Source organism: Lampris incognitus, chromosome 7 (genome assembly GCF_029633865.1).
Source record: "Lampris incognitus isolate fLamInc1 chromosome 7, fLamInc1.hap2, whole genome shotgun sequence".
Lineage (NCBI taxonomy): Eukaryota > Metazoa > Chordata > Actinopteri > Lampriformes > Lampridae > Lampris > Lampris incognitus.
The window spans coordinates 11359100-11431188 of record NC_079217.1 but is presented as its reverse complement, the minus strand read 5'-3'; the positions used below and the strand labels follow the sequence as shown (position 1 = coordinate 11431188).

The 72089-nt window shown below is 46.8% G+C and overlaps 2 protein-coding genes across 2 annotated transcripts in view; both read left to right on the top strand.

Moving 5' to 3' along the window:
* gab2 (GRB2-associated binding protein 2) overlaps positions 1–19693 on the top strand; it is a 47572-nt gene extending 27879 nt beyond the window's left edge. Inside the window, exons 3-10 of the mRNA XM_056283112.1 lie at positions 10824–11052; positions 13064–13659; positions 14370–14467; positions 14945–15224; positions 15703–15793; positions 15951–16053; positions 16185–16307; positions 16433–19693. Coding sequence (XP_056139087.1) covers positions 10824–11052; positions 13064–13659; positions 14370–14467; positions 14945–15224; positions 15703–15793; positions 15951–16053; positions 16185–16307; positions 16433–16576 — 1664 coding nt within the window. The 3' untranslated portion in view covers positions 16577–19693. The remainder of the gene's footprint in view (positions 1–10823; positions 11053–13063; positions 13660–14369; positions 14468–14944; positions 15225–15702; positions 15794–15950; positions 16054–16184; positions 16308–16432) is intronic.
* A 5923-nt stretch (positions 19694–25616) lies between these two features.
* Positions 25617–67733, top strand: zmp:0000001236 (mastermind-like protein 2). Its single transcript, XM_056283857.1, has 5 exons — positions 25617–26776; positions 54665–55912; positions 64949–65119; positions 65996–66104; positions 66192–67733. The coding sequence occupies exons 1-5, from the start codon at positions 26237–26239 to the stop codon at positions 67034–67036; spliced, it is 2913 nt and encodes a 970-aa protein (XP_056139832.1). The 5' UTR covers positions 25617–26236; the 3' UTR covers positions 67037–67733.
* The last annotated feature ends 4356 nt before the right edge of the window (positions 67734–72089 follow it).

Below are 72089 nucleotides of genomic sequence, written 5' to 3'. Positions count from 1 at the left end.
TACCCCACTCTTCCGAGTCGTCCCAGTCGCTGCTCTACCCCCTCTGCCTATCCAGGGAGGGCTGCAGACTACCACATGCTTCCGCCGATACATGTGGCATCACCAGCTGCTTCTTTTCACCTGACAGTGAGGAGTTTTGCCTGGGGGACGTAGCGCGTGGACATAGAGCTATTTCCCCCAGTTCCTCCTCCCCCCTGAACAGGCGCCCCGACTGACCAGAGGAGGCGCTAGTGCAGCGACCAGGACACATACCCACATCCGGCTTCCCACCCACAGACACGGCCAATTGTGTCTGTAGGGACGCCCGACCAAGCCGGAGGTAACACGGGGATTCGAACTGTCGATTCCCATGTTGGTAGGCAACGGAATAGACCGCCACTCTACTCAGATGCCCCAATTTAAAAAATATTTTCCCCTATTACTCATTTAAACCCCAAGTGACGGGGAAAAATTGGCTAAGGTTTAAAAATACCGGAATAACCCTTTAAAGTACTCATTGTATGTGTGTGTGTGTGTATATAATTGTTTGTAATGCTGTTGATGATATGATGATATGTGCGTATGTATGGTAAAGAGAAAGTCAGTTGATGAAGCGGATGATGTGAGAGTTCGGACCCGATTCAAAATTGACTTGCTGCCCAGCTTCATTATTCCCGTCTGATGCACCATCGTCACCTATCCATCTCGGGCCATTCTCTTTAACAGGCAAGTTTACAGTTCGTACTTCTGGACGTGAGCTATGTGTTTTACTGGAGCGACGCACAAATCAACTGTGTGTTTACACATCAGCCTTTGAATGCTGAGCTTCTTGTTAACAGCGCGTCTAGTGGTTTGCGAGCTCTGTGATTTCAGTTTGATAAGGCCTAAGCTGCACGGATGATAACTGGAACCGAACGGGGGTGACTGGTTGAAGTAGTGTACACATATGTTTTTAGCGGTTAGCTTGTTTCTGGTTATGCAACACGGAGGCAGCTGCTGCGCTGATCCCGTATGTCATCCAGCAGAGTGGGAATTCCCTCTCTCCACGAGGAACGCTAAAATCCCAAAGAGTTAGTCACCATCACAGAGGATAACACGACCTGAAAGCGGACGGCTCATAAATACGGCCTTTCTTTTATGTATTTGCGGTAGGACTTTGCGGATATTAGCGACTGACTCCTTGAAGAATGGACATCGTTCAACCCAGCAACATGTTCGTACCACTGAAATATAATGAAAAACCTAGATTGAAACAAAGTTCCCCTTCCAAGACCTGTTATTACACGTGTAAATAAATAAATAGTGCAAAAACAAAAGGGAGACAATTGTCCCAAATGAGTAGGCGATGCATGCTTTGCTTCCCTTTTCCTTGTTGCAGACGGATTTGGGGTGGTCGTCAGAGGTTCGTGTACCTGAGGTTTTGCTTTCACGACCGTCTTATCTAATATACACCAGTTCTGCTGAAACTGTGGGACTCCTGGAGTGAGAACAAAGAGGGTGCTGAGCCGTTCAGGTAGAAACCAGTATATCAGTGCTGTCTGGACGTCAGAGTGTCTTGGGACCACAAGGTTGACCAAGGGCAGTGTATACATGAAGCACTATTTGTCATGCAGCTCTTGAAAGCGCCTCCTCTCTCTTTCTCTCGCTCTCCCTCCCTCCCCTCTTTCTCCCTCTTTTTCACACACTTTGAAACACACAAAAGGGAAGCACAATTTCTTTTAAACAATATCAATAAATGGTCGGAACTGCCAACAACATATAATATTGAATGATGTCCCCAAATAACAACATACAATATTGTACAATGCCCACATATTCGTGGGAGTGCATGCTCGGTTTATTTCATCATTATAATCCCTTTGCAGCACAAATTTTCAATCAGAATTTTAAAAACACAAATATTTGGAGCACATGTTAATCTGTTGGTGTAGGATTGTTTCTTTTTCTAAAAGGTATCCTATGTATAGTAAATATGAAGATCTAGGCGTCCGGGTAGCTAGCAGTCTATTCCATTGCCTACCAACACAGGGATCGCCAGTTCAAATCCCCGTGTTAGCTCCGGCTTGGTCGGGCGTCCCTACAGACACAATTGGCCGTGTCTGCGGGGTGGAAGCCGGATGTGGGTATGTGTCCTGGTCGCTGCACTAGCGCCTCCTCTGGTCGGTTTGGGGCGCCTGTTCAAGGGGGAGGGGGAACTGGAGGGAATAGTGTGATCCTCCCACGTGCTACGTCCCCCTGGTGAAACTCCTCACTGTCAGGTGAAAAGAAGCGGCTGGCGACTCCACATGTATCGGAGGAGGCACGTGGTGGTCTGCAGCCCTCCCCGGATCGGCAGAGGGGGTGGAGCAGCGACCGGGACGGCTCAGAAGAATGGGGTAATTGGCCAGATACAACTGGGGAGAAAAAGGGGGGGAAATCAAAATAAATAAATAATACATATATATATATTAAAAAAAAGTAATATATATATGTATGTGTGTATATATATATATGGAAAAAATCTATTTTTGTCTTGCTCTGATTGGTAATTGTCAGCATGAACACAAAAGGCCTTGATTGTAAAGCTGATTGTAAATCTATAAATTAGAGCTCAAACAACACAAGCACACAACATTTTGCGCATGCTCACACTCTCTCACTCACACACATACACACATTTTTGTTCTGTTTGTTTCTCATTCTCTCATCGCATGCATGTCTGCCATTTCCCCTCCCAAAGTGCCCTTCATAGCCATCGATTTTTGTTTAAATAACCAGACTCCTTGGTACTGGGAGGTCGGGTTTCTGCTGCCACTGGGCTGTCTGGAGGCAAGGCTGCTGCTATTGCTGCCTATGCTACGCATCCCAGAATATCACTTTTGGTTACCTTGACAGCACCCAAGGCCTGGCAGAGACTGGGGATATTGAGTTCATCATCATCATCGTCGTCATCAACGTCGTGAAAGCGGAGGATCATTATTTCTCCCCCTCACAAATAACGAACAGGATGAAGTAACTCGGGCAGATGCTGGCCGGGGTCATGATTTGGGTTCTGCGGTGCATCATCTATTATCAAGAAGCCATGTTTAAAACAAGAAAGGGAAGTGGCTCAAAAGATAATGTCGCGAGTTGCCTTTCACACGTCTAACTGTAAACAATGACAAAGACGACTAAAAAAAAAAGAAAGAAAAGAGTGACCGGACAACTCTCTGGATTAGTGGTTAGTCATTATAGCGCCCCCGATTGCCATGCAGAGATACATACGCAGTGACATGGTTTTTCCGGTACTTACAATCTGTTGATGGGTGCTGGTGCTATTGTTATCAGATACTAAGGGCTGGGTGTGTGGCATGTGTCTGTACCCAGGCAGACCCACCCCCGAGCACAATCTAATGAATGGAACATCATCTCATCAATCACGGGCTTTGTTCTGCACCAGCAGGCTGTTTGAACTGCAAGATGAGGCCAATCTGAACCAAGGGATGAGTTTAACTTGTCAGCAGTCCTCTGTTTTGCTTTTTGTTCCTTCTTTTTCGGAGGGCAGCTGCCTCGCTGTTTTGTTTCTCTCCCCCTCTCCTTTTGTTCGTTCCACTGTCTGGCTCTTACAAAGAAAAAACAAAAATAATTAAGTGTGCATTATTTTTATCCATCGTCGCCCTTAAGGTGGCAAGAACGACGACGGAGGAAGTCCTCCCAGATCAGCAGCCTCGGCAGTTTTCGATGGCAAAATGGCAGCGAAGAGTCAAATCTTTTCAGACCGCTGCAGTTGTTCACAGTAACTGGTGTCTCAGAACCAGAGGCTGACGCAGGGGCCGTCCGATGAGCTGAATACGATATCTTTTTCAGAAATATGCCTTCCTGTTTTCCCTGAAAATTGCAATTAGTAATCTCAATTTCACCATCAGCAGGCCTTTTGCAGAACTGTTGCCATTTGCCACTCGCCCTGAAAATCTTACAGTTAATAGGGGGTAGTAATTTCCCCATAACTTCCTCATTTCTTCATTTCACTTGAAATGCATTTGGCAGTGCTTGTGAAACTCGGGCTTATTCACAGTGAGTTCATAGGAGCGTATTTATAATGCTCGGCTTACTTTATGTTTCGTCCCAACATTTTTTCCCCTGTTTGACAGCATCATCATAACCAGTTAGCCATGTCAGTTCTTCTTATGATCTGAATAGCCATTGCGGCATGTGAAGTTCACTGTATGGGGGATATATTTGTGTAAAACATACTTAAAAGTTGCAATAAAATGAGCGCCAGCTGTTATTTTAACATGATTTTAGGCCGAAAATTCCAATATCAGCAAATAAAATAGCTTGCTTTTGACTATTTGGGTGTTTCACAACAAAATTTCTGATTCAGTGATTAGTTGTTGAAGTGGGTGTGGAGGGAGGAGGTCGTTCTGCCGCTTCCATTAGATACCCTTCTGAAGGGTTGATGCTAGATCAAACGGGGTGTAGGCACAGAAGTAGACGTGACTGGTTGTTGGTTAGGGTTAGGGTTTAAACTCTTTTTGAATTTCCATTGTTAGCAAGTGTTAACGTTAGCTATCATTACAGTACGATCTGGCAATGTTAAGGTCAGTTGTAAGCTAGCTAGCTAAATGTTCCAGTGCGCTTCGAGGTTCCGCGCTGTCTATTGGCTGACGAAACAGCCAATCATGGCTACTTCCGTGCCTACACCCCGTTGGATCGAGCATCAACCCTTCTGAAGCGCTTGTCGATTTGCATTTGCAAAGCATCCATGATGAAGAAATGCTCATTGGCTACGACCAGTGAACGCTCCACTCTTACCCTTTATTTTCTGTGTATTCGGTACCTGCAATTACTGTACCAACGAACTGATTCCAGTTACGGTTAAGGTAGCAGACACAATTATTCTAATTTGGTAGCAGCCACACAGACTGTGTGCAGACTGAATATGGATCATCTATGTTAACTCAATTCAAGTGGGGCTGGTGGACTGTTTATGCAAAGGAGGTTTTGTGAATATCTATCTGTCTCTCTGGCAGCATGCACTCATTAAATAGTACTGGATATGAATTACTCTTGTTGTATATCTTCCATCAAACGTTTTCTTGTTTGGGGGGGTCCGGGTGGCGTGGCGGTCTATTCCATTGCCTACCAACACGAGGATCGCCTGTTCGAATTCCCATGTTACCTCCGGCTTAGTTCGGCGTCCCTACTACAGACACAATCGGCCGTGTCTGCCGGTTGGAAGCCAGATGTGGGTGTTTGTCCTGGTCGCTGCACTAGCGTCTCCTCTGGTCGGTCGGGGCGCCTGCTCAGGGGGGAGGGGGAACTCAGGGGGGAATAGCGTGCTCCTCCCACGCGCTACGTCCCCCTGGCAAAACTCCTCGCTGTCAGGTGAAAAGAAGCGGCTGGCGACTCCGCATGTACCAGAGGAGGCATGTGGTGGTCTGCAGCCCTCCCCGGATCGGCAGAAGGGGGTGGAGCAGCGACCGGGATGGCTCGGAAGAGTGGAGTAATTGGCCGGGTACAACTGGGGAGGAAAGGAGGGGGAAATCTTCTTATTTTAACCATGATTTTACCAAATTGTGTGAATTGAGGATGAAATATACACTGGAGCGTGATACTACCAGGGGTGCCGCCAGGGATTTTGCGCCCCTATAAAGAATATGACTGAGCGCCCTTTATTTATTTAATTAATCAAATAATTATTTTTATTATTTTCCTGATTTCTCTAAACATTAAACCCCTTCCTCTACCTTCATCCCATGTTACCAGCTTGCCCAACAATCCCCTCATCAACAGCCTCTCCAATGAGGGACCCATCTTCTTAGTTTGACCAATGTACATATAAAATGCTCTTAACAAAAGGGAATGTGATACCACCACAGCCCAGATTGAACCTGTGGGCTCTTTCCTGTGGATCTCGCCTTCCTGTGGCTCGTGAATCACACGTTCAGTGAATCAGAGAGGTCTTCGACAAGCTCTGGCCATATGCCATTGGGTAATCGGGTGAGATAAAGGTAAAAACTAGAAATAAATTTATAAAACAAAAATTTGCGCACCGTTGCGGCGCCCCCTCTAGTCTGGCGCCCTTAGAATCCTCATAACACTATACCCACTTACGGCGCCGCTGGATACTACGCAGTAATACTGTGGTAAACAAGTAAATCCGACCTGCTGACGGCACATCCCTGTACAGATTAGCAGGCTGCATTGTAGGATGCAGTAGTAAATGCAGTCACTGGAAGCAGCTAGACAACGCCGGTCTCTCCAGTCAGGAACCACTCTGGCGAACTGCTAACACGGACGGACATATTCACCTGCTAGAAATACACCCCCCGTTATTCGACCCGACAGGGATCTGACTGCCCCCCCTCAGCATTGTCTCCCATCTTTTTGGTCTTTCTCCATGGTGGTTAGGATCCTGGAGGGTGTTAGACCTTGGGTGTATTGTTACGGCAGGTCCGAGTCGTCGTTCGGTTCGCTCCCTGTGTGGACCCCTGCTGCAAGATGTTGTGCAGAAGTATTTTGTTCTCTATTCACTGTGAGTCCTGTATTTCCACTCTGAACTCACTCCCATTCTGTAATCCATTGTCAGAGCAAATTATCCTTTTTTTTTTTCCTCTTTTTTTTTTGGCTGTTAGCTGCGGGCAACTGTACAGCCCATGCCAGGTATGGCTTTCACTTTTTCCAGTCAGAGAGTGAAAAACAATACTCCATAATGAACTCGGCACTAACCGCATTTTTTTTTTACGTTTTCATCTTTGAATATGATACGCACACACCATTTAAGCCCACCCCCCAGCCTATCCGAGATCATTATGCAAAAAGTGAGGTCAGAGGGTTGAAAAGGAGTCATCGTTTAAAAAAATTAGCCTCCCTCTCTGATTCATGGGCCCCCGCCTCAGCCAGGCCTTTTAGAGGATTGATCAGTCGGCGTTTTGAGGCAAATTGATGTTGTGGTGTGGTCCGGGGTGGTGCTCACATGATGCTGCGGAGGGGCAGGCACAGGAGGGTAATGTGATCAGGGAATGCTCTCATGTCCCTGCTCCGCTCCATTTGTCTCTGTGTTGTATTGGAGTGAGAGGGAGACAGCCATGTCATTTTGTTAATTACACTCTGGCGAGCAGCGGAGCAGAGGATGCCATTTTGCTTCCTTCTGCACGGGGCTCTTGGCCCGCTCGGTCTCTGTGCTACCAGCTCCCATCAGTGCCTCGGGAAGCCTGTCTACCCATCCCAACGCTGCTTTGACTAATGGCTCCATTATCTACTTGTGTCAGTGTGGTGGATGGTAGAGATCCCCCCCCCCACACCCCCGCCCCCCACATACACTCTGACAAATGCAAATGCCCCGTCACCTGATTGAGGCTTCCTGGGACTTGGCACTGCTTTTGCAAGTGCCAGCGGTCTAAACAGATGGGTCCATTTGCCACGACAGATATCTCTCTTTTCAATTCACACTGATACGAGACACTTCTACATGCTGGTCTTTTTATAGTGCCCGCTGCTCCTAGCCGGAGTAGACCACGTTGAGGGAGCGGGAATGGGTTCAGCGTCCTGGTCAAGGACACTCGGGCGAGACACATGGCTGTTGTTGGGGGGGGGGGGGTTCAAAACCTTTTACCTTTCATCGGCGGGATGCGCTCTACCTCTCCTAGGCCAGCGAGCAACTACGACATGTCTGAAGTTCATTTGAAGCTCCAGTGCAATCTCCTATCAAACCATTAAGGAGACTGATTTTGTTTTTTTCTCTCCTGGAAATCCTCAAGTTGGAAGTTTTTTATTTTTGATATATTTATGTAAATTTCAGATTTTGTTTCAGTGGATCAGTGATATTTTCTATTTTGGCATCTGATTTCAGATTATATTATCTTATGTCCTTGTCTAATTTTGGACAGACTGGGAGGAAATGAGTACTCGACAAAGACGTCCTTGTACTTACTGATCCAGCCGGGTTCTAAATTTGGCCCCCTGAGACCAGCAGTCGGCTTCTATTAGATTATGGGCACTAGGCAGATGAGACAGTAGGTGATGTATTATAGGACATAATTGGAAAATTGCTCATGGACTGGGTTGCTCTTTGACCCAGAATAGCCATAAGTCATTCGCCAATCCAGCGTGTCTTTTAATGCGTTTGGGTTTCATGGTCAGCCCTTTCTTTTCGTTTAAAGCTGAGGAATGCAATGGCAAGGACAGTGTCTCTTATTGCACCCGAGTGCATGTTTTCTGGGTGAGGTTTCATCTTCGCTGCGATAAAAATGGGGGATAAATGTTGTGTTATACATTTTATCGATGGCGGTACCCCCTGCTCAGGCTACCGGTGGCCGTGTTGTGGTACTATCGTCGGTCTCCAAGCAACGGTGCGCTGAAGTACTGTTTCTCTATGACCCGTACTGATGTCACGCCCTGCCACCTCACAACGTGTGACACTGCATTAGCCGCCATCGGGAATTTTACTCTTAAGAACCTGGACAGCCATTTTTTCCTTTTTTAAACTTTAGTTTTGTCATTTTGTTGCATCTCATTTGTTGTGTTTCCTGGTGTTGTGGTTCCATTGTCTTAATGGAGCAGCTTCCCAGTGGCGACATAGATCAGTGGACCCATTAGTGTCAGCGATGAGCCATGAAAGCTCCTCCATCAGAGGATGAGGAGGGTAGTCTCTCATCTCGCCCCAGTTCTGACCGTGGCGTATGATGGTTAATGAAAAAAATTATTTCCAGCGCGGATAGAAAAACAAACACCTCGCGAGTTTCGATAAAGCTGTGATTTTTTTTTTTTACTTCTACTTTTACTAGAAATGATGTATCTTCTCTTTTAGGTTGCTTTTCGAACAGAGTTATTCTATCCCGGCTCTCTTGGGGGGGGGGGGGGGGGGACGATCTCTGCACGGGGGATCAATACATCCGCCTGTGTCAGTAGGCGTACTACACTACTCACCACGCTGGGTGAAAGCTTTTGTAAAGCGTTTTGTGGAGAAAGGAGATGATGCTTAACTAGCCTTGGGAGAGCGGGATCCCACAGAACAATGGTGTAATTGAGGATCGTTGCATGGGCGATGGGGGGGGGGGGCAGGGAGGGCTGGGGGGGTGGGGTCCCTGCATGTGTGTCTCACTGATGTCCATTGGCTTGGAGACCCCAAAGCAGAGAGAGGCCTTTTTCCCCTCAGGCGTGGAGGTGACCTCATTCGGCTAACTGGGCCTCGGCGCGGCCAAGCCCGCCCCACCCCTGCTCTCGCACCCCAAACATCACACACACACACACACACACACACAGTTACAGCACAAACACGTATGCACGCATGCACACACATGCTATGGGACACACACTGCATTTCTGTCTGTTGTCTGCCTCGCCGGTCCTGCTCATTCTGTGTGGTCCTCTTGCCTCACAGGCCGGTGGCTGTTGTCGGGGCCCCGTTGATCTCCTAGATGCCTTTCAAAGGTCTCGTTAGGGAGTGGGAGGATGGCAAAATAAGATAAATCACAGGTGCTTTCATGGTATTAAAACATGAAGAAGAGTTATTAAGGATGCCTTATATATATATATATATATACATATATATACATATATATATATATATATATATATATATACATACACACAGATGCAGGAAAAGTTTTAATACATAGCAGGTATATATACATATACATATATACACATACATATATGTGTGTGTATATATAAATGTGTGTGTGTGTGTGTGTGTGTGTGTATGTATGTATGTATATATATATATATATATATATATATATATATATATATATATATATATGAACCCTAGTCTGTATGGTCTTATATGCTCATGCTAGTGTGTGTGTGTGTGTCTGTTTGTATGTATATATATGTATATATATGAACCATAGTCTGTATGGTCTTATATGCTCATGCTGGTGTGTGTGTATGTATATATATATATGTGTGTGTATATGTATGTATGTGTGTGTGTGTGTGTGTGTATGTATGTATGTATATATATGAACCCTAGTCTGTATGGTCGTATATGCTCATGCTGGTGTGTGTGTGTGTATGTATATGTGTATATATGTAAATATATATATGAACCCTAGTCTGTATGGTCTTCTATGCTCATGCTTATGTAAAACCTGTCAGCCGTGCTTGCTGCATTGAAAGCTAGCTAATAGTTTTAGTGCAACATGATCGTTGACAGTGTTCGGTCCACTCCCTTCAGCCGGCATTGCACACAGCAGTGTGGGAGGATGGATTGCGGGGCCGCCCACTCGCCATTCCTACGGCTCAGTGTGCGCTTCCTTCTTTTTGGCCTCCTGCCCGCTCTTTTTCAGCATCCAGATTTGTCTCCACTCTGCAACGCCATGATACAGATGTCAGAGATGCCTCAAACAGAAAATATAAAACTGGAAGGCTGGTGTTGTTTGCACCAGGCCCACTGTGCAAAAAACAAAAAAAAACCGGCAGCTCGATAAAATCAGACAGATCACTGTGACCCCGGTCAGAGGATGTGTTTTGGGAGCATGTGTTGGCTAATCTCCACCTTCAGCACAAAACGTAGGAGGACTGTTTTTGTTATGTTCCCATGAGATGCATTCCTCTTCGTTATTGATCACGTTAAGAGGGCGAACTGAAAGCCACTGCACGCACGACTTTCTGTGTCCGTTGAACTTTGCTGCCATTTGAGTGCAGTAATGACAAGACACTGACACTGTCGAGGCCGCATTCACCAGACCAGGCTCAGTACTCTCTGTAGCCGAGGAGCCCTCGGCACATTCAGACCATATCAGGTCTGTGATTGCTTTTAAGGTCTCCATTACATATCTCGGTACAGGATGGGCATCGTAAAATGCTTGCGGGTGAACTGTTCAATCACTTACAGCTGCCTTGCTCCTCCAATTTCTCCTTTCTTCATCTGTCTCCAGATGGCAGGTCGTCCCACATGCCTCGCTCCCTTGGCGCAGACGTCACGGGCTCCATGGCCCCTCTGATCGGAGAGCGCAAGTCGTCTGCCCCCATCCACTCCAGCCAGCCGGTGCTCTTCACCTTCGACGTTCCCGTCCGCCAGTCTCACCACGGCTCGCTCTCCAACAGCGCACCCCAGGACTACCTCCTCCTCCACCAGTGCATGAGCAGGAAAACGGAGAGTGCGCGGTAAGGGTCACAACCCCCAAGCATCCTGTGTCAGTTTCCTGTCATCCCATAATGTAGGTCAACGTACAGGTTTATGGCACTTCCTCAGCTTAGAAGCCTCTTAGCCGTAGACACGCTGTTGGCGGGGGGGGGGGGGGCTCTCACAAATATTGTTATATACAGGATATACAAGGCTAGGAAAGGACGGCTAGCTGAAATGTGTGTGTGTGTGAAAAAGTGCTGCAGAGAAAGATTTGAACAGGTGCTTTGATTGCAGAGAATGTTAATTTCATGTTTGCTAAAAATGATTTATGTTAAGATATTTTTTCAGACCCAATACGATCTGAACATGAGTAAGAATCGGCGTATAATGTTGAAAAATAGTCACCATGGAGGACGGAAGTAAGTAGTAGGGAGTAGTCTTGCAAATGAAATGTTGAAAAATGTGGTACTAGATGAAGCAGAAATGCATGGAACCGAAAAGAGGGGAAAAAAACATCCTGAAAATTGCCCCCCCCCCAAACAATGGCACAAAACGTTGAAGTTGGGTGAATTATTTTTTAAACAAACTGCATGTCTGTCTGGCTGTAGCCTTGCCAGCCTGGTCAAAGTGTCCATATTGAATTCCCTCCTGGGTTTTGCATTAACATTCACCCCGGCTCCCGTCACCAACGTGCCCGGCTCCAGGAATCAAAGGCGGCTTTAATAACGATGCCATTCAGCCGTGGGCCGGCACAGGAGATGATCAATGAGGTCGAGGCTGCAATTTATCACCCCTATAGGTTTAGACTCACTCGCGGTGGAGCTGCCCTCTCAGCCGCACAATTTGCACATAAATCTGCCATGTAGGACCTTTGTGAAAAGCAGGAAATCAAACCCCCGCAATCCATCGCATTGGCTTTATGCAGATATGCCCGTCATCCCTCACTGGGCCTCTAATACACGGCGCTCCTAATTAGGCGAGAGATCTGGCGGGGCCCTCCGATTCCAGCCAAAATGAAATTCCGTTGGTGTGATGGTGTGCCCGTACATTTACGGCTTAATCATTGTAAAGAGCCCGCTATGAAACCACAGCGATGGGAAGCAGAACGACGAACAGAGTTATTGATTAATGATTACAATCTTGAGACGCCAGCGCCTGCACTCGGTACAGCAGCGATGCAACACCGCAGCCCCTCCAACATGGAAGGAGTCAGGGAGCAAAGCCTCACGGTCACATTAGTTGCATTAAATTGATGCGTTAGTCCTTTAAAAATGTCATGATCATGATCAGGGCTGAAATAAGTTTCCCGGTAGAGCCCCGCGGTGTGGCCGAGACACACGTATGAAATCTTTTACCAGACACCGGTAATGATTTATAACGCGGAATCTCCAAGGGCTTCCCGCCCGCGCCCCGCGCCCAACCCAGCCGGGTCTTTGCTAAGCTAACCGTCCAGAAACGTCTTAAGCTGTGAGGTCGCCCCCACTTGGTGCTCAAGGTCAACTCCTACAAAACAGCCAGAATAAATGAGCCGTGTCCCAAAGGTGCTTAACCTAGGCGGAGGAGCCGTGTGTGGTAAAGTCATAGCGTTGGCCCGACAAGCACGCCGTACCTCCTTCCACATGGTGGAATCCACGCTGACGTGCCGGCTTGTTACGCCGGGGGCGAAACAACATGGATATGTTCGATAAATGGGTTCTCGGTACTGATGTAAAAGGTATGTCGCTTATGAACAGCAGTGACCTGAGCAAGAGAGATCTTCTGGGGTGTTTTTTTTCCTGTAGTGTGGTAGTGGCCTCTAGTGGCCATGTAGTTAATTAGACGGGCATGTTGTTTTAATTGTGTTCTGTTTATAACTAAGAATAGATGGTGTGATTCAGTATATTGCCATTGTCGAAGAGGAGCTGACAGTGAGGTAGGTGTTAGGTGTCTGTGTCAGAGGGGGTCACATCTCATTACGTTAAGGCTGTGAGGCACTGTGGAAAGCGAGAGTCATGAGGAAGACTGACTTTGTGTGTATGTGTGTGTGTGTGTGTGTGTGTGTGTGTGTAGGAGCGCCAGCTTCTCTCAGTCTACACGAAGCAATTTGTTTGTGGGCAGTGACTCGGCAGTGCAGAAGCTCTCCCATGGCTTTTCCCACTGTGTGAACGGTGTGGGCACCCAGCTGCATGGCTTTTATAGCCTACCCAAGCCCGGGAAACACCAAGTGGGAGTGCGTGCCGACTCCCCCCAGGAGGCCTGCTATGTGCTGCCCCGGGGCTACAGCTCCGAGTCTCCCGCTCTCGGTGGCTTAGGAGAGTTTAATCTGGAGAATGAAGACGTTTACACGTTCAAAACACCCTGCAACACCCTCGCCACCGTACACAGCGATGAACGTCCACCTGACAATTATGACCTCCCCACGCCGCCAGGCTCCTTCTACCAGATCCCCCGGACGTTTGACAAGAACCACAATGCCCTGACACCCTCCAGCTCTGAGTCCTCCTGTGCCCCTCCTCCCAGGCCCCCCAAGCCCAGCCAGGGGTCAGAGAGCCAATGGGGAAGCCCTCAGTCAGTAGGGAGTCAGAACGAAGAGATGACTGCCGCCGTGTCCGTCATCCCTCGCAGGAACACCCTCCCTGCCGTGGAGAACATCAAACTGCACAGAGGTAGTATGATTACAAGCAATACTATGAATATATTACTTACTAAACACTGCCTCTCTGCATGTTGCAAACTTCAGAGTATGACTTCCCCAACGTTTTGCACTGCAACGAGAGTGTATCTCCCTTCCTCTGTCTTTCTTATGCTCTCCCTCTATCTCTCATTGTACTGATTTCACCGAGCAGAGACAAAGAGGCCAGTCTAGCACACACTGTTCTGCCGAGACACTAATGAAATTCAAGCCATGCAGCCTGCTCCAGAATGCCTCATTCCAGGCGGATAAGTAGTAAAAAAAAAAAAAACCTCACAGACACAATGCATGGCCTCTTAGTACACTGTGTTCCATGCGCGGCCAAGCTCCTACTCAAGCCTTACATAGCCAGAGACAGGAAGTAACCTCTGGCCCTTGTTAGTGAGGCCACAGGCTGTTCACACACCTGTGCCATCTGCACAGACAAACACTAATGATAGCCCACTGGAGCATTTAATGAAACGCCGCTTGCATTCTGTTTATATCACAAGGGCACATGACTCTAAATTGAGTTTACCTTGAGATGTCGGGTATTTTCACCTCAGTGAACCTCTCTTGTTATGACCACGGTACTCGGGCTCGTGTGGGTTTAGTGTTAAAGCACTTGACTTGCACAGCGATCATTTCCTGTTGAAGTTCACAGCAATGGTGGGTATTGATTTGTCTGCTCACCTCTCTCCTCAGGATCCTCCTTTGAAACTAACAGCCACCAGCGTCCAATCTTCCTCAACAACTCAGGCCAGTCTGTGGAGTCTGTTAATGACGGCTTCAGCTCCTACCTGGTGAGTCAATATCCTTGCTTCAGTGCACTCTCTGAGACTCGAGCAGACGGAGGGAACTTTCAGAGTTTGTTTAGAACGGCGGTTCTCGGAACTTTTCGGACCAGCCGCCACCTCTGATCAAATCAAGCCACCCAAGTACCACCTAAAATCCGCCGATTAGCTAGACCATAGAAACATGATCTCAGTGAGTGACATAAGCACAGGTGCATGTATGCACCCTCTAACACTGTTATACTGCTAAGTAAATCACAAACATTTTTTTAACTGTTTTATATTCTGCAATATTTTAATGGGGTTGATCAGCTTTTGCTTATTTCTGTTAGCGTAGCATCGAGGGATGCTCTGCGTCCCACCGGTAGTACGCGCACCACAGCTTGAGAACCACTTGTCTAGAGTATTTGCTGTACAGTTCCTTTCCCACAAACAAGACATGAATCCAGAGTGTCAGAGTCAGCTGACCTTTGTCTGCCGGCACAGAGAACCAAAGCCCCTCTGACCCGCTCGGACAGCGGCAACTCGGACGACAACTATGTGCCCATGAACCCTGGCTCCTCGCCGCTCAGTGCTGCTCAGGCCGACAGCCCCAAAAATATCTACATTCCTATGAGCCCTGGCCCACACCACTTCGACTTCCCAGGATTCTCTGCTACACTACCTGCCCGTAAGGGCAGCACTGCCTCCATGTGTCACCGACCAGGGCGCCTCAGTGACGTCACGCCGCCGCCCATCAACCGCAACCTCAAACCGAACAGGAAATGTAAGTCTGACAGCAAAAATTCTCTCTGAGGAAGAAGCATTTCGTGAAAGAATGTCTTCATTTTGCACAAGCACCGCCCTCTGTCACAAATATCTACGCTCACCTCATGCATTAGTTTGTGCGTTTGAGAGATGTAAGGGTGTTTTGGAAAAACAGGTGTTTGTAACAACGATGAGGTGATGTATCTCTAGTTGGTGCTGTGTCTCCCCGTCAGTGTGCTGTAAATCATTTTGTCAGATTTTTTGGGGAATCAGACCCAGAGACAAACATTTTGGATCATCATATATCAATATCTAGTCTCCTCCCTGATGGTCTAGTTTGCTTATCTGGGTCATACAGTAAGATCAAAATTAAATTGAGGCTGATGAATATTTGCTGAAAAACTCACAACAACTCATTTGTCTTCACAATGTTTTTTTTTTCCGTATTTCAAGACAATGAATGGTGTTGACACGATCCGTCGTTGTTTTTTCCACAGCAAAACCAACACCTCTGGATTTGAGGAACAATGGGATCATTGATGAGCTGCCATTTAAGAGCCCAATCACCATGTCCTGGACAAGGCCCATGTGAGTCTCATATCAGTCATCCAGATAACATTTCCCTAGGCCAACACACACAAAAACACACCCACAAGAAATCTTAATGTACACGTCATAACTGTATTCTGTCACTTGCTGGAGTCAAAAGGCAGAGGCATTAACGGTTCTCTCTGCGTTGCTGCAGGCATACTATGAACTCCATGTCCTCCCAGCACTGTCGACCAATCTCCACACAAAGCATCACCAGCACTGACTCTGCAGACAGTGAGGAGAATTACGTTGCTATGGTGAGCCCAAATGGCCTCAAGGAGAACACTAGGGCCCATTGTGGCTCTTGTTTTTGAAATGAGCGTGTCTGTGTGCGACACTTACTCGAGGAACCTGTGTTGGTAAATCGCCCTCTCCTGCTCTCCATTAGCAGAATCCAGCGTCTACCTCCCCAGCTGTGAGTGGCACCAGCAGCCCCGCCCCGAGGAAGTGTGGTAACGTGGACTATCTAGCGCTGGACTTTCAGCCTGGCTCACCCAGTCCGCACAGAAAAGTATACATGCTCAGAGTGATGCTTGGAGGCTTTAATTCACGTCGTCTTGTTTGTTTGTTCTCGTATCACAGTGTTGTCTGCCCTGAAGCCGGTGTGTCATTCCTCTCTTGTTTGTCCCCCCACAGCCCTCCACATCCTCCGTGACTTCTGATGAGAAGGTGGACTATGTGCAGGTAGACAAGGAAAAGACCCAGGCCTTGCAGAACACCATGCAGGAGTGGACCGATGTACGACAGTCTACTGAGCCTGCCAAGGTTGTCAAGTCCTGACAACTGGCCTGCAAACTCACACTGACGCGAAACAAATACTTCCATGTTATCCCAGTATCATGACTCCGTGACAGCGAAAATACACACGTTGGGCCTGTGAGAAACAAAAACATTGGGACGGAAAGCCATAACTACCTGCTCTATGCCTCTACTCTGTGGCAGTAATCCCTGCAGCGCATGGCTATCACAAACAGGATATCAGGCTATACAGTGAAGTGCCCTGTCAAAGCTCTTCATGGAGACTCTGTTTTTACACCATAGAGACAATTAATCATGCATACTGACAATATCCTGACTCTTAAAGTCCATTCCATTTGCCGTAAAGCGCAAGTCATTCACTAACGCTACCCCGCTGCAAGGGCAACCAATCTGCAATGGCTTTTTTTATTTTTTCTTGCATCTAGCAGGTTATTTGCCAAATTAATGCCAACTGAAGAGTACCACAGTCCAACTGGTCTGACAATACAATAGAGAGGAACGACTACTGGTCTCAGGAATGCCAAGATGCAGTGTCTTTGGCAAACAGGCGAGCTCTCTCTTTTCACTTCAATCTGCCTTTTCTGCTGAATCCTACAGAATCGAGTGAAGAGATTATTTCCACTGCAGGCAATCGTTTTAGCTTAGCAGTGTGTGTCTGTAAGAAGGAGAAAAAAAAGAAGAAGGTCTGCACCTACAAGGCCCTCATCTGATGAGTTGTGCTTCGGTTTGAATTACAGTTTGAACACAAACCCTATTCAGAAGCTATTAACCTGGATGGCGGGTTTACCTCAGTTTCTCAATCAAGGTCTAAATGCAGAAGCACCAACTGGAGCAAAAAAACCCCAAAACAAGCTAGAGGAAAGGAGACCATCGAGTATCTTACGGGCTTTCATCCATCAATCGATTTCCAATGAAAGTCCAAGCATTTCATTGTAACCTTGCACTGACTAAATTAATTGTTTAGTTGTGGATAATGAAAACAGCAAGATGATTATTTTTCACATACGTTTTGAAGCGAAGTCAGATGTTCTCACTCTCTCGTTGTCTCTTTGCCTCCCCCTCGTTCTCTGAAGATCGTGAAAGTGATAACAAACCACATAAGCTGGGTAGGATGAGGGTTGCATAATCATGTACTGCAGAATTCAAGAAAAAGTCACCATATGTACCTATGAATTCACCATAAGCATCAATGAATGAGAAGTCATTAATGTAAAGTGCAAAGGTCTTCGATATGAGACACTACATTATTTTCAGTAAATAACTGTTTCCAATACATATTGATAGTTGGCGGCACGGTGGCGCAGTGGTTAGCACGGTTGCCTCACAGCAAGAAGGTCCTGGGTTCGAGCCCTGGGGTAGTCTAACCTTGGGGGTTGTCCCAGGTCATTCTCTGTGTGGAGTTTGCATGTTCTCCCCGTGTCTGCGTGGGTTTCCTCCGGGTGCTCCGGTTTCCTCCCACAGTCCAAAGACATGTAGGTCAGGTGAATCGGCCGTACTAAATTGTCCCTAGGTGTGAATGTGTGTGTGTGGGCCCTGTGATGGCCTGGCGGCCTGTCCAGGGTGTCTCCCCGCCTGCCGCCCAATGACTGCTGGGATAGGCTCCAGCATCCCCACGACCCTGAGAGCAGGATAAGCGGTTTGGATAATGGATGGATGAATATTGACAGTCATATTCGCAGCCCATCCTGGGTAGAAAGTGATTTGTTGACAGACTCGTATGGGAACAAACTGGCTGACATTAAAGTAAGATTTCACTTTTTTTCTAACAAAAGCAGCTTTCTGCAAAGAACATTTGTCACTGATCATAACATTAGTTTGACGAGAAAAGAATTTATCTAGTTATCCAGAAGTCATCTTGCATCTTTATAATGCTCTTATAATGCCTTATATTTTCATTCAAGTTGAACAAGTCACTCACCTCCCTGCAGAAGTATTGTGCTAAGTCCAGTTGAATTTTGTAGTCCAAATTAAGTCCAGTATTTCATTGTGGGCTGGAACCACTGACAGGGGTGACGCTGATTTGAACTCGCTGTGACTTTTGTGGCCATGCGGCGCTTCGACGGTATTATCGATAATTCGATTTGAAAGCTACATCTTAATGTTTTTCTACCATTTTTACCACTTTTTGTATTTGTTTTCTCATTATTATTTTTTCTATCAAGTGTAAGCAAGTGACGTTCATACGGATGGGGTGAAGTAACGTTAATCTAATGTCGTTTTAGCGTGAATCTCATGTATCTCGAGCTCTAGTGGTGAATTCTGAGGAACTGCGCTTTCGGCGAGGAGGCGTTGCAGCTGAATCGCACCGGCGGAGCTCTTCCCGGGTGATCTGTGATTTCGCGCGGGCAGAGCTCTTCCCGGGTGATCAGTGATTTCGCGCGGGCAGAGCTCTTCCCGGGTGATCAGTGATTTCGCGCGGGCAGAGCTCTTCTCGGGTGATCTGTGATTTCGCGCGGGCAGAGCTCTTCCCGGGTGATCTGTGATTTCGCGCGGGCAGAGCTCTTCTCGCTCTTCCCGGGTGATCAGTGATTTCGCGCGGGCAGAGCTCTTCCCGGGTGATCAGTGATTTCACAAAGAGAAAGTTGAGAGAGGAATAAGACCGAGAGAAGCCCGTCTCCCTGTCACTCTCCGAGGTGAAATATAGATGTGTAATTTATTATCTGGAGAGACTCGTTGCAAGCGAAAGAGTTGTGTGTGTGTGTGTGTCTGTGTGTATCGTGGTAGATTGTGAGTTGTAGTACATTAAATGGCGGCCCGGCTGGGCGAGATGAACATCGCTCGGATCTACTGTCGGACTGTCGCTGGGCTGACACGCCCGTACGTCTAGAGAAGTTTTCAACCACTGTTAATTGCAACTACTGTAAAGCATTTGTAGATCGCTTGTGTGTTAATTTATTAATTTATTGTGTGTTTTTGCTGATGCTTGGTGTAAAAATGAAAGAAGAAAAAAAGGAAACCGTTTCTCTACTAACATTGGTGTATGCAAACTGTTTTGATTTTTTGTGAAGCATTATGACAAGAGAAGCCAGTGTGATGGTAAAGTGGTACAGTACGTTTGGGATAAACAAGACCACAAGATTTTGTTGTTCCTGTATTATGGTAGCCTTAAACTGTGGGGGGAAAAAAATAAATCAAGAAGTCAACCATGTTTTGGTGATGGAGCTTCTTTTTCTACTGTAACGTGCATGGATAAGTACACCCGTTAGACCCTTTAGTCGACCGGTTAACGTTATCGCCCGCGGTGCGGGAGATATGGGTTCGCGTCCCGGCTGTGACGGTCCGGCCGGGCTGCCCCCCCCCTCCCCCCGAATTCGCTACATTGTTGTCAGAAGTGGGATGGTGAGACCGCGACGTCATCGGAAGCGCGTGCGCTCAGTGGCGTGAGGGAGGTGATATGCTGAAGCGCAGGGACGCGCTTCCCGAAAGGGGAGGGGGGGTGTAACGCGCATGGATAAGTAGGCGGACCCTTTAGTCGACTGGTTAACGTTGTCGCCCGTGGTGCGGGAAATCCGAGTTCGCGTCCTGGCTGTTGCGGTACCCGGGCTGCCCTCCTAATTCGCTACACTACTTTATTAATACCCATGGGGGCGGCACGGTGGCGCAGTGATTAGCGCGGTCGCCTCACAGCAAGAAGGTCCTGGGTTCGAGCCCCGGGGTAGTCCAACCTTGGTGGGTCATCCCGGGTCGTCCTCTGTGTGGAGTTTGCATGTTCTCCCCGTGTCTGCGTGGGTTTCCTCCGGGGTCTCCGGTTTCCTCCCACAGTCCAAAGACATGTGGGTCAGGTGAATTGGACATACTAAATTGTCCCTAGGTATGAACGGGTGTGTGTGTGTGGGCCCTGTGATGGCCTGGCGGCCTGTCCAGGGTGTCTCCCCGCCTGCCGCCCAATGACTGCTGGGATAGGCTCCAGCATCCCCGCGACCCTGAGAGCAGGATAAGCCGTTCAGATAATGGATGGATGGATAAATACCCCTTGGGAAAATTCTTCCTCTGCATTTAACCCATCCGAGCTGTGTAGTTAGGAGCAGCGCCCGGGGACCAACTTGCCATGCCTCAGTCGGGGGATGGTGGGGGAAACCAGAGCACCCGGAGAACATGCAAACTCCAAACAGAGGACGACCTGGGATGACCCCCGAGGTTGGACACCAGGCCCTTCTTGCTGTGAGGCGACAGCACTAACCACTGGGCCACTCTGCCGCCGTTCAATTTGCCGCAATGTCAAGAGTAAAACCAAAGAGCACTATAGTTTCAGTCACTGTTTACCAAGGCAGTTCTAGTGGAGGCGGCAATGCACAGTCGTTGAACGGCTGCTGCCCCCGTTTGTGAAAGTAAGAAAATGCAACTACTTGTGTTCGCATCAACAAAATACAGATGGTTTTGGATGTCGGTGGGGGGGGGGGGGCAACTTATGTCTTCAATCGTGAGAGTATCGGTCTCCTTCTAAGCCAGGTTTATCAGAACGAGAACCATGCAAAACACCTCAGAACATTTGCCTTGACCAACACGGCAGAAAAAGATAATGCAAAGGGGAAAACACGCCCGTGGTGGCCGCCGTTTTGTGGGTTCGGCTCTATTGCCATTGTGTTTCCGTGTTTAGATCTGAGACACTGCTGATAGCTTTATCCATTTTCAGTCGAATTTCAAGCGCTATTTTCACTAGAATACAAAGTGAACAGGTGAGGTAGCTCTCTCTGACCAACAATCACCACCCAATACCTGCAGCACAACCCATTGGACGTTCCATCTACTGGGCCACAAGCACCAACGCTGATGATCGGACCGGCATCAGTACACCTGCTGTAAGGCGGGCTCTGTGATTGGTCTGAATCCTCATCCAGGTGATCAGAGAGAAGTGAGAGGAAGTTACAAACTACAATACAATACAACCACCACCCCTCGCATGATTCTCTGACCAGCCTCAGAAATGATAGATAGATAGATAGATGTACAGATATAGACGGATAGCTAGATAGACGGGTAAATAGACAGATTGACAGACAGACAGACATAGATAGATAGATAGATAGATAGATAGATAGATAGATAGATAGATAGAGATAGACAGATTGATGTACAGACAGACAGCTAGATAGATCGATGATCGATGTACAAATAGATGATCGATGTACAGATACATAGATAGGTGTACAGACAGATAGATAGATAGACAGACAGGTAGATAGATAGAAAGATCAATGTACTGATAGATAGATAGACGATTGATGTACAGATAGAAGGATCAATGCACAGATATATATATATATATATATATATATATATATATATATATATCTGTGCATCCGGAGAGTATTCACACCCCTTCACTTTCCCCACATTTTGTTATGTTACAGCCTTATTCCAAAATGGATTAAATTCCTTTTTTTTTCATCAATCTACATACAATACCCCATAATGACAAAGCGAAAAAGGTTTTGTAGAAATTTTTGTAAATTTATTAAAAATAAAAAACTGAAATATTGCATGTACATAAGTATTCACACCCTTTACTCAGTACTTGGTTGAGGCACCCTTGGCAGCGATTACAGCCTCAAGTCTTCTTGGGTATGAAGCTACAAGCTTGGCACACCTATATTTGGGGTATTTCTCCCATTCTTCTCTGCAGATCCTCTCGAGCTCTGTAAGGTTAGATGGGGAGCGTCGCTGCACAGCTATTTTCAGGTCTTTCCAGAGATGTTCAATGGGGGTCAAGTCTGGGCTCTGGCTGTGCCACTCAAGGACATTCACAGACTTGTCCCGAAGCCACTCCTTCGTTTGTCTTGGCTGTGTGCTAAGGGTCGTTGTCGTGTTGAAAGATAAACCTTCGCCCCAGTCTGAGGTCCTGAGCGCTCTGGAGCAGGTTTTCATCAAGGATCTCTCTGTACTTTGCTCCATTCATCTTTCCCTCGATCCTGACTCGTCTCCCAGTTCCTGCCGCTGAAGAACATCCCCACAGCATGATGCTGCCACCACCATGCTTCACTGTAGGGATGGTATTAGCAAGGTGATGAGAGGTGCCTGGTTTCCTCCAGACGTGACGTTTGGCATTCAGGCCAAAGAGTTCAATCTTGGTTTCATCAGACCAGAGAATCTTGTTTCTCATGGTCTGAGAGTCCTTTAGGTGCTTTCTGGCAAACTCCAGGCGGGCTGTCACTTGCCTTTTACGGAGCAGAGGCTTCCGTCTAGCCACTCTACCATAAAGGCCTGATTGGTGGAGTGCTGCAGATGGTTGTCCTTCTGGAAGGTCCTGGTGGATCCAAACTTCTTCCATTTATGAATGATGGAGATCACTGTGCTCTTCGGGACCTTCAAAGCTGTAGAAATTTTTTTGTACCCTTCCCCAGATCTGTGCCTCGATACAATCCTGTCTCGGAGGTCCACAGACAATTCCTTTGACTTCATGGCTTGGTTTCTGCTCTGACATGCACTGTCAACAGTGGGACCTTATATAGACAGGTGTGTGCCTTTCCAAATCATGTCCCATCAATTGAATTTACTACAGGTGGACTCCAATCAAGAGGTAGAAACATCTCAAGGATGATCAGTGGAAACAGGATGAACCTGAGCTCAATTTTGAGTGTCATAGCAAAGGGTGTGAATAGTTATGTACATGCAATATTTCAGTTTTTTTATTTTTAATAAATTTGCAAAAATGTCTGCAAAACCTTTTTCACTTTGTCATTATGGGGTATTGTGTGTAGATTGATGAGAAAAAAAAGGGATTTAATCCATTTTGGGATAAGGCTGTAACATAACAAAATGTGGGGAAAGTGAAGGGGTGTGAATACTTTCAGGATGCACTATATATATATATATATATATATATATATATATATATATATATATATATATAGGTAGGTAAGTAGATAGAGATAGAAGGATCAATGTACTGATTGATAGATAGATAGATAGATAGATAGATAGATAGATAGATAGATAGATACATAGATAGATAGATACATAGATAGACGGATAGACGGGTAAATAGACGGATTGACAGACAGATAGATAGAGAGATGACAGATTGATGTACAGACAGACAGATAGATGATCGATGTACAGATAGATAGATAGATAGACGGATTGATCTAGATAGATAGATAGATAGATAGATAGATAGATAGATAGATAGATAGATAGATAGATAGATAGATAGATAGATAGATAGATCAATGTACTGATAGATAGATAGATAGATAGATAGATAGATAGATAGATAGATAGATAGATAGATAGATAGATAGATAGATAGATAGATAGATAGAAGGATCAATGTACTGACAGACAGACAGACAGATAGATAGATAGATAGATAGATAGATAGATAGATAGATAGATAGATAGATAGATAGATAGATAGATAGATGTACAGATAGAGATAGACAGATAGATAGATAGATAGATAGATAGATAGATAGATAGATAGATAGATAGATAGAAGGATCAATGTACTGACAGACAGACAGATAGATAGATAGATAGATAGATAGATAGATAGATAGATAGATAGATAGACGGATTGACAGACAGACATAGAGAGAGAGCTAGACAGACAGACAGATAGATAGATGATCGATGTACAGATACATAGATAGATAGATAGATAGATAGATAGATAGATAGATAGATAGATAGATAGATTGATGCAGACGGATAGATAGATAGATAGATAGATAGATAGATAGATAGATAGATAGATAGATAGATAGATAGATACATGTACAGACAGATAGATAGACAGACAGACAGACAGACAGACAGATAGATAGATAGATAGATAGATAGATAGATAGATAGATAGATAGATAGATAGATAGATAGATAGATAGATAGAGATAGACAGATTGATGCAGACAGATAGATAGATAGATCGATAGATAGATAGACAGATATATGATCTATGTACAGATAGATAGATAGACAGATTGATGCAGATAGATAGATCAATGTGTTGATAGATAGATAGACGATAGATAGATAGATAGATAGATAGATAGATAGATAGATAGATAGATAGATAGATAGATAGATAGATAGATAGATAGACGGATAGATAGACAGACGGGTAAATAGACGGATCGACAGACAGACATAGATAGAGAGAGCTAGACAGATTGCTGTACAGACAGACAGACAGACAGACAGATAGTTAGATAGATGATCGATGTATAGATAGATAGATAGATAGATAGATAGATAGATAGATAGATAGATAGATAGATATATGCAGACAGACAGACAGATAGATCAATGTACTGATAGGTAGACAGATAGAAGGATCAATGTACAGATAGATAGATAGATAGATAGATAGATAGATAGATAGAGATAGACAGATTGATGTACACAGATAGATAGATAGATAGATAGATAGATAGATAGATAGATAGATAGACGGATTGATGTACGGATAGATAGATAGATAGATAGATAGATAGATAGATAGATAGATAGATAGATAGATAGATAGATCGATCGATAGACGGATTGATGTACAGACAGACAGACAGACAGATAGATAGATAGATAGATAGATAGATAGATAGATAGATAGATAGATAGATAGATAGATAGATAGATAGATAGATAGATAGGCGGATTGATGTACAGACAGACAGACAGACAGACAGATAGACGGATTGATGTACAGACAGGCAGATAGATAGATAGATAGATAGATAGATAGATAGATAGATAGATAGATAGATAGATAGAAAGCTAGATAGATATTGCATTTTAGAATTCCGCGCGCCTTTTTGTCGGGATTACACAGATTAGAATTCCTCCCTCTCGGAATATTAAGCTTCATGACGTGTTTCCGTTGGAATTTCGGCAGTTTTAATGCCTTTCCGTTGGAATTGTAGGATCCAGCTGCACGGCAGTGGGACGGGGTCATGCGGCTAAACAGACAAACAGGAATGCCTCCGCTCCGCTCCGCGTAGTTCCCGCTTCCCGACGCTAGAGTGCGCGTTTGGACGCCGCCGTCACTAATATGCGTGTCATGTCCAAAGAGGAATGCTCATACAATGAGAGTCTTGTAGTGGCTCCGCAATCGCCTCGGTGCACCACTCGTACGAGCCGATGTCAGCGGAATACCCGAGACGGATCGCGATGGTTTCAAGCGTTTCGACCGCGCCGCTTTTCGCTTTTTTCTCTTTTTGCATTCTGCAAACCAGACACGCCGCAGTCGCACGGGGGGAGAAGAGGCAACGCTTTCGGGACATGTCGTGAGTCTTGGAAGTTTTTCCGCGGGTTTGTCTCCCAGAATGTGGTTTTGATGACGGTTCCGGTCTACTTTGCACCTATAGTTGGCCGTCCGCTCTCGGCTCTCATTCGTGAAGTGCGCGCGCGAGACGGCGCGGGGCGCAGCGGGCTGACGGGGGGGTCCCGGGGACGTGCCGAAGCCGTTTGCGCACGGTAAGTTCGGCCCGACGCGGTCTTCCAATTGACTGAGAGAGGATTGTCGCACCATGAACGCGTCTCTCCGGAGGCTGAGCGGCGAAGTTTGAGAGGCGCCGTTCCGCGTTACAGCGTCCGGCGGCGTCGCGTGCGCGTCAACTGTGTTCTGTATTACACCGCGGGGCTGATCCGGCGGCGTCGCGTGCGCGTACCGACACACGAGGGTCGATATGTTCATATATAGGCATGGCAGCGTAGACCACGGATCGGTTTTCCTCTCCCTCCATGCTCACGTCGTGGTCCGATAAAGAAAAAGAAAAGAAGAAGAAGAAGCAGCAGCAGCAGAAGAAGAAGAGCTCCGTGGATCTCGGTGCCGTGCGTGTGCGTGTGCGAACTTGTCTCGAATCAGCGGGCATGGGAGAAGCGACTCCCGCGCAGCCCGCCGCGGGGGGATTCGTACCCATGTTAGCGGTGGGCATGGGGTCGATGCCTGGGGGGGTGAGCGGGAGCATCGCCGCCTCCAGGGGCTCCGCCGTCCCGCAGCTGCACAGCGCCATAGTGGAGCGTCTCCGAGCCCGCATCGAGCTGTGCAGGAGGCACCACTCCACCTGCGAGAACCGCTACCGGCGGGGCCAGGCCGAGACCTCGGACCGGGAGCACGAGAGCACCCTCCACCTCCTCAACCTCGTCCACCAGGGACCCGGGAACAGGAAAACCAAAGGCAGCCGAGGGTCCGCCCAGCAGCCTCCAGAGTACAACAGGACCAACGGGGAGCAGAAGACCCCAAACTCAGAGGGCGAGCAGAAGATTTCCACTCGAATAGCTGTAAGTTTTTTAAACGGTGGCGTCTGTGACGCTGCTGCTGCTGCTTATGATGATGATGATGACAATGGTGATGATGACCGGGGTGCGAATTACAGGGGAAGGGGAAGACTTGGAGGGGCTAAGCACAACCGAGTGACCTTTGAGCCCCCCTAAAGTAACAACAGTCCATAACGGTGAGCTGAAGCCTACAGTGGCATTCGTGTATTTTCTTATTGAGTTGGAGACGATTCTGATGTCTTATGATAAAAAGACAGATACCCCCCCATCCTTGTAATTCGCACACAGGTGATGATGATGATGATGATGATCAATATGCCAATTATTGGGGGTAAAAGGGGCCTGGGGGGGTCTAAGCACCCCTGAAAGACCCATTGAGCCCCCCCATGATACACTTTTGCTTTTTTTAGGGGTAGGTGGGGGGGCTCTAAAATTGAATTGAAGCATACATCAGCTCTCGACCTTGTGTTTATTGTCATAGAGATGGTGTCTCATGGCAAAAATGATGACGAACAACATGCCAATTATTGGGGGGGGGTTAAGAGGGGTCGGGGGGGAGGTGGGCACCCCTGAAAGCCTGTGAGCCCCCCTAAAGAACCCAAAATGTATGACCGGGGGCAGGGTCTAAAACTGAATCAGATCACTGAGCTTTTGATTACTGAGTTGGGGGCATTTCTCCTTGCAAAAAGAGGGACTCCCCAAATGACTTGGTGTAATCTGCACACTGATGACGAGGAAGAAGATGATGATGATGATGATTAACGGTAACAATGGCAGCATTAGAGGAGTTTTTAACTGACCTTGGATTTATGATCTGAGCAGCAAACTGCAGAGTAAGTAGCACAACGTCATTCGGGGGACGTTTTCAGTTCCGCTCACAGGAAGCGGGGTTCCGGGTCATTGGGTCACGGGGGAGGGGGAGGGGGGGTGTTTCACATTTGCTGTAAACCGTGTGAGCGCCTCCGCTGCGCCGCTGGCTGTAGGGGACACAGAGCCGCTCTCCCGCACATGCGACGCCATTTCATCGGTGTAGGCATTTCAGCTTTTCTTTTGTGTGTCGCCGTGACGAACTACACAACAATCTCGGGGGAGCGCCGTCACTGAGAGGAGCCTCTCCAACTGCCGCCACATCAGTACAAGTACAACAAAATAAATCTGACTTGATCATCGCTGGAAGATTTGTTCCGGGGGGGGGAGGGGGAGGGGGCATCCAATTGCTGTTTAGACATCCTGCTCCGAGTAAAGAGCTGCACAAACTCACAGCTCCAGAGAAGAGCGACCCCCCCACCCCCACCCCCTTATCTATCAAGCAGCCCGGGGTTTTTTTTTGCAACGTTACCCAATTGGAGTAAGCCAGTGTGCAGGCAGTCCGTCCCCCCGGCAGGACAGGGGCAGGACAGGGCAGGACAGGACAGGACAGGGGCAGGACAGGGGCAGGAAGAGTTCGGAGGGAAACAGGAGGGCTCTCTGTACGCCCGCGAGTGATGAGAGGGGCCGATTTCCTGTGCACGACATGTGCTAAGAGGGGGCACAGCGCGCGAGACGCGAGGTTTTTTTTTTGTTTTTTTTTTGCTGTTGCGTTTTCATTGGGGCACCGCGGGGGTTTATAATCCACACCGGGGGGGGGGCAATAAAATATCACCCGAGGAATCTTTCAGCAGAATGTCAAAAAGGGGGCGAGAGCTCGCACATGTTTCTGCTCCGGTTTCCAGACGCTAAGTGGAAAAATAAACACCGTGATACCCCCCCTCCCCCCCCCCATAGCCACGAGGAAGCGCCGAGCACGGCCAGGACAATAGGTGTAGCTGGCACGGCATAATATGGTTTCTAATGAAAGAATCCATTTTGGGCTTTATTTTTTTATTGGTTTCCACATCATGTTTACGGGGTTGCGCGGAGACCCAGAGACTCACCTGCACTTAAGGAGCGCGCGGGCTTGACTCAATTGCACGAGATTGCTGCGGAGCCTGGCTGTGCGTGTAATTGGTCTGGATGCCCCCGCGCGCAACTATAAAACTCGGTAAGAGGCAAAGACGCAAACACCGCGGCTCACACCGGCCGCCTGAACGAGGTCGGGGAACATTATGATCACCGCGGCGCGGTCTGCTTTTGTTTTCCCGAGGCTGACGGCGCAGCGGCGCGTTCCACATAAAACTGATGAGCGCAGCAAGATGGCGAGGAAACGGAGCCCTGACGTGCATGTTTATATCAACCCTGAGGTTAATCTGATTTTACACAGCTCGTTATAAGCGAGCGAGCGAGGAGAAAGGAGTGAGTTCATAGTACACGCCACTCTTGAGACCCCCCCCCCCCATGCACTCATCCTGCATTTCTCTTGCACTAGTGCTGCAGAGCTCTTCTGCAGCGGAGACGTGCTCCTTGCAAAATTACAGCGGCTAAAACAAAAGAAGAAGAGAGCAAATCTTGATACTTGCTCTCTGGGGGCACGCGGGAACATCTCGCCAGCAGTTCAGCGAAGACGCGTTTTAAAAAAAAACACGTGTGACTTGGAACAATGGCTGCGTCTGTGGCGCGCTGCCGACTGCTCCGCACCGGGGGCCCGTGATAGGAGGGCGCGCCACGAGAGGGGCAGACGGCACGGCGCAATACGACTGGCTCACAGCGCCGCCGCGCGAACGCCACTTTCAAACAATGGCGCTCATTGACTCCAGCTTAACACGAGGATATTCTTGTAGATGAAACTGAAAGAAATAGGGGAAGGTGGGGAGGGGAGATAAGAGCGTACCTAGCTAGCGGTTCAGGGGCGAGAAAACGGTTTTCCACCACCTGTGCGTGGCGGGGCAATTGTTCGGCGTTTGCCCCTGCGTACCTGTGACAATAGACCAGGAGTCCCCAATAGGCGGCTCGCGACGGGTTGATTTGTGGTCCGCGAGAAATTTTGGAGAAATGCCAGAAGAAAGATTTTTTTTTAAATTTCCCTACCAATTTTTTTTTTAATTTCTTAGTGTAACCGGTTATTTTGTTGCCCGGTGCGGGATTCGATACGGGATGTGTTGCACCACAAGGCGACATCGCTAACCGCTCGGCTAAAGGGTTAGACCCGTTAGCTAGGCACTAACGTGTCTTATTGGTAGTTTACAGTCGGCACCCTCCCCGGAAGCGCGCCCTCGTGCTTTGTTCTTCCCGCGCTCCGAAGAGACTTCTGAGGATCTGCACACTTCCGGATCCCACCGCTGCCACCAATGTAACCGGATATTTTGTTGCCCGGTGCGGGATTCGATACGGGGGCACTGCACCACAAGGCGACGTCACTAACCGCTCGGCTAAAGGGTCAGACCCGTTAGCTAGGGGCTAACGTGTCTTATTACTAGTTCACAGTAGTAAAAGTAAGACGAGTAATATATCGAAAATAAGATGAAAAATCTCTGTTTAAATTATAATACCTGCAACGCATCGACACCAAAACAAAGTAACGAACAACATGCTGCTGGAGGTTGAGTGGCCCGTGGTTTTAAAAGTGGCCCGCTATGAAAAGTAATTGGGGACCCCTGCACGGAACTGGGTCACGGGGAGCTTTACAGAGCAGCGGTGCGCGGTGCCGCCGCTGCCGCTCGACGTGATCAGATAAGGGCCAAGCCGCCGCCCCCCGGGATGCTCGGTGATCAACCGGCCTGCGCACACAGTCCTGCGGAGGCTTGTGTCGCGACCTAACCCGGCTCCGCGGCCTGCGGCAGCGTGCTCTGATGGAGGTGGACGGTGCTCCCTTCCTGTCCGGGCCCCGCCTGTTACGGCGCCCTTTGGTGGCAGAAGCAGCCGCTTCAAACGCCGCTGCACGTTATTGGTGGTGGAGTCACCACGGTGCCGCTTTCTGCACCTTTTCTTTTTTAAACCCGGCTTTTGGTGAAGACCGGAACAAAGCTAAAACTGCACCTCCAACACATTTTCAGCCAACGGCAACTGCCCGATTACCCCACTGACACGCTCTTAAAAAGGGGCCGCCTAAGACAAACAAAAGGGGCATCCGGGTGGCGTGGCGGCCGTTGCCTGCCAACACGGGGATCGCCGGTTCAAATCCCCGCGTTACCGCCGCCTTGGTCGGGCGTCCCTACAGACACAATTCGTCGTGTCTGCGGGCGGGAAGCCGGATGTGGGTATGTGTCCTGGTCGCTGCACTAGCGCCTCCTCTGGTCGGTCGGGACACCTGCTCGGGGGAGGGGAGGGGAAACAGCATGGTCCTCCCACGCGCTATGCCCCCCTGGCGAAACTCCTCACTTTCAGGTGAAAAGAAGCGGCTGGCGACTCCACGTGTAGTGGAACAGGCACGTGGTGGTCTGCAGCCCTCCCCGGATCGGCAGAGGGGGCGGAGCAGCGACCGGGACGGCTTGGAGGAGTGAGGTAGTTGGATGGGTGCAATTGACACTGGAGAGAAAAAGGAAAATGTAAGAAAAAAAATTAAATAAAAAACCAAAAGCTATTTGTTTCAAAATCTTGTGGCTGCATACAAATTGGGTGTATGTGCATGTGTACTGTACGTGTGCTGGCTGGACGGGCTGAACCAAACGAGTATCCTGATGTACCCCGTCTGCCTATTTGGAAATGCCTGAATCCAAACTGGCTCAAACCTGACCTCAGCCTTGTTCTGCGATGATGTGGAACAATTAGCCCTGGTCCATGGGGGCCACCTACAGTTCAACAGAAAGAGCCATGTCTGGGCCCATGGTTGTTGCAGGGATCCAATGTCCACCCCCCACCCCCACCCCCACCCCCAGATCACTTCCACACTGTCATGGAAAAGCTGAGGGGTTTTTTGAAGCGTAGCTGGATTTGAACTCGGCTGAATTCCAAATTACTCTCAGACCCTTTTAGACGAGTGCTGGAAACACGAGGGCCGCTGTGTATCGACAGCAAGGCAACCCTGCAAACCCGCTGTGGTTAAGCGTGGCCCATCGTGCAGACCGAAGTGGAAAGGTGTTCGGCCTCTCGCAGTGTTACGAGTTAAAGATATCGAGATAGGCCTCCATGTACGGCAGTAAAGGCAACCTGCTAATCTCCTCCTTCATATTTGGAAGCGGTGTTTGTTATGCGACGTGCTTTAAATACGGGGTGATAGGTAGGACCGCTGTGATTTGGGTAGTAAACACCGGTTCATAGTTTAGGTCTTCAGACTGATCAGTCTGGAGATGCTGTCGCCCACAACGGATCGTTTGAATCTCCCGGTGTTTAGGATCGTGTCAGGGGGCAAAAAGGGAGAAAATCGCTTTGCCGGATCTGCTCCACGCAGCAGGTCATACTGTAAGCCTGTCTCATAAATAAATGTTATGCAACCAGAGGTAAACAGCATTGCGTTGGGCTGAAGTGAAAGACGGCGGCGGTGATATGCCGTCTCTCGGCTTAACGATTAACTGTCTTATGGACATTTGCTGCAGTTACATGTGTACGTTCTGGACATTCCTCGGTCATAGCTGTGGGCCAGTTCATAAATTGTTAGCACCATACTAATACTAATAACAGCTCGTCTTGAAAGGGGGGAAATGGTAGGTTAGCGTCGACACACAATGTTAGAGCAGCCATCTGTCACTTTCCAGGAAATTACTGCCTCTGGAGGATATTTGTTTGGGCAGTATGTTGATTCTGACATTGTGAATAGCCACGGCATCATCTCCTGCCTAAATGGTGCATGAAATTAATATCTCTGTTCAGCGATAAACATAGTTTCACGATGGCGTCATTACACATGCATTCTAAACAACTTTGCCTTGCCAGAAAATGTGATTGTGGTTATCTGGGGTATGTCCCCCAAGGGAGAGGGAGAAGCGAGATTCAACAAGCATCCCTTTTTCTTGTTACATGACCTAGACGCCTGTTTTTGGAAAGCACAGTAGCGAGGAGCAGCAGAGTTCAGGGAAGACAGCCCGTTCTCAGAGGAGCCCCGTTTCCTCTCACTCTGTCATAACATTTACAAGACGTATAAGATAATAGTTCCCTTCTCCCCGTTTTATAAAATGTACTCTTTCGTAGTGTAAAACCACACAGTGGTTGTAATCAAGTCAAAATGTTTGACAGACTATCAGAGCCGGTGTGATGATGCGTGTCAGGGGAGAGTTTAGATTCAGTGTGTTCATACGTACTACATCGATCAGCCAAAACATTATAACCACTCACAGGTACGCGAATAACATTGATTATCTCATTACAATATATTAGACAGCAAGCGGACAGTCAGTTCTTGAAGTTGATGTGTTGGAAGCAGGAAAATTGTCCAAGCGTAAGGATCCGAGCGACTTTGACAGGGGCCAAATTGTGGTGCCGAGACGACTGGGTCAGAGCATCTCCACATCGGCAGGTCTTGTGGGGTGTTCCCAGTATGCAGTGGTCAGTACCTACCAAAATTGGTCCAAGGAAGGACAACCGGTGAACCAGAGACAGGGTCATGAGCGCCTAAAGGCTCATTGGAGACAAGGCTCGTCCGCCTGGTCTGATCCCACAGAAGAGCTACTGTAGCTCAATTTGTTAAAAAAGTTCATGCTGGCTGTGATAGACGGGTGTCACAACACACAGTGCATCGCAGCTTGCTGCGTACGGGGCTGTGTAGCCACAGACCGGTCAGAGTGCCCATGATGACCCCTGTCCACCGCCAAAAGCGCCTACAATGGGTACGTGAGCGTCAGAACTGGACCACGGAGCAATGGAGGAAGGTTGCCTAGTTTGATGAATCATGCTTTCTTTTACATCATGTGGACGGCCTGGTGCAGGTGCATCATTTACCTGGGGAAGAGATGGCACCAGGATGCACTATGGGAAGAAGGCAAGCTGGGGGAGGCAGTGTGAAGCTCTGGACAATGTTCTGCTGGGAAACCTTGGGTCCTGGCATTCATGTGGATGTTACTTTGACATGTACCACCTACCTAAACATCGTTGTATACCAATTACACCCTTTCATGGCAACAGTATTCCCTGATGGCAGTGGCCTCTTTCAGCAGGATGACGCACCCTGCCGCACTGTTCAGGAATGGTTTGATGAGCATGACAAAGAGTTCAAGGTGTTGCCTTTGACTCCAAATTCTCCAGCTCTCAATCCGATCAAGCATCTGTGGGACGTGCTGGAAAAACAAGTCCGATCCACGGCGGCCCCACCTCGCAACTTACAGGACTTGAAGGATCTTCTGCTAATGTCTTGGTGCCAGATACCATAGGACACCTTCAGGGGTCTTTTGGAGTCCATGCCTCGATGGTCAGAGCTGTTTTGGCGGCACGAAGGGGACCTACACAATAGACAGGTGGTTTTAATGTTTTGGCTGATCGGTATAGCAATAAAAAGACTTTACATGGAGAGAGCGATTGGGACATTATAAGCTAGCTGGACGAGAGAAAAAAAGCTAAATGGCATGCAGACACAAGTAAATCAGCGGGGAAAGTAAAGTCAGAGAGGTAGTGGAGAGAAAAGTAGGTTAAATGTGCAATCAGTGGCTCTTATGTTTTGACAAATGGGGGGAAAAATGCATTTCTCTTCTTTTCTGAACTGTCTGTCAGTGGGTTTCATACTATTGGTCTTGGTATGTCCACAATAAACACTTTTTTTTGGGAGCTAGAATTGAAAAAAAAAGTAAAAAAAAGAAAAGAAAAGATAATAAAGCCACATGTAATGCTGACATGTATTGACTGGTTTCATCCGAGCAGCAGAGACCACAGACAGAAAAGGGAAACGCCGCGTTGGTGAGCAGTAGAGAAAGGGCTGCTAATCACCTCGCTTACTGACAGCTAGTGTGAATGTATTCCTTATTTTACGGCACAACAATATTTGGTGGGTCCCGGGTCAAAAATCATCTCCACGTATGGGTCAGGGCTGTGTCTTCAGCATTGGGCCACCTGAATACTGAGGGGATTTTATTTATTTGTTTATTTGTTAGCATATTAACTCAGCTTAGTTCACTAAGAGGTGTGAATGGTGTGTTAATGGACATCTCTGTTGTTCAGAGGACCGGCCAGCCTGGGTCGGTGATGTGTGTGTATATACACAACAACACAATAACTCCACACACTTACTAATCGGAAAAACGAGGAAAAAACATCTAATTTCTAATGTACTTGCTGATCTCATGTGTGGTTTCATTTCCTGTCATATCACTAAACACTATTCTAGCACACAGTCTGTCTGTGAGAAGTCTTTGTTGTTCGATTGGTCGTTGGGGTAAAAAAGCGTCAATAAACGCAATGCTATTTGCTTAAAAATAAAACGAGGTTGAGTAAATGTGGCGTCATGTGGCAGCAATGTGTTGTAAAAAAAAAAAAAAAAAAAAAAAAAGAGCCCAGCAAATCTAGGACACCTCAGTGCCGGGGTTCTCTTCTTAAAATGCACCTTCTCGTTTCTGAACTAATTTGTGCGTCGTTAACAGTTCCGTGGTGCAAAAACTCCCACAAGTGTTTTTTTCTTCTTCTTTGTAGAGAGGAAACAACACACGCGTGTGTTAAGGGCAAAAGCAACACCCAGCAGGGCAGTGTGGCTGTGTATGCAGTCAAATGCGCTCGTGAATCATCTGTTCTAGAGGCAGGCACCCTAAGAACTACCCCACTCCTCCTGCACCATCCCCGGCACCACCCCACCTACCCAGCCTTCCACTGAGCGCACACACACAGACACACACACACACACACAAAAACCCACTGTGCCGCACAGACCTCATGTTTTATTCACTAACCTATGCGAAGGCTGGAGCTTTCTTTGAAGAGTGCTGCTGAAGCCATCCTGTAGATCCATCTCATCCGTAGTCTTCAAGGGATAATACCATATAAGTGGGTACATGCTCGGAGGAAGACAGACTCTGCTCCTCTGTGTGAACCGGGGCCGCGCCACTATACCTCACAACTATGATGTCCCGTGGGGTTGTTTTGGCCTGCAGTTCCACCAGAAATGCCTGTCATGCGTTAAAAGCCTTCCTCCCATACATATCTGGTAGTCGTCCTTGACTGTTATCCGGGGGGCCTCTAACAGACAAGTCTTGCAAGGTAGCAGTGTAACTCTCAGTGGTCCCTGTTGTTAACGATGTTGAAAACCCAGCAATCAGCATCATCCTTGCAACATCTCCTCCCCGGAGTTGCCGTTCTTTGTCTCGAACCTCATTTGCATTCAGAGCAGTTACAGTCTTTTGTATGGGGTTTGCACTTTGTATTCTCGGTTCAGGAAATGAGGTGCACTGCCATGTGGTTGAATAACTGCCAACATAAAGAGTATACGCACCCCGCCCTAAGTGACCGGTCCACCAAAATTGGGACACAAAAATGAGCTTTAAAAATGATGCAAAATTATTTAAATGTCTCGGCAGAAGTAGGGCATTGAATACTTGGGATTTCATTGTGACGGTTATTCATATTCAAGTCATGATTGATAGATAGATAGAATTATATGTATGCTTGTTTCATCATTTGAATTTGGAGTAAAAGGTATTTTATTCGTGTCGCCCAACATAGTGTAGGTTTAAAAAACATCTCTGTCCCCCGAAGGTTTTGAACGAGGCCTAATTGAACCCTCTTGGCGATTTGTGCTCTCACCGTGCTGCACTTTTGTTTGACTTTCGAGCATCCTGTGTTGTGAGATACGCTGAAATTATCGCCTTTCGCTACCATGTGTCGTCGTTAGGGAGTTTCTGTAGTTTTAACTCTTAAGCCATTAAGTTGTCAAACGAAGGGCGCACGCACGTCAAAACATATGGGAATCTGCAGGAAAAACGAGTTAGTGAGAAAAGGCCCGTGTTTTTAAAGTATGTGAGACCTTGCAGAGCTATCCATTCATGCCTGATGTGATTTCTTCTGCTGAGGGAGCTCTTTGAGGTTTGTCAGGTTTTTCCTGCTTGACTTAATTGAAGAGAAGGCATGATTTTGTGTGTGTGTGGGGGGGGGTGTGTGGGGGATGGGGAGGTGCCTTAGAGTGTCTCTCCACAAGTGCTTTGCTAGCCACTGCTGTGAAACTGGAACCCTGTGGGAACTAGCATGTTCAGGTGCATTTTATGTGCCGGGTGTAGAGAGGCTGAACTGAGGAGATAAACTGCATGCAAAGTGAAACACAAGCAGCGTGCCCACAAGCTGCACTCTGTTGCCTTGTCAACAACAATAACTAACAAGCCCGGGGAGAGATCGACCGGCTTTGCCTAATTTGCGAGATATCAGGTCGGCGACGGGAAAGTTTCCCCCTCTTTTCGATGGCGACGATATTTCTGGATTCTCATCCAGAATGTTCCGCTTGAGAGCCGACGGTTACTGCACACCAAGACAAATAAGCGTCCCCACACATATCTGACAAATCAGCCACCTGATGTGTCACCGTTTCCGGGGCTTGACGGAGCCGCTGTTCTAACTGTAGAAGCAGATCTGATTATCCGGCTTCACAGTTGCAACAGAGGAGCAGGGTGTGGGTGTCCGTTTGTGCCATCACAGTTTGTTGACACGCAAACGCAACGTCACCGCCTCCACCGTTCTGAAGACGCGGATAACAATCAATCAGCCCTGTGTAGTCTCTAGGTTCACTACAACCGAATCGCAAAAACTGTATTCATGTGGCACAACCGCCGAAGCTTTGGGAAACCAGATGCTATCAGCCATCTCCGCTCCGTCTCTTTTACTGAGGCACAATGGGGTTCAGAGCAAAGCAGCTTTATTTGCCGGACTTCAAACAGACTATTCTCCCCGGGGTCATTACCCGGCTCAGGAAATGAGAAAGTGGGCTCCTGATGTCACTGGCAAATCCCTTGCCAGAATGGCGGGTAGACAGGAGGGGGGAGGTTCTTGCTAGATCAGAGTTCAGACATGTTTACATTACAGCTCAGGATATTTCTCAGGGACTGGCCAAACTGCTGAGGTTCCCAGGCTCTCAGAGCTGCGGCGCGCTGAAAAGAGGCACAAGTGATCATTTTGTTTTCTTCCCCTTTCTCTCTCCTCCTCCCTTGCTTCGGGGTTTAAGTCACAGTTCAACTCCATTTGCATTTTGGTAATTCTCTATTCCTCGCTGCTGTGGTCCTGCGGGGGGAAGGATCATTTGAAATAGTATAAATGTGAAACACATGAAAGGTGAAAGTCACAAACCGTATAATTGTTAGTGTTTGCGTTTAGATGACCGAAGCTGTGTTGTGAACATTGCTCAGGAAGTTGATGTCAGGGACCGGAGGGTAAAACCACATTTGTTCTCTTATTTTCACTGTCCTCGATGCCTCCTTTATTTCAGTTTTCCGTCCGCATTTGTAATGCATACCCCCCCCCCTCTCTCTGTCTCGGCAGCCAAATAACCATATCTGGCAAAACTAACGTGGTAAATCCTGTACCATTATTAATATTGGCATTTGAATTCTTCAGAGCACGAGACAAAGCTGTTCCCCGCCTGCAGCATCACATACAGGCTCTCGCGGAAAACACAGATGGTCTTGTTCCTTGTCCTCGTCCTGCCAGCAGGGCTGGAAAGTGGCAGCTGGAATGTTTGCATTAGTATTGATGCTACGCTGTGGAGAGGTGTCATGGTCCTGGCTGCAGCGCCAGCTCTCTGTCTCTACCTCACCCAGGAGTGCACACACAGGCACCGCTGTTGCGCCCGATAACACAACAACACATAACCAGGGGAAGATCTGTTATCTATCTGTGTTGTCTGTCTGTCTTAGTCTCTTTCTCTCCCCACAGTCAGATTAACTGGTAACAGGGTTTCCCAGGATAAGACACACACACACACACACTCAGAGGCATAGCAGGCTTTGTGTGTATTTCAGACTAATTTCAGGCCACCTTTATCACTGTTGCACATCATGGATAAATATCTGCAGAGCCATGTGGGCCAGCGGGGCTGTTCTCTAGCCAGCCTAAGCGGTGTTCGATTCCCGTGGCTCTACCTGTGCTGCTAGGCGAATTTGCACGAGACTGTTAAGCGAGCGAGGGCTCATTTGGCCGCCGTCCTGCGTGCAGGGAATGACCGCGGTGCTGCTGCATTCTTCCCGTCGCCGTTAAGAGAGCTGGAGTTGTTATGTGGACGTGTGCGCGATAACGGCAGGCAGAGAGAAAGAGAGAGTGAAGGGAACATTCCTTCTTCACTCCCACCCTCCACCACCACCACACCCCCGCTGCTAGCCACTGCCACCCCACCCCCAGTTTCCTTCCTGTGCCTTTTTTTAGAATCTATTGGATGTTTTTTCCCCCCACATCCGGCAACAAAGAGAGTCTTATTATGCCATAACCTAACAACCTGGTCCTCTGTGGCACAGCTACACCGGCGAGGTGAAAGCCTAAAAGAATTAACTTGAGAGCCCAATTTGCCCCTCTCACACTGCTGTCATGTAAACAGACAGACCGGGGGGGGGGGTAGACCGTCGTGTTGGATGGCAGAAAAAAATACGCAGCATGCTTCTTGCGCATGGCGCTCCTCGTCTTGCACAGGGTGCCATGTGGGGAGTATCAGCTCATCAATACCAGTACTTTTATATCTTATAACGAACTGCGCATAACCAAGATCAACCTAATGTCATTACTTAGTGCGACGTTCTCATCTTGGTTTTGATTCATCGCATTGGAAAATAGTCAAGAATGTAAAGACTGCAAGACGTTATTGTTCGCTGCAGATTTAATTGGTTCGCAGACGTTGTTGGCAGCACAGCAGTTTAAGTAATGTGGCACATTTTAACAAGGCCCGAAATCCTGAGGTGCACATGAAAGCACGCGCACATGTCACTGAAAGTTGAAGTTATGATCCTACATTATGTTAACACAAAGACCCGTGGGCATGTGCAGAAATTACTCTAACGTGTTAATGAGCATACGAGGAGGATGATAGCGGCATCGTAACCTGATTTATCTGAATTTCATTGCACTGCATATGATTCACTTGTTTATATTGGTGCGATATATTTTCGGTACATTTGACCAAATTCTCAAGGACCACCTGAGCTTGCTGGAGGCAAAACCATCTGGGAACCTTTTCAACATCTTTTCAACAAGGCCAAGGCAGCTTTTTTTTCATAGCGAACCTATTTTCTGTTTCAAAACGCTGTTTTAAACGAATTAAAACTATATATATATATATATTAAAACTATATATTTGATATTTTGTCATCGTCATTGTCATCAAATTAATTCCCATGGCGAGTGGCTAGGTATTTTTTTTTTCCTCCCTAGCCTGTGGCAGTATTCAGATCATCGGGCTCATCTGTTCCCCCTGAAGTAGTCAAAGCTGGGGAAAAAACAGCTGTCTAGTGAATGAGTGGGTGCTTTGCCAGCTGAGCTGTGAAATCTACACAAGCAAGCAAGATAATCTCTTCCAGCCAGACCAAATATCGTATCCAGGGATGGATGTTCAGATTGCACAGTCTGCACAGCCTTGACCTCAGCGTGTGTAATTTACTGTGACAGCAATATAATGTAGCTCTCGCCCACTAATCTCATTTTGCTGATGCTTAAGACAGATGTCCCTGTTTACTTATCATAACGTTTTACCTAATACAATGCCGCAATTATCCCATTTGATAAGGCACGGTACCGTAGTACTTAGTATTAGCGGGTTAAGTGTGCCACAAAATAGATGGGGATTGACCTTGAGAGGGACCGGGGAAAAGTCACCCGCTTTTTCTACAAGTGGCAGCCCTTCGGTAGCGGACGCTGTCGAGGACCTGGGGTAGAGTAGACCGGAAGTGGGGAGTTGATCGTCTTATATTCTAACTTCCCGAGTCTTCGCTGCTTCATCCCTTTCTACCAACGTGAACGGGGAGGTCTTTCGCCATTCAGCTGGCTCCGTCGGCGATTACGCTGTTGCGAGTTAGCGTCCTTCCTCGCAGACTGGGAAGGACTTGACCCGGTTCTGTGCGTCCTCCTCCAGCCGATGCTATGACGACAGCCAGATGGCTTGGGATGCGTCGTCCGAGCAGCTACTATTGCTACGTTTCGAGGGTACGCAATCAGTCGTGTAATACCGTGCACATAACACGAGCCGCCTGCGTCGGTCGTCTGCGTTATGTAACGTTTCGTTTAAAATCCACTTTTTCATTCTCTACGGGGTAAGTCCTAAGCAAGCCCCGGTTTTATTTTTCTCCACCCGTGATAATCTACTTCGTCGAATTAGGAGTTTTGAGAAAATTGCGGGTTTTTTTTCTTGCTAGTGGGGTTTCTGCTGAATTTAATTGGGAGCAGGTACAACATGTTGGTATAGGAGCTCAGATGCTCGGCTTGGCTGCAGCCCGATCTAGACTTGGCCCCTTACCCACCGACTGAGACGAGGCTTTGAAGTCAAAACACAAACGTATAAAGCAAGACTAAATGGATTCAGGACCTCTGTTGTGAGGATAAAATGTCTGTCACTTTTAGATACTATTTGCTGTGACGGCTGACAATTAGCTAATAGATTTGTTTTATGTTTTGATTAGCCGAAATCCACTCGTTATCATTATTATTATTATTATAATAGTCAAGTCTGACATCGTAAATGTAATAGCACAATGACTGTTTTGTGCGTCTTCGGTAACACCGACTGTAATTAATCAGCACCTGGGAAAGTTGTTTTTGCCAGACACTTAGGGAGCTTACCTGAGAGCACCCCGGCTCTCCCACCAGCCGGGACATGCAAAAAGATTTAAAGCGCCATTTCGCCAGGCCCGCTCGCAAGCACTCGCAGGACCGGCCTGCGTGCAGAAACTTGCTCGGAGACCGAGGCCATACACGGCAGCCTCGAGCTCGCTCGGCCTGCCGCCGACACAGTCCCGATGCCAGATGACGGTGACCCCAGCACCTCGCGGGGTCTCCCGCGCCGCTGGAGACGCGTCAGTCTCCCCCCAATCAAGCGGGAGAATATACTGGGGGTCATTTTAAGACCTCTTGGATTTAATGTGCTACCAAATGAATCCCACGGCGCTCATAAATCTCTGCCTTTTTTTGTGGAAACCCACCTTTATCCCAAATGAATTACTCTGTCAGACCCCGGTTATCTGGAAACACAACATGCAGGCTTCCATCGAGGATTCCCCCCCCCCCCCCCCGTTTTGTTTCGTTTCACTTTGTTTCTTCTCTTTTACGGGTATGTTATTTGCCCAATATCTTGTGAAATATCAGGCAATATTTTGTAAGTGTTCTGGGAAATGTCAGGCTATTGATAAATTATTTGGGGGGGGGGGGTCACATGGTTTCTGACCTTTCACCCCCATCCTCATCCTCCCTGTTCTCGGTCGGAGTCAGCGAGAGTCCTCCAGCGTTTCCTTGTGTGTCCCGCTCGGCCAGCACCGGACTGCACAGACCTTATTTGGAATATCTGAACTGAATGGGAGACGAGCGGAGCTTCCAACCCCTTTATATTTTTTATTTTTTTTTACATTTTTCCCCCCTCCCTTTCTGGCTGGAAACGGTCCTTCTAGAACCAAAGCAGCAAAGGCTGTGATACAGATTTGTGCAAAAGCTCGCCCGTCTTGACAAATGCATGCACGACTTGAGAGAAAATTATTTTTAAAAAAAAACCCAAGTATACCACTTTTCAACCATGGCATGTTCCAAGCCCCCCCCCCCCCCCCCCGTTGAAGCGGTTTGCAACACTGAATGTGTTTCCCTGAAAGCCGGGGGCTTTTCAGGACCTTGCAGGGTGAGGCAGCATTAGCATGGCATTAAACACTCAGCCCCGGTTCCCCACGGGATACAAAATGGAGTCACTACAGCGAGGCTGCCTGGACGGCTTTGCCGCCATCACACAGGATACTGGACGTGGCACGGTTTGGGGACTATATTCCACGTGCTCCGTTGAGAACAAAACTGTGCATCAAAGTACGCAGAATCCACATAGTTGTCTGCTTAGCAACACGGGGGGGGGGGGGGGACACGTACAACTGACAGCTATTGACACCTATACGGTTTACTGGGCTGCCTCGCATGAGGCGAACAAGCGAGTTAGGTGGCGGCGTAGTCAGCGGCATGACTGGAATAGCTGAGGACTGTGCTGCTCGGCTCAACAGTGGCACTGTTGGCTCTCGCCGCGCTGCAGCTGCGCGCTGAAGAGCAGCCAGATGTTTGAGATGGTGAAATGAGCCCAGCGAGCAGGAAACGGCTCTGCATGCCATAGGAATCGTCTCTGAAAACAGGAAGGGAACTTGTTCCCTGCTTATGGGCCTTTTCCTGTGGCATGACCGGAGGCAGGCCCTGTGTTTGACGGTTGCTGGGAAAAAGGTACTTACGGGTGTATGGAAATGGCCATTTATGGATATAAACTCACTAGGGGAGCTAAGGGCATGTTTAACTAGGATTTGCCTGTTCCGAGGAGCAAATCTTGAGCTAAAAAAATCCTCATGAATTGTTTCCTTTTTCTCGGACAGGAGGGGGGTTTTTTTGTTTCTATATTATATAGATTTCTGCACAATGCCGTGCCTGTTGCATTTTTTTGTATAGTCGACGCTGGCCTGAAAAGAACTTGTAGGGCACCTGAAATTAAGTCATGGAAAATCCCTGGTTTTGTTGATTTCCCCTCAGTGTATCACCTAGGCCACGAAACAAAGAAGATTAAGCCATTGTAAAGTGATGTCATCATCCACAGCTGCTTAAAGACACTAATCTCAGTAGTGGTGCCATTCCGTGGCATAATTAGCAGCCAACTGTATTAAGCGTGATAGAAATGAATGATTTGGCTGTTTTATCGAACGCCCTTCTCATTTTTACAGTGACCTCTAGCGTCTGCAGGAATTGCTATTTCATGCTCTCAAGTGTTTCCGTTTTTCAAATAGCAAAATCTGATTTATATCAAACCCCCCCCCCCACACCCGCCCACCACGCACACATTCAAGCTGTCTCCCAGCCTCGGTTCTCACCCGCTCCTCCCGACGCCGCACACATAACTCCTATCTGAAGCAATGTGCCTTTACACAACATACAGTTTGTCTTTGTTTTTCTTTCTGGCACATAGTGTGCCGCATATTAAAAGTGGGTTCAAAGCAGCAAGCGATAAGACATGACGTTCCCCGGGACAAGAGTTCTGACACGGTGAGATTTTAAGTCTACGTCACCGCTAAGTCCGCATCATCCATTGAGACCCCCGAGCTTGCGTTGCGGCAGCTTAGCCTACACACTGACAGACGAGCCCTGTATAAGTCGCCTGTGACCGGCTGGGGGTCCGTTACACAATGGGAGGTCTTTCTCTCCGTCACCTCTGATCTTTCTTTTACATAAACGGCCCAGAAGAGTTTGGCTCGTTGAGGAACACGGCGGCGGTTGTTTCCAACTGAAACAATGACACCCGAGGCTCAGCTGTGAGAACAGGAAGTACCAGCTAAACCTTGACTGTACACCACACTGTGTTTTATATCACACCATCACCGTCGAGTACCGTAGTCGCAGATGTGTGCCCTTTCTCTCACAGTCGGGTATTTCTCACACTATCATTTCATTCAAGCCTCTAAAACTGCCGACGGGAGGGTTTTCGGCGGCAAGGAGAAGCAAATTACCCAGCACAACGCAGTCGTTTATTCTGCTTAGCACGATACGGCCAGGACATATTTTCCCCAGTTCGATGACTTATTGAAGGGATTCATTTCCCTCTGGAAGTAACATGAGCCATGCTGCACGGAACAGCCCCCGAATCCCGGGGAGTCCTTGGTCCTCCTTGGTAGATGTCTCCACGGTGGGGGATGACATGTGGATGCGAGGTGACAGCGGTGTCAGGAGCTCTGTGCACCACATGGCCATGGGTGATATGATGTGACGGCTTGTCACTGCAATGTGGGTGACCTGCGGTATGTCTGCAGAGGCGTGGCCGAGCTGGTGCTGCGGTGATGCCTTGGTGGAGGCCCCCCACCCCCCCACCCCCCAAAAGGCAGCCCACATTTGCTCCTATAGGATCAGTTCACTGCCGCCCTAGCAAGCAGGGCGCTGGAGTGCCCCCATAAGGAAACACAGCCGGGGGGACTCTCTCCGCCGTCGTACCTGACAGGAAAAATCAATGCCCACGTCGTGAGTACCGGATACTCAACACTGTCAGTAAACCTCTACGAGTTTTAAAACAATCCGAAGTCATTTCACACACACACACATATATCTCTCTCTGTATCCGGGCGGACTCCCAAACCCATCTGAACTCTGTTAACGACACAAACTCTCCTTATATATGAATAACGTGCGCCGTCTAATGTAAACCGAATGCCGTTTCCAAAATAGAGAAGACTGAAATCCTTCAAATATTTTCCTATTATCAAATTCCTAAAACATATTGTGACCAGAGCTATCGCGTTCGCTTGGGTTGGTAGGAGAAGAAGCTTTAAACACCACGCCCACCCCGCCTCACGTCAGGCGCCGTCAGCAACGCAGCGGGCCAAGTGTGCAGCGAACAGTGACTGTACAGATAGCAGCATTTCTCACGCTTTCCCCCCCCTCTTTTTTTATCATCAGGGGCCCAACATATTTTCTTCTGTGGTCCACACATATTTTCGGAGCTATTTCGTTCAGCTTCCACTGCCCTCGGGGATATCACATTGAACTGTCTTTTGGATCCTGAACCAAGGACATGTCATAGCAAAGACTGATAAGCGAGCTAGTTTTCGGTCTGTGAACTCGTCGGCGATGCCAAGCCGGTGTTTGCCTGTGAAATATTTTTAGCAGGATGTTCATTGTGCAAGCGCCCCTTCATTAGAGAGAGCTTGTTCCTCCATTGAACCCAGGATCGCTTCCAGGCAGCTGTAACACCGTGTGGCGCTCTCGCCGCTCGTCTTTTGCATTTTTATCGGTATCGTCTCCGGCGTTCAAAACAAGACGGCATTTATTTTTGTAAGGGACCGACTTCTAGGTGACTGCGTGACCGTACCAGTCACCACGTTGCCTCCAAACAGCAACCTGTCGTTCATTTGGTTTGATCCCTCCGGATTTGATCAGATTGTGCAAAACCCTGTGATACGATTGGCTGGAGCGTTGCCCGCCCGCCCGCCCGTTCGCCCGCGCACTCTCGGTGACGCAATTGTGAAATCTTGGCAGATTAGAGAAAGTTAAGATGATTAGAATTTGATGTAAAATAACTGAAAAACATAATTTTTGTGATTTTTTTTTTGTTTTTGGAATAAATTGTTAAATAGGTGCATAATATGACTGGGGAAATAAGCTAATGAGCTAAAAAAAAAAAAGTCAATTTTCAGTTCACTTAGGCTTTGATTATTTTTTTATATAAACAGAGAGACCGATAGGTAAATAAATTAATAGATAACTAGAGAGAGAGAGAGAGAGAGAAAGAGAGAGTAGATTTGCATTGAATTCATATTTAAAATGCAGATTTTGCTGTTAAAAATAAAGCCTTTGGTAAACATTGTAGACGATTTCTCTTCAAAGAGGCTAAACATGTCTTTGCGTTTCCCAGACTGCCACAAAACTGCATCTCTATCTCTCCCTCTCCCTCTCTCATTTCTGCTGCTGCTAATCCCTCTCTCCTGCCTCTCTGGAGGGCAGCCTCAATCTAATACAACTGTGTCAGGAAATGTGGGGATGCAAAGTGCTGATGAGCCAAAAGTAGCCCACCTCTGCAGTGTGTTTCTACGTCCCAACACACAGCAGCCTGATTAGAGAAGCACACCACAAACCTACTCACATCCCTGCTCACATCCCTGCAAACCTTCATTTCGTAGCGCAGAAACTACGGGACAACAGATCGAACATAAAATAAAGCTAATCCAAAATTATATATATATATATATATATATATATATATATATATGTGCGTGGCACAGTGGCACTGGGTAGCACGGTCGCCCCACAGCAAGAAGGTCCTGGGTTCGAGCCCCGGGGTAGTCCAACCTTGGGGGTGATCCCGAATCGTCCTCTGTATGGAGTTTGCATGTTCTCCCCGTGTCTGCGTGGGTTTCCTCCCACAGTCCAAAGACATGTAGGTCGGGTGAATCGGCCGTGCTAAATTGTCCCTCGGTGTGTGTGTGTGTGTGTATGTCAGCCCTGTGTGATGGCCTGGTGGCCTGTCCAGGGTGTCTCCCCGCCTGCCGCCCAATGACTGCTGGGATAGGCTCCAGCATCCCGTGACCCTGAGAGCAGGATAAGCAGTTCAGATAATGGATGGATATTTATATATATATATATATATATATATATATATATATATATATATAAAGTGTTTAGAGCCCAGGATGGGCCATGAAAAAAGATCTTCAGGCGAGACTTGACAGAACATACACAGGCCTCCTTATGAGCGTCAAGAACATCTCCTGGAGGAGCACAAAACCAAGGCTGAAATCCACGGCGATACACCACCTAGTATCTCAACCACGCCTGCACAGAGGAGAGCACGTTTTGCAGGACACTGCTATAGAGCAAACGATCAGATCATAGCCGCCGTTATCTGTATGCGTCTCCCATGTCCTAACAGAGGAAGGCGACCTTTAAACTACATGGACTGTAGTTCAAGAGACACTCAAATAAATGTTCACGACCTACCAAATCAAATGGGAAACAGACAATACTGGCATGATGTTGTGAAGGCATGCTCGACTGCGGTCGAAGGATGATGACAATGATGAAGATATAAATATACACTACCGTTCAAAAGTTTGGGATCACCCAAACAATTTCGTGTTTTCCATGAAAAGTCACACTTATTCACCACCATATGTTGTGAAATGAATAGAAAATAGAGTCAAGACATTGACAAGGTTAGAAATAATGATTTGTATTTGAAATAAGATTTTTTTACATCAAACTTTGCTTTCGTCAAAGAATCCTCCATTTGCAGCAATTACAGCATTGCAGACCTTTGGCATTCTAGCTGTTAATTTGTTGAGGTAATCTGGAGAAATTGCACCCCACGCTTCCAGAAGCAGCTCCCACAAGTTGGATTGGTTGGATGGGCACTTTTTTGAGCAGATTGAGTTTCTGGAGCATCACATTTGTGGGGTCAATTAAACGCTCAAAATGGCCAGAAAAAGAGAACTTTCATCTGAAACTCGACAGTCTATTCTTGTTCTTAGAAATGAAGGCTATTCCATGCGAGAAATTGCTAAGAAATTGAAGATTTCCTACACCTGTGTATACTACTCCCTTCAGAGGACAGCACAAACAGGCTCTAACAGGTACTATTTAATGAAGATGCCAGTTGGGGACCTGTGAGGCGTCTGTTTCTCAAACTAGAGACTCTAATGTACTTATCTTCTTGCTCAGTTGTGCAACGCGGCCTCCCACTTCTTTTTCTACTCTGGTTAGAGCCTGTTTGTGCTGTCCTCTGAAGGGAGTAGTACACACCGGTGTAGGAAATCTTCAATTTCTTAGCAATTTCTCGCATGGAATAGCCTTCATTTCTAAGAACAAGAATAGACTGTCGAGTTTCAGATGAAAGTTCTCTTTTTCTGGCCATTTTGAGCGTTTAATTGACCCCACAAATGTGATGCTCCAGAAACTCAATCTGCTCAAAGAAGTGCCCATCCAACCAATCCAACTTGTGGGAGCTGCTTCTGGAAGCGTGGGGTGCAATTTCTCCAGATTACCTCAACAAATTAACAGCTAGAATGCCAAAGGTCTGCAATGCTGTAATTGCTGCAAATGGAGGATTCTTTGACGAAAGCAAAGTTTGATGTAAAAAAAATCTTATTTCAAATACAAATCATTATTTCTAACCTTGTCAATGTCTTGACTCTATTTTCTATTCATTTCACAACATATGGTGGTGAATAAGTGTGACTTTTCATGGAAAACACGAAATTGTTTGGGTGATCCCAAACTTTTGAACGGTAGTGTATATAAAACACTTTGTTAAAAGAAACACTCAACGGTTGGAAAAGTGCTCAACAAATAAGGAGCAAAATAATCCAGTGATTCAAGCAAATTCTTTATGAGACAGTACAAGCCTGTTTCATGCGGATTATTTATATATATATATATATATATATACACACACACACACACATATATAAAAGAAAATCTATATATATATATATACGTGTATATATCTCAGTGTATATAGTATGTGTACATATATACACATATGTGTACACACACACACACACACACACACGTGTATTAAGATAGATGTAGGAAAAAAACTAATACATAGCAGAATAAGCTTGTTTCATGCGTCACGCACTCATCAGCTGCCAATGCAGTTAAACAACAAAGACAAAACACACAGCCAATAAATACTATGTTGGCCCGCGTCACACCCCTAGCGACCAATGGGGGAGATAGAAAACATTTGAAAAATTACAACCAATGGGGTAGGTAGATACGGTGCACAACAACCAATGGGAGGATAGAAAACATTTGAAAAATAACATCAGAAACATTACAACCAATGGGGTCGGGGTTGGGGCTTGTTTTGAAACAGTGAGGACTTAAAGGGCCGGGGCGCCGTTGAAAAAACATACATTTAAAATATAACAAGGCAACATCCAGCGGGGTACTTTATGTATATCATATAGTGGAGTGGTGCTGGGGCAGAGTTGGAAGGGCAGACAGTTAAAATATAAAAATATAAAATCTAATAAATACCACATGTGTATCATCTAATGGAGGGGGGGGGGGTAATAAAGACATTGGTTTACTTGTAATTGCGAAGCAGATCGTATCTTCTGTGTCTACAGCTGGTGGCCAATTCATTTCTACTGTTCCAAGGTGGGCATATCAGGCTCGCAAATAATAAAACACTTCTCCGCCAAGCACAGATTACATCTTCTGCTGTTAATTAAATATGCAATGTTCTGCGTGAGGATTTTCCATGAAATAGAGTAATTAATATTCTTGTCCGCCGATGACCAAATGTGGCGCCTTAAGGCCGTTGCATTTCTTGCACGCTCGTTGCGGAAGCTGCTCATACGGGGCACTTAAAGGGCCGGGGCCCGGTTGAAAAAGCATCTAATTAATTTCATTTGTTCTGCTATGTATCAACGTTTCCCCCCCCCCTACATCTATCTTAATATTCCGCTCCTCATTTGTTGAGCACTTTTATCAACGCCGTTGACGGTTTCTGGAAAAAGAAAAGACAAAACGCTACACACTACAAAAGGAAATCGATACCAGGAGCTAATCCTTGCTAAATTATAGCGGATACAGGGTAAAATCTGTACACCATTATCATGTTGTCCAACGATGACTTCAGTGAACCGCCATCTTCTGAAAACGACCATCAATCCTTGTCATTTTGGGCCGTCAATCATTCTCCCCAAGGGTTGGCGGCAAGTGATGAATACGTTTTGAGACTCTTCCTCCGGGCTCCCGGTACCCGCAGAGGAAGTGTGGCCCGTTGGAGGTTGGGGGGGGGGGATCACGGCTGACCCGCGCGGCAGTTTACCTCACAATCACTTCATTCGTCACCGGGTGATTACCGTCAAGTCTCGGCGATGCGCCGATTCATTAAATGTTATTGAATCTACCGTCCCTGTAGCGAGTACCACCAGGCTGAACGCAAGCGACGGATTTACATCAAAGTACAGAGATTAATAATGGAGTGGCCTGTGAGCGCCCTCTGTAATATATGAGCGTGACCTGATTTGACTGGAATCACATTCAAGAACCTGCAGCAGCGGAAGGGCGCAGCACATATATCGTCGTCCTCGGCTCTTACCAGCCAAAAACTAAAAACGTTGTGAGTCAGTGATCTTGGTTTGTATTTGGTTTAATACATCATACCGTAATGCGATGGACTGCAGTTATAGTGTTTAAGTCAAACCTCCGGGAATCATATCCTTAAGTTGTTTTTCTCCGATTTTTTTTTTTTTCGTGCATGCCAGCTGCAGATGCTGTGGTTGAATTTAATATGGCGGCTGATCATTGGCACTGCTCTGAGGTGCTCTTATTTCATTTTTGGCAAAAACAGAAGCCAAAATCCCCTCGTACAGCAGTCTGCAACCTGCAAAACCGCATAAATATTATGTCTCCCTAGGAACACAATAGTCGTGTCTTTTGCATTATTTTTGGGGCTTTCTCCCCCCCCGTCTGATGCCGACAGGAAGGTTTCTAACTCTCACCGGAGCAGATAACGACATGTTTAAGAGCTCTAGCGAGTAGATTAAAGGCTTGTGAGCTTTGTGTAGTCGCACACCACTCTCAAAAAAAAAAAAAAAACACATGTGCGTGTGCGTGCAGACAAAGACAGCCACTCATGCGCGCACACATACACACACTCATGCTCTCAGACAGACACACACACACACACACACACACAAGCCCTTCTCACACTCTCAAACGTATACCCATACAAGAGGCGAGGCTCCTTGGGCAGTGCCGCTGGACTAACAGATGGTACCAGGAGGCCTAGTGCTGTGTCCCCCCCCATTCGTCCCTGTGATGGCTCACCCGGAGCCCCATCCACAGTGCTCAGCGTCACCACGCTGCTCAGCTCAGCTCGACACACAAGCAGGCAGCGCCGTCGCTACCGAACCCCTCCAGCTGCCGGGAATAGATAGCCTCTGCTGACACGGCCAAGGTCAGGTCGACACAGCACCAGCAAAAATGCAATGACAGGCGAGGTTGGAAAGGTTATTTACAGCAACAAAAAAAAGAGAGAGAAATTCTATTAGATATTACTGCTTCGCAGTTTAAAACCGGTATCGCCACAGCTGGCTGCCAGCTGAGAAGCTGGCGTTGCGTTCACCAAAAAGGATGCTCTGCTGCACATCCACAACCGTGTTTCGAGCCCGGGATGGGATTCCAGTTACGGATGATGGGACGTCCATGGATCCCACACTTTTTTGGTGGTCACGCATGGTCTCCGCAGACAGGGCACGCCCCGCTAAACGTCAAAAAGTCAAATGTGTTGCTTCTTGCTGATACGATTTAGGTGTGACAGGATTAAACAAAAACATGTGTCTGGAATCAGCAGAGGGAGGTGAGACGCCGCCAGATTAAGTGAGAACATTTTCTTTAAATTTGTGCTCCACTCATGTGGCGGGGGATGGGGTGGGGGGGCACACTACTGATGAAGAATTGCATTTGGTCCATATGGAAAAATGAAGATTGCAGTAAAATTTTCATCTCTGAGATTACATATGTTCACGTCTCTCAGTCAGCACAAGTCACTTTGAAAGTGATCCAGAGCTTCTGAGCTCATTAAATGTTAATCAGAAAATCTATTTTCAGATCACTTGGAGATCTGTCATGAGGATTCAAGGCCAGCATGGAGGCCACCGCTTCTGTGCGCTGAGCGAGAAACGGACTGGCTCCTGCAGCCCGATTCACTGCAAATCGGACAACTGTTGGTATCCGAGCTGGTTTGGAGATCAGTAGCAATAAACCGCAAACTAACGGTGACGTCCAAATGACTGAATTACCCCAAGTTACAACCGCACGGTCCTGTGAGGGCTTCAACAATGACATCTGAATAGGAACCTATTGTAATCTGCTGTCCGTCGCTGAATGTCGTGGCCACAGTAATGAGGCGGCCCGGGACTCACGGCGGCTCTTTGCAACGTGTCCACGGTCCCTTCAGTTGTTTGTAATGTCTTTTCACTGTCAGTGTCTCAAACCATAAGTAGTCCTAACTGTCCTCTGGCAGTCCAGAGAGAGCCCTGTGAAATGAGCTAATGTTGGTCTGAGCACGGCAGAAATACCCGTCTTCATCTGCATTTGGAGAAAAACAGATGTCGAGAAGCATGCGGAGAACTATATTAAACAGCCCTTAATGCTGCTAGCACGACGAGGGGAAGTCGGCGGATGAGCTTATGGCGCCGACCCAAGCAGAAATATCTTCATCCCTCCGTGCCTCTTTGTTTGGGTTCGTTAGGATAGACTGTCATTACATCATATGAATCCGTCTCGTTTAATTTCTTGGACGCTCTGTGGTATGAGTGGGTCTTTTTTCGAAGGTTTGCCCTTTTACGGCTGAATTTCGCTGGTAGTTGGTGTAGATTTTAATACACAGAATACTAGTTGGCTCCCTCATTCACACACATCCTTTTTAAATCGTGTCAAGTAGTGTTTCAAGAAAAATTACAAACAAACAGCAGTGATCATGGGCGTCCGGGTAGCGCAGCGGTCTATTCTGGGGGATCGCTGGTTCGAATCCCTGCGTTACCTCCGGCTTGGTCGGGCATCCTACAGACACAATTGGCCGTGTCTGTGGGTGGGAAGCCGGATGTGGGGGTATGTATCCTGATCGCTGCACTAGTGTCTCCTCTGGTCGGTTGGGACGCCTGTTCGGGGGGGGGGGGGGGTAGCGTGATCTTCCCATGCGCTACGTCCCCCTGGCGAAACTCCTCACTGTCAGGTGAAAAGAAGCGGCTGGCGACTCCATGTGTGTCGGAGGACGCATGTGGTAGTCTGCAGCCCTCCTCGAACCGGCAGAGGGGGTGGCGCAGCGACCGGGACGGCCCGTAAGAGTGGGGTAACTGGACGAGTACAACTGGGGAGGAAAAAGGGGGCGAAATCCAAAAAGAAAAAAAAACATCAGTGATCATTATCCCCATCTCACTCCTCTTACCCCTCAACTTCCCCATCATGTCATCGCAGCCATCATCCAGATCATTCAGTTCAATCTGCCGAAACACGTACTCATCGGCCCTAACAAAAGACACTCTGTGAGTCATAGAGATATTTGTGGTTTCATTAAAACACGGGGGTGTCTTTCAAAACACTGGAAGGAGCATTGGCGGTGATGATGTAGGCACAGTCAGAATGCTCTGAACTACAGCAATCACTCCTAGCCTTCGGGCTATGAATCATCTTAATGTGATGTGTGCCAGCAGGCGGAAATGACTCCTATTTGTTCCCACAGAGAGATCTGCAACCCACCAATAGACCGGCAATAGGTAGATAATTTGTCTCTCGGTGAATTGCGGCTAATGACTGGAATGAAAATCCTTTTCTTTTCGCCAGTTGTGAACATGATGAAATCTGAAATCATTCATGATCCCCCCCCCCAGCCCCAGCACCCCCCCCCTCCACCCTTCGGGAAATGTTGGTACTTTTGTTGTTGTTTTTTTATGGCTGTGCAGAGTGTTAATCGCACAGCAGTTGGCATTGTGAGTCATGGCTATGTGCTCATTAACGTAAATAAAGACATGGGGGGGGGGGGGAGACAAAAAGAAGTCAAGAAGAAGAGGAGATCTGCACCAGCACGTTAAGCGGAATCTCATGCACAAAGGAGGACTCTGCTATCTAAGGAAAGACAATGGAAGAAAATATCATTTATGCAAATGAGGGAAGCAGACAAAGGGCCCTATTTTTTTCTGTGTTGTCTGTGGACTGTATCAAATTTTTTTAACTATCCGCTCAGCCCCGCCCCTGTGCGGAATTTTTTTTTCTTATCAAACCAATCTTCCCAGGGGGTTTTATCACCCTACACCTAACACGGAGATGTAGGGTTGATAGAATCTATCTGGTCACATATAACAAGATCGGCAGGATATAATGTCACTGTCGTACTGCTCGAGTGTTTTATTAGTCTGAATAGACCCCATGCGTGGTCTTGTTACATTTCGGGTGGGGGGTTAGTTGTGACAGTTCAACAGATTTAAGACTTAATATTTTTGGCGCTGACCTTATCGCTGTGATAAAGTCAACACTTTGTTCTGCTAAATGAAAACAGCCTATTAATAAAAGCGATTATTCTGAAATTCACTGGTTGGTGAAGGGAGCAGTATCTACAGGCCTTGGAGCAAATTGTGAAATTGGATTAATTTACATGGTGACACTTTGAGCTGGGTGTACAATTTATTGCAGTGAGCCACAGAACTGTAATCATAATTTAAATTGGCTCGCCACTTGAAAGACTGCTTTTGAATGAAGGGTAATAATTATACATGGAGGACCTTGTTATCAAACATTTTTCTTTAGGCCAGTCTTGAATTGGATTTTAGAAGGCATAACCATTAACAAAGTCTTAAAAAAATGCTGTGATAATGAAATAATAGGTTGAGGTTGAGTTTATCTTGTCAAGCGCTCATTGATTTCTCTGCCATTGTTGCAATGCATATATATGTGTATGCACACCTAATAGGGATGCATTTCTTAATCAACCTATTATTGTCTTCACAGCTCCAAGGATCTCTGCGAAGGAAGATTGAAGGCCATGCACCAGGACATACCGCAAAGCAGAACGGCCTGTCTTGTGGCCTTTCTGGATCAGACTTCAAGCGAGTCCGCATGGACACCAGCGGTCTTGGTCACGGTTCCTGTAGTCACAACTTGGCTCAGTGTCAGTCTCTGCAAGGATCCTCCGCCATGGGTAGCAGCATGCAGAGAAAGAATTACATGATGCCCCATGGAGTGGGCTCAGAGTTATTCAACATGACCTTGAAAGAGATGAAGAAAGAGCCCACTGAAGTCCCGTCTTGTGGCCAGTCCTCCACAGAGATGATTTTTGACTTCAAAGATGAGGGTGGTGGTCAAATTGACCCAGAGCTCCAGGATCTATTTGATGAGTTAACAAAGACAGTTCCCTCACTGAATGACCTGGAGTTTGAGAAGATGTTGAAGCAGGATGACACATTCGGCCTGGACCTCGGCCGGCCAAGCTCGGCAGGGGCCGCCGGTGGCCTGTGTTCTCCACTGGAGAAGCCCATAAAGACAGAGTACTCTCCAGATTTCAGCCAGACTCACTGTGGCTCACCACAGCTGCGACCAGCTTCAGCAGGGCCCTCCTTTACAATGAGTAGTACTTCCTTGACCACTTCCCCTACCACCTCAACACAGAAAGCTAATACTCAAGCAGGGCACCCCCGAGCCATGACCTGCTGGCCAGAAGTGTCCCATGCAGAGCAGCTAAAGCAAATGGCGGCTAACCAACAGCAGCCAAAATCTCTGCTCCACCACCACCATCACCACCACCAGACTTCACCCAATCTGACCAGCTGGGCTCCTGCCATGAGCACCCACTCCCCCACCAGCTCCTTCTCCCAGGATAAGGTCTCCAATCCAATGCCGCTGTGCCAACAGAGGATCACCTCCCAAAGCAAAGGGATCAACAACTGCCTCTTTAAGCTGAATGGGCACACTGGATCCAATCATTTGGATATGAAGGCCATCAATACCAAGCCGACGTTGCACTTCAGTCCCAAAGTACCCAACTCAGTCAGTCAGTCTGTACCTATTATGACAAGCTCGCTGAACAAGACTCCAGCCAAGCAGCAGCAACAATCATCTTCAACGGGCCCGAATCAACCTCATTCAGGTCTCAACTACCAAAACCCACAGATCTCTGCATCCGGGGGCCTTTGTTTGCAGCCCAAGTCTATTCCTCAGCATGGAGCAGGGCTGCCCTTCAAACTGTCTCAACAACGACAGGTAAGGAGCAAGTCTGCATTACCTGCGAAATTATAACCACTGTACTTTATGACTGCATTACAAAGAGCAATAGACAGCACAACTGTATTGCTAGATATGTCTTTGGGCGACGAAAGCTTTGCAGCATAAGCATAATTCATAATATAAACTCACATGCCTGGATTTTTACTCATGCTTATAATGTGTAGGCTGTAGACATTCAGGTTCAATGTACAATATTATCTGCGGCCTCACACAATCGCCAGATTAATTTCCTCTTCATATTATTCCATTAATTTCCAGGACACGCTGCATGGCTGGAAAGTGCATTTTCTTATACGATTTAATAGAAACCTTTTGGCAATGCGAGAAAAAAAAAATAGCAGACACGTTCTGCTGATGATGTGGTACAAGGAAACGTAGCCGAGTCCAAATGCCTGCCACGGTCTCCTGCCCATCACTCGGCTCTCCTCACGGCTGTCGACAGTCAGCCCCCTGCCTGAATCCACGAGGAACAATGTGACGCTGTTTGTTTTGAGAGTTTACTGGTGCTGTTCTTAGCCGCCGCCGCCGCGTGCACCTTCGCTGCCGTGCATCCCTTGAATATGTATCTCCCCTCCGAGTGTTTTGACGGTGACACAGATTGCCAGAGCGTGGTAGATTAACATGCAGGACTTGTAATTTCTCTGCTTGTCATGGTGGCTCCCCGTCAGGGCACAGATATGCACAGCGGGATTTGCTAATTGGAGGTTGTTAGCTACAAGGGACAAGTGGTGGAAAATGACAGTAATCTTCTTAGCCTGGTGCTGGAGGTTGAGTCACTGATTTGTTATGATTGAGGGGATTTAGAGACACCCCCCCCCTCCTTTTTTTTTCGTTTTTGCACAGGCAGTGTCTTTTGCCATCTTAGTGTGAAATTATAATGTAAGACACACAAGAGGGCTCTCGTAACCTCTTGGGATAGATAGGAAGTGCCTGGATAATGGAGGGAGCGAGGATGGGAGGTATATAAACATGGAAGAAAACAAGGTAAGAGGACACATACTCAGCAAGCGTGAATGAAACAGAACCAGTTTTACTACACACACCGATACGCCGTAACCAGCGAGGGCAGGCGTGCGCGTTGAAGCGTTATCTGAGACCTTCATAGTCCAGTGGAAAATGTGAACCTCATCGACTTCCTTTCAGAAATATGACGTATGGACATGTCAGTGACACCGTGTGAAAGAAGTAATGCTAATTAGCCAAAATCAGTGAATTGTCATAAACTTATGCAATATTTTTACTATTGATGATAATAACTTGTGAGTAAACAAACAAACAATTACATAAACAAGAAACCTGATATTTACACTCGGTAAATAGGGTAGGAGAGGTGAACACCCCATCAGGGACAACGGCTCCTCCAATTACTATTTTGGTTAAGGGCATTAAGGATATATGTGTGTGTGTGTGTGTATATATGTATATGTATATATATAATCCAGTGAGTGAAGTAAATTCTTCAAGACAGGTCAAGTAGCCGAAATTTACTTGTTCCACATTGTTTCGAAAGTGCTCAACAAGAACAGGAGCGAAAATAACTTTGCTAAAGAAGCACTCAATGGTAGGGAAAGTGCTCAACAAATACGGAGCAAAATAATCCAGTGACTCAAGTAAATACTTTATGAGACACACACACACACATATATATATATGTATATATGTATATATATATATACCAGTGAGTCATATGAGACAGTACAAGCCTGTTTCATGCCATAAGCAATCATCAGCTGTCAATATTGACAGCTGATGATTGCGTCGACAGTGCTGTAGTACTCAAGTCCGACTTGAGTCCTGATTTTCAGGACTCGTGACTCAACTTGGACTTGAGCACTGATGACTCAGACTTGGACTCGAGCATTGACTGCATTCAGACTCGGAAGCTGGAGGAAGACTTTTTTGTTTTTGTTAGTTTTCTTGTTTGGCTATTGTGTCACAAAGTAAATAAACTCCCTTTGACATGGCGACAGCTCTGTCATTTTTGTTTAATGTCGACCTTTTTTATTTGTATGTCAGCTTTTTTACGGTGCCAGAGTGGAGCACTGGAGCCCATCTTGGAACTCGACTCAGACTCAACCATGATGACTCGGACTCAAGTAATGGGGACTTGACTCGGACTCAACTCACTCTTCTTTGGGGACTCAGACTCAAACACCAGGGACTCGAGACTTGACTCGGACTCGAGGTTTACTGACTCGACTACAACACTGGTACTGTCTCATAAAGAGTTTACCCGACTTGCTGGATTATTTTGCTCCTTATTTGTTGAGCACTTTCCCTACCATTGAGTGTTTCGTTAAACAAAGATATATATATATATATATATATGTCAACACGGATACAGGAAAAAAGATTTAAATGCATAGCAGTACAGGCCTGTTTCGTGCGTCTCGCACTCATCAGCTGCTAATGTGTTTTTCACAAAGAATCATACAGTTACGTTGCCCAGCGTCACGCCCCTAATTTCGGTTGGACAGCGACCAATCAGATGGGGAAACATTCAAATTATAACAGCCAATGGGGTAGGTACTTATGATGCACAGCAACCAATGGAGGGGTAGAAAAAATTACGACCGATGGGCCTGGGGTTTGTTTTGAAAAGCATTTAGGGGCCAGGGCGCTGTTGAAATGGCGTACACTAAAAATATAACAAGGTGTGGGAGTGCAGGAATGAGGAGATGGAGAGATCGAGTCGAGTCAATTCCGTTTACTTGCCCCACAAAACAACACCGATACAGCACAATCTCTCGTGGCAACCAGCTAACTGCTAGGCTGCTGCAAACATGGCTCCCCCTGGAAACTCTAAGCAGTGCCTACGTCAGCACTCTGAATGTCTGCCTTAAAGGAGCAGCAGCCCCTGGTGAATCTACCCTCATTTGTTTATCACCACACAGGCCCCCCCAGAATTCACCATCACGAAAAAATGCAACGCAAAAGTACTCAGCGAAACACAAACAGCCAACAGGCGAACAGTCCTCAGTGAAACAGTCAACGTCTCGGGGGGCGGACCAAGCGGCCAAAATGGCTGCGCTGAATGGGTATGGGGGCGGGGGCAGGGGCAGGGGACAGAGCCGGAGCCCGGGCAGGGGCCAAGGCTGGGCCAGGGGCCTGAGAAGGGGGGTGTCCACGCCGCGAGAGCAGGGCCAGTTCGACCGACCCGACCAGGTCCAAATGGGCAGGCTTGAGACGGTCCACCGAGACCCGCTCCGGCTTGCTTGCCCCCATGTCCACCACATGGAAATACCTCGTAACGTCCTGTGTTATTCCTCCAAGCTCGAACTGGGCTTCAATGTGCTGAAACCATGGACGGGGACTGTGCTGCCAAAACTCGGGCAACTTCACCGTTGCTGCTGAGATGCTAGCGCTAACATGAGCCCTACCGTTAGCATCACTCGGAGCCGGAGCGGTGTCGCCATCGCTTTGGGTCGACATGTTCGTTGTCAATGTGCGGGGTCACCAATGTGGGAGTGCAGGAATGAGGAGATGGAGAGATCAAGTTGAGTCAATTCCGTTTACTCGCCACACAAACGAACACCGACACAGCACAATCTCTCGTGGCAACCTGCTAACCGCTAGGCTGCTGCAAACATGGCTCCCCCTGGAAACTAAGCAGTGCCTACGTCGGCACTCTGAATGTCTGCCTTAAAGGAGCAGCAGCCCCTGGTGAATCTACCCTCATTTGTGTATCACCACAAAAGTAACTTACGTGAATTATATATTGGGGTGGTGTTGGGGCACAGTTGGGAGTTCTGACGCACGAAACGGGCCTGTACTGCTATGCATTAAAATCTTTTTCCCTGTATCCATGTTGATATTCCACTCCTCATTAGTCGAGCACTCAACACCATTGATGGTTTCGGAAAAAAACACTATATATATATATATATATATATATATATACACAAAGATGAAACATCACCTGGTACAACCCACCCTACAGTGACACCGTGACCACAAACATTGGTAAGCACTTTTTTGAACTTTTGGATAAGTGCTTTACCCCGGACCATCAACTGAGGAAGATATTCAATAACACCATCGAAATTACTTACAGCTGCATGCCTAACATTCAACAAATAATATCGTCCCACAACACAAGAATCACGAACAAATCAATGACACCTTCATCACAAATGGACACCCCCAACTGCAACTGCTGTGTGAACGACTTGTGCCTCCTCGAAAGGAAACGCCAGACGAGAGGAGTTATCTACCAAGCTACGGTGACGAGATGACAACGGCGAAATGGAGACATACGTCGGTCTAACAGAGGGAACATTCAAAAAAAGGTTTAATGCACACGTGTAACTTTAGAAACAACCGTTTAAAGAATGTAACATCTTTAAGCCGTTATATTTGGTCATTGGCGGACAGAAACATTAATTATTCAACCACCTGGAAAATCCTCTCAACGAACAAAGCATATTCAACCAGTAGCAAAATGTGCAATCTGTGTCTAACTGAAAGATATTTTATCATTTGCAAACCAGAAATGTCCACGTTGAATAACAGGAATGAACTGGCCAGCAGTTGCAGACAAAGATGTAAGCACCTATTTTGTAATTATAAATAAATCATGCCAATAGACAAATCCCAACCATTAGCGATCACGCGTTTTTGAATTTTTAAATGTAGGCACCTCTCCCTTCCCCATTGGACGTTGTGCACATGTTATGTTCTTTCCCATGTAGCTTTATTGACAGCTGATGGCATGAAATAGGCTTATACTGTCTCATACTTGAATCACTGAGTTACACACACACACACACATTATATATATCTTTGGCAGTCCATCTAAGCAATGATGACTGTGATGCAGTTTAAGCTCCGCAAGCACGCCTGTGGGCCATCAGGCCTGAATTAGAGCAACTATATAAATATATATATATTTCAACAGTGCCCTGGTCATTTAAATACTTTTTCAAAACAAGCCCCAGCCCCTCACCCCATTGGTTTCAATGTTTTCTACCCCACCATTGGATTGGTTGCTGTGCATCCTAACTACCTACCCCATTGGCTGTAATAGTTCAAATGTTTTCTCCTCTCGTTGGTTGCTGTCCACCGAAATTAGGGGTGTGCCGCGGGGCAACGTATACTGTGTTTTCTTTGTTGAATCACATTAGCAGCTGATGACTGCACAACGCACAAAACAAGCTTGTACTGCTATGTACTAAGTTTTTTTGTTCCCTCACATCTATATTGATACACACTTTGTAAATATACACGTCAGTGAGTTCTAATATATAATACGATATATAATTTATTGCAAACCAATGTACTGTGGAAAGGGAATATCTTTAAGTAGTTTTTGCCTCTCCTGTCCCAAATGGCAGACCAGCATCTGCTCACCAGTTAAACACCATCTTTCGTTTCATAGCGGTGAAAAACTTGATACCGAGTCCTCCCTGATGATGCAAAGGTGAAACCTGCAACCAGATACGCTACATAACCTACTGCAGGCCACGAGCAGAAGGCAGGCAATGCACCTGCACTGTGGTATGATTTTAATATACCATGAGTCACGAGTTATTGGCTAAATCATCTGCACATTTATACCGCTGGCCTTTCCTGGATCACATTTCCCAACATGTGGTCTGGTGAAAAATAATGGGGAAGATTGTGAGAAAGTCAAACCCGGCCTCACTTTGCACCTACTTTCCTCGGTCAAACAGATGTAAATATGAAAAGTGAAACTGAAAAAGTGATTGGCTTTTCAAAGTGGCTGGCACCAAGATTGTGTGTCTTGCCTCCTTGGGAAAATATGCACAAAGATACACACTGAGACTGCGCTTTCGAAACAGAGATAGGACGATCCAAATACACTGGAGAGGACGATCCTAGAAAGTTCCAACCCTTCGTCTATTGTAAGAAGTGGATTTAAAACTCAGCTGAGTGATAGCGACCAGCTTGCCATACAGAGCCAGGATAAAACGCCTAGCCAGCACGGATGACGGGACCGCTCACGGCGGGAATAAAAGAGAAGTGGCGCGGATTTAATTAGTAATGCCAATAGAAATAATAGTCCCCCAAAGCAGCACCCCTACCCCGTGTAAAGCTAAACGTCACTCACCCGTTACATGAAACTAAAAAAAAAAACATGTAAAGAGACGAGGACGGTGAGTTTGTTGTCTGAGATTTCTGACGCTCTTGTATTTGTTTGCCAGTTCCACAAATATGCCAAACGTTAAACCCGCCGCTCTGCGACTCTTTAGTGCGTGAGGCTCCATATAAATACCTCGCGCCCTTGCAGCATGACGTAGCATAGAGGACATGTCTGCATGGTGAAATCAGCCCGGGGTTACTGTGGATGGATGGTGCCGCGGTCTCGAAGGTGTATCGTCAGTACTGCTGGTCACATTAGCGGCGTTTACTGTACACCGGGTGGAAAGCGTGACTCCGCTGCTGTTGTTTGCTCTGCAGCCGGGCTTCCGCTGATGACGATCAAGGGAGAGAGTCAACTCTATACTGTGTGATGTTTGAGAAGACAAAGCGGATGTTTGATGTGGTAGATTTGTTGGTCCTGGTTAAGATGACGACTGTCGGTGACGTACGTTTAGAAATGGGATGAAGGTTTATTTCACAACGGTTAATTACTACAAGGAGAGGAAAAAAAAAAAGGCTCGTCTGTGTAGTCGGATAGATTTGAAACGTTCCTCAGCCCGGGTCGAGGATCCGGTGGCACCACATCTCTTTGTGAGGATACGAGCGGGGCCGTGGGGGTTGAGACTGCCGGGTCACTGCAGCAGTGCTGTGAAGGGAGTACTTGTTTCCTGGGAAAGGGAGCTGCGGCCAAGTCCAGATGCCGAGGCCGTCCCCTGGGACAGCGTCCGGAGTCCCGGGCCTGGAGGAAGTGCCGTGTGAGAGCCGGCGAGGCTGGGACTGGATTGCTGTCAGCTGCCTGCACTGCCGCAGGACGGGGAGACTAAATCTCTCCACTCCTTCAGCGAGGAGGCCCGAGACACATGTGGTACTCATTTACAACAAGCTTGTGAAGAATGAGGAGGAGAAAAAAGAAAGAGAGAAAAGAAAGACGGAAAACAGCTTTGTGACACGTCAGGATGACAAAGAGAGGATCGCTCAGATGAACATGCTAGCACCCCCCTCCTCCTCCTCCTCCTCCTCCCCCCAACCCATTTTTTTTTTCTCTCTACAACAAAGCTGGAGCAGGCCAACCAATCTGACTTGGTTGCTGAAAACTTCTTTGTTGGGTCATAATTTCTCACAAGCCGCTCACAGAGTGAATGTAAGTCAGTGGACTCATTGTTTCCTGGAGTGGCTGTGTGGATGTGAGGCTCCCTTCACCGATTCGCCCCCGACAGGAAGGGCTCACGTGTTCTTAAATTATAGAAGATTGCCTACGTGCTTTAAACCGGAGTGATTAGTTCTGGGTACGATGCACACCATCAAGCTTGTGTGTGTTTGTGTGTGTGTGTGTGTTTTTTTAACATCACCAATTCTTCGTTGTGTAACCAGCCATGTTCTCACAATATTGCAACAGCTACTCACCCAACTCCTTCAATCACTCACCCGGGATTCTCAAAAGTGGACAGGAGATTTGTCTCTGATGTCTTTTCTCGGAATCCTTGTGGAATTCTTCTCATGTTTAACCCTCCGCCCACCCACTCCCCACCCCCACCCCCACCCCCCAAACTTTCTGTTTTTCTCCATGTTTTCCTCTTACGCACCCCAAAGCGGCCAGCCTTCACAGAGTCAAAGGATCTGCCCTCTGAGCAATAGCTCTTAGCTAAATGTGCTGTTGGTTTTCGTAATCCACTCCGCCCCTGGGAAACGTTCTGAATCAACACAGCGATTGACATTACATACACGCCATGTGAGCTGCCTTGGATTTGGCGCCTTATCTGTCCCTTCCCGACAAATTTCGTCATAATAAAAGTGTCCTCTTGTCAAAACCAACCCCCCCCCACCCCCGCTACCCACCCACCAGCAGACCCTATTTGGAGAATTCTGCCAAACAAGAAAACAAAAACACACATTGTTTTTATTCCGTAGTTACGACTTGCGTGTCCGTAAGTGCGTGAATTAAGGAGGTTATGAGAGAATGACCTCCGGCAAGAGGCGGTGTTAATGTCTTTTCTTTTTTCCCTTTTTTTTTTTTTAATCTCATTTAAGTCATTCCAGCAGCCTTTCGAAAAGTGTGCCACTGGGTGTCTGGTGGATGAACTGCCTCCGTGCCAAACTTAACGGAGGGATCAGTACAGGAGAGCTTGTTAAATGGAAGTAGTCATGGCGCTGACGCCTAACTCCCCATGGCAGACGTTTCCTGCTGTCTCAGGGATTCTTTCCACTCTCTTTTGACACAATTATCAGGGGAGAAGCAGGCCTTTTGAGGAGGACTCTCACTCTTGCCACAAAAAAAAAAGAAAAAAAAAACCCTCTCTCCAATACTCCTCTGTTCATCTGCAGAGGGAGTAGCCTTCACCACATTCTGAAGGGTTGAATAGCAGCTTTGATGGATTGATTTCTGATGGAGCATTGCCCTCTAGTGGTACATTGGTATTATTGTATTGTTTGGTTTATTTGTGTTCTCTCATTACAAGCAAATAGCTCGGCATGTGCCACTTGAAAATGCAGCTCTTCAGCCACTTTATAGAGAAGACGCAAAAAACAGACCAGAAATCTTAACCAAAAAAAGTCAAAAATCTGCTGTTGAACATTCAAGCAGAATTGTAACGTGTATGGGCGGCATACACACCCCGGTCGTCCCGGGTCGTCCTCTGTGTGGAGTTTGCATGTTCTCCCCATGTCTGCGTGGGTTTCCTCCCACAGTCCAAAGCCATGCAGGTCAGGTGAATCGGCCGTACTAAATTGTCCCTAGGTAGGAATGTGTGTGTCTATGTCGGCCCTGTGTGATAGCCTGGCAGCCTGTCCAGGGTGTCTCCCCGCCTGCCGCCCATGACTGCTGGGATAGGCTCCAGCACCCCCGCGACCCTGAGAGCAGCATAAGTGGGCCGGATAATTGATGGATGTAACATGTACTTTTTTGTTTTTCAGGGTATTCCTCCGGGTCCACGGCTGCCCACTAATTGCAATATTGGAGGCCTGTCCAACCAGTCCCATCCACAGCAACGGCCCCCAGTACCCAACACCCAGCAGAAAGGAATCAGTAAAGCTCAGGCAATGCAGAGACCGCTTACCCAACACCAGCACACCATCAACGACATAGTAAGCCACATGTTGAACTGCACTGCCTGTAAATACAAGCGAATGCGCTACCTGTTTGTCCGCCATGCAGATCTTCACATGACCAGGGTTTTGACTTTCAACACCATCTTCTGACACAATGCAAAATTTAAGAAGAAATACCAAAATTAAAGGCAGCATAAGTAAAAAAAATCAATAGAGGAATATATCCCATTTTATAGCAAATGGAAATATGCAACAAGGGAAAATCTGATGAACTGCTATATAAAATGGCGGCACGGGGGGCGCAGTGGTTAGCGCAGTCGCCTCACAGCAAGAAAGTCCTGGGTTCGAGCCCCAGGGTAGTCCAACCTTGGGGGTTGTCACGGTTTGTCCCGTGTGTGGAGTTTGTATGTTCTCCCCGTGTCTGTGTGGGTTTCCTCCGGGAGCTCCAGTTTCCTCCCACAGTCCAAAGACATGCAGGTCAGGACATGTAGGGCAGGTGAATCGGCCGTACTAAATCATCCCTAAGTATGAATGTATGTGTGTGTGCGCGAGTATGTTGGCCCTGTGTGATGGCCTGGCGGCCTATCCAGGGTGTCTCCCCGCCTGCCGCCCAGTGACTGCTGGGATAGGCTCCAGCATCCCCACGACCCTGAGAGCAGGATAAGCGGTTTGGATAATGGATGGATGGATGGATGGAAATATGCAACAGTGAAAATTTGATGAACTGCTATATAAAAAAATGCAGTCCATCAAATGTTATGTTAAAAGGGAACATGTAACACTGACTAGTAATACACACGATTATCGCACAATAATAAAATCTTTGTAGCTATAGTAAGGAGTTTGAACATAACACATTCAGCTTGTACAGTCAATACATTGATCTTTTTGTTGTTTTTTTTTCCATTTTAGGACAAAGATAACGCACAAGATCAATTCAGTCGCCATCTCACACGACCGCCACCTGATTACAAGCAACCGAGAGGTTTGGTGGGAGTTCAACAAGGAAACCTTTTCACAGGTACTCTTCTGACATACTGTGTTGTCATATAGTGCCAGTGACCTGGCCCTCAGTGTAAACTGATGTTGTATTTTATTTTGCTTTTAGGAATAAACTCATCTCAGCCTCTGAATAATGGTCCTGAGAATGACCTACAGTCCATGTCCCGTCACCTGCCCAATGGCTCCGGTTCAAAGATGGCTCCCTCATCAACAGACAGGAGATTTGGCACCGGCAGTGACTGCCATCCAAGCTCATGTATAGGCCAGTTCCAGCAACAAGCCAATCAACACAGAATTGGACTAAGTCTTAACAGGCCTAGGTTCCCAGAGCCTAACACACAAGGCAACACTTTTGGGATGAACAACGTAGCCAACGTGCAACTTCCAAGAACGACAGTAGACCAACAGTCCTCGGGAGTCGCGGGACAGGGGCTGGGAGGTTTGATGACCAACATCAGCGCAGGGTGGCCATCGGAGACCAAGCAAATGACAAATGTGCAGGGTATCCGGAGGTTACCCCTGCCTCTACATTCTCAGGGAGCACCGCTGGACATGCCAAACAATCCCTATCAACAGAGGCACATCAGCCCTCCAAACCAGGCGGCACCAGATGTTGGAGTGCTTCCTCTTAACCCCACCATCAGGGGCGCTGTCCCCAGACCCAGTCAGGCAATGCTGTCCTCTCTGCCAACACTGGGTAGCCTGAACCAAGCCTCCCCGGAGCAGAGGGTACCTCCAGGCAACTTTTCATCATCCAGCCCCAGTCCTAGCAGCTACCAGAGTAACCGGACAAACCGCCTAATTTTTGACTTCCTCCCAGAGGGAGACAATACAGTCCCAGGCATCAACACAGACTCTGACTTCATAGACTCTCTGCTCAAGTCCGGCTCTGGGAACGACGACTGGATGAAAGATATAAATTTGGATGAGATCCTTGGCGGTCACCCTTGATTTGGAGGTGGAGACTGCTTAAGGTGAGCACAGATAGCTAACCTACGGCTACAGTAGGTGTAAAGGACATGGATGTTGGGTGTGAGGGGTAACATCGGTAAATGATGTTAAAATGGAATTTTATAATCTCGTTATATAATTTGTTACACGCGTATATTGTTTTGTTTTGTGTATCCTGTGAAAAAAAAATTATTCTACCCATAGCTCTTGGTTCATTTTGTTTCAGGTCTGTTGACCAGTACTTTTCTTTACAGTAACAATTTTTGTAGTCTGTTTGTTATGCCAATGTTGTAGTATGGTTATATAAGATACAAAACCAACTGTACACTGTGAAAAAAAAGAAAAAGAAAAACATTGCTGTATTGTCTCAAATCTCATCATGGCATTTCAAGTTAAGTTTCTTAATCTGCATCCAGGACTTCGCATGATGATGTAAGTTTTGTTTCATCGACCATATAAAGTATAACTTGACACGGCAAATGTTTTCCTTCTTATATCCAAACATTTCATCTGTGGTAGTTTTTCATGCAATTTAAATAGCATAACCGTTTTCATGTTATATTTAATAATTATTGGGAAAGTTAAAAACTCATTATAATTAATGTAATTAATAAAATGAATTTGAACAAAGCATTTTTGTTGTGTTTTTCTAGCCTGACCATAACAGCTGCGTTTTGTACCCACTTTAACATCAATAAAAGAGCCTTGTATTTGCTACCCGTTATCTTAATATCTTCATATTCTCAGTGAAATGATGTGATCTCTCGTATCCTAGAAAGCACGTGGTTAGGGTTGGGTATCGAAAACGGTGCCAGCGAAATATCTCGGGCCCACCGAGTATCAAACTCTGGGGGAAAAAACGGTGCCAAATTTCGACACTTTACGGTAGACGATGTGAACGCTATCGCAGCCAGCCAATCACTACCGGCGTTGTTGTACCCAGGCGACTGACTGACAAATCAGCATGAAGCTATTTGGCATGCGTGTGCGTCTCGTGACTGCGTTGGCGTTCTAAAACTGGCGGGAAAGATCCAGGGAGCTACTATGCGGTCCAAAGCGTGGCTGCCCTTTGTAAAAATAGACAGCAAAGCTGACACAGTAAAATGCAACCGCTGCAAAGCGATCATCAAACGCAAGTCTGGGAAAACGTCGAATATGAAGAAACATCTGACCACGCATGGGATAAATTTACGAGTGGACAACTGCTCTGTGTTTGATAACGTTGATGTCCGTGCTGCTGCCAACGTTAACGTTAGCTCTGGGACGTCTGCTGCTGGGTCTTCTGGTGCCACTGCTAGCAGCGATGAAACAGGTAAGGGCGGTTATGATGACGTATATAAATAGGCTCACATACATTAAAGATGTCAGTCTGCACATTGACCTCATTGTCATGGTTGACCTCACTTTCAATCTCAAAGTGCTAGAGTACAAAACCAAAATAACACAATGTGTCAATGAATTGTATAGAAAAGTAGTTTGCTATAAGGTTTTCATAATATATAGTATCAAAAAAGTATTGTTTAGGTATCGTATCGAATTGGGGATATTGGTTTTGGTATTGGTATTGGTATCAAAACATTTCGACCGATACCAAACCCTACATATTATGTGGTACATCTTACCAGTCAGGTCTGCAGGTTTTCTGGCCGTGCGTGGTCAACCAAAACTGAAACCAATGGATGACATAACATGAGATGCTTGGTGTAAATTTTTCATTTTGGATTGTTAACAAAAAAAAAAACAAAAAAAAAAAAAGTTTAAATAACTATGACTGTAAATCTGGATCATCTCACATTTGAAATACCGAAGGGCTCATATTCGTATTCATTGTCAAGTACAAGAACATACGGGCGTGCGGGTAGCGTAGTGGTCTATTCCGTTGCCTACCAACACGGGGATCGCTGGTTCGAATCCCCATGTTATGTTCGAATCCCCGTGTTACCGCCAGCTTGGTCGGACGTCCGTACAAACACGGCCGCGTCTGTGGGTGGGAAGCCGGATGTGGGTGTGTGTCCTACTTGCTGCACTAGCGCCTCCTCTGGTCGGTCGGGGCACCTGTTCAGGGGGGGGGGGATAGCATGATCCTCTCACGCATTACATCCCCCTGCCGAAACTCCTCACTGTCAGGGGAAAACAAGTGGCTGGCGACTCCACATGTATCGGAGGAGGCCTGTGGTAGTCTGCAGCCCTCACCGGATCGGCAGAGGGGGTGGAGCAGCGACCAGGATGGCTTGAAAGAGTTGGGTAATTGGCCAAGTTTAATTGGAAGAAGAAAAAAAAGGGGGGGACAAGAAAATACAAGGAATTTGTTGCAACCACATTTTTTTATGTTAATGAAATATACATCCATCCATCCATTATCCAAACCGCCTATCCTGCTCAGGGTCATGGGGATGCTGGAGCCTATCCCAGCAGTCATTGGGCAGCAGGCGCAGAGACACCCTGGGCAGGCCACCAGACCATCACAGGGCCGCCTATATTATATATTGCTGAATATGGAGCTGCCAGGGAAGAGGAAGGCCAAAGAGGAGGTTTACGGATGTGGTGAGGGAGGACATGCAGGTGGCTGGCGTGACAGAGGAAGACGCAGAGGACAGGAAGAGATGGAAACAGATGGTGGCGACCCCTACATATATATATAACTTTGTTAAAGAAACACTCAATGGTAGGAAAAGTGCTCAACAAATAAGGAGCAAAATAATCCAGTGATTCAAGTAAATTCGTTATGAGACAGTGCAAGCCTGTTTCATGCTATATGCAATCATCAGCTGTCCATCTGGTATGACTGCATATAGCATGAAACAGGCTTTTACTATCTCAAAGAATTTACTTGAATCACTAAGAATTTTTTTTAAAATATATATATATATATATGTATATATATATATATATACACTACCGTTCAAAAGTTTGGGATCACCCAAACAATTTTGTGTTTTCCATGAAAAGTCACACTTATTCACCACCATATGTTGTGAAATGAATAGAAAATAGAGTCAAGACATTGACAAGGTTAGAAATAATGATTTGTATTTGAAATAAGATTTTTTTTACATCAAACTTTGCTTTCGTCAAAGAATCCTCCATTTGCAGCAATTACAGCATTGCAGACCTTTGGCATTCTAGCTGTTAATTTGTTGAGGTAATCTGGAGAAATTGCACCCCACGCTTCCAGAAGCAGCTCCCACAAGTTGGATTGGTTGGATGGGCACTTCTTTGAGCAGATTGAGTTTCTGGAGCATCACATTTGTGGGGTCAATTAAACGCTCAAAATGGCCAGAAAAAGAGAACTTTCATCTGAAACTCGACAGTCTATTCTTGTTCTTAGAAATGAAGGCTATTCCATGCGAGAAATTGCTAAGAAATTGAAGATTTCCTACACCAGTGTGTACTACTCCCTTCAGAGGACAGCACAAACAGGCTCTAACCAGAGTAGAAAAAGAAGTGGGAGGCCGCGTTGCACAACTGAGCAAGAAGATAAGTACATTAGAGTCTCTAGTTTGAGAAACAGACGCCTCACAGGTCCCCAACTGGCATCTTCATTAAATAGTACCTGTTAGAGCCTGTTTGTGCTGTCCTCTGAAGGGAGTAGTACACACCGGTGTAGGAAATCTTCAATTTCTTAGCAATTTCTCGCATGGAATAGCCTTCATTTCTAAGAACAAGAATAGACTGTCGAGTTTCAGATGAAAGTTCTCTTTTTCTGGCCATTTTGAGCGTTTAATTGACCCCACAAATGTGATGCTCCAGAAACTCAATCTGCTCAAAGAAGTGCCCATCCAACCAATCCAACTTGTGGGAGCTGCTTCTGGAAGCGTGGGGTGCAATTTCTCCAGATTACCTCAACAAATTAACAGCTAGAATGCCAAAGGTCTGCAATGCTGTAATTGCTGCAAATGGAGGATTCTTTGACGAAAGCAAAGTTTGATGTAAAAAAAATCTTATTTCAAATACAAATCATTATTTCTAACCTTGTCAATGTCTTGACTCTATTTTCTATTCATTTCACAACATATGGTGGTGAATAAGTGTGACTTTTCATGGAAAACACAAAATTGTTTGGGTGATCCCAAACTTTTGAACGGTAGTGTATATATATATATATATATATATATATATATATATATATATATATATATATATATATAAATATGCGGCCTGTCCAGGGTGGCTCCCTGCCTGCCGCCCAATGGTTGTTGGGATAGGCTCCAGCATTCCCCACGACCCTGACAGCAGGATAAGCGGTTGGATAATGGATGGATATATGTATATAAAATCTCTCTCTCACCCTGTTTCGGGTGATGTGCATCTTCCTCAAGTTCAGGTCTTCTTACTAGAGGCCTGGGAGTTTGAGGGTTCTGTGCAGTATCTTAGCTGTTCCTAGGACCGCATTCTTCTGGACAGAGACCTCAGGTGTTGTTCCTGGAATCTGCTGGAGCTACTCTCCCATTTTGGGGGTCACAGCCCCTAGTGCTCCAGTTACCACTGGGACCACTGTGGATTTCACCTTCCATATCCGATCTTGTTCTTCCTTCAGCCCTTGGTATTTCTCTAGCTTCTCAGGCGCTTTCTTCCTGATGTTGCCATCGCTTGGGATTGCTACATCGATCACTACTGCTGTCTTCTGTTCCTTGTCGACCACCACAATCTGTGTATATCATCTGTGTATATCTTATACTGTGTTTGCTGTGTTTGTCTATGTCTGTCTTGCACTGTTTGGCAAAGCCGCAGCCCTTATTTCATTTTTAACATGTGCCTGCACATTGTTTTTAATGACAATAAATTGAATTAAATTAAATTAAATTGAAATTAACAATGTCTGGTTGGTTAGCCAGCACCTGCTTGTCAGTCTGGAACTTGGAAGTCCCACAGGATTTTAATTCTGCCATTCTCCCATTTGGACTTCCAGTCTGTATTCAGTACAGATATTCCTGTACACTATCCCAGCCACTTGGTTATGCCTTTCAGTGTACACTTTCCCAGCTAGCATTTTACACCCTGGTACTAAGTGCTGGACTGTCTCAGGGGCATCTTTGCACAGCCTGCATCTTGG

Bases quoted from the DNA above. Each gene is read 5' to 3' on its own strand.
- zmp:0000001236 (XM_056283857.1), top strand. From the start codon at position 26,237: ATGCTCACGTCGTGGTCCGATAAAGAAAAAGAAAAGAAGAAGAAGAAG. The intron at 65,120-65,995 runs GTAAGCCACATG...TTTCCATTTTAG, and splicing joins AGCACACCATCAACGACATA to GACAAAGATAACGCACAAGA. The intron at 66,105-66,191 runs GTACTCTTCTGA...TTTTGCTTTTAG, and splicing joins ACAAGGAAACCTTTTCACAG to GAATAAACTCATCTCAGCCT.